The sequence below is a fragment of the Ipomoea nil genome, unplaced genomic scaffold (assembly GCF_001879475.1).
Source record: "Ipomoea nil cultivar Tokyo-kokei standard unplaced genomic scaffold, Asagao_1.1 scaffold2653, whole genome shotgun sequence".
Lineage (NCBI taxonomy): Eukaryota > Viridiplantae > Streptophyta > Magnoliopsida > Solanales > Convolvulaceae > Ipomoea > Ipomoea nil.
The window spans coordinates 1,831,035-1,891,982 of record NW_017619081.1 but is presented as its reverse complement, the minus strand read 5'-3'; the positions used below and the strand labels follow the sequence as shown (position 1 = coordinate 1,891,982).

Below are 60,948 nucleotides of genomic sequence, written 5' to 3'. Positions count from 1 at the left end.
ACATTGATCTGTCATGATAGACTGTGGACACTTCCCATTCATAGATCTTAAAAATGCTCTAAACAACCACACAAATGATTCTATCCTCTCATTCATCAAAAAACCACATCCAAACATTACATTCATGCAGTGATGGTTCATCCCTACAAAAGGGCCACAAATCATATCATATTTATTGGTGCGATATGTTGTATCATGCACTAACAAATCCCCAAACAACTCATAGTCTTGTCTCATCCGACCATCCCTCCAAAAAAAATTGCACAGTCTTGAATCGCAATCAACTTCAAAATCGAAGAAAAAATCAGACTCAGTCGATTGCCTCTTCCTAAATATTTCAATTAATGAGTTCGAATCTGTTCCATCCAAACGCTTTGATGTATCGGAAGCAATCGAATTATAAGCATCTCGATTAGTGAAACCAATTAATGGAGACCCCCCTGCTTGATGTTTCAAAAACCTAATACCATCTGCCATTGCAACACCACTCTTCTTCAAATCTTTTAAATATAACAGCTGATTATCACCCACATTTCTATGTGAACGGAGAAGATGACTCTTGTCTACAGCACATAACTCGTGGTTGTGCACTTTTACATGTTTTGTAACCGTCCACAACCCATCCTCACCCACGTCAAACTGAACACATGCACCACACCCTGTCCTTATGTCAATTTTTGAATATGCCCTAACACCAGCATTTGCCTTAACCTTAAAACCAGCTTTAGAACACATAAACATCTTCATTTGGACTGTTTTACTATATACCTTGCACCGTTGATTACCCTTCCTCACACTAAAACCAAGTCTATATGCATAATTGTTATACAACTCATAAGCTTCAACCCCGTTACTTACAACAACACCAACCAAATCTTCATCAACTGCAAATGCAATATATGACCTCAAGTATAACAAATAATACACATTCCATTGAAAATATAATTCCGAATAAATCAAGCCATGCTCTACAAAAGGAATAACATTTTCCATGGAAAAAGAATGAAAATATAACAACGCTGAACACTGTGAATTATGAGCAAATAAAACTACATATATACCTGGAATTGAAGAAGAACCATCAATGTCTAACTCTATTGGATCTGAACTTGATGAATCAACAACAACATCTTCACTGACTGCATAATGTTACAAGCCAGAACAGAGTATCAGTTTAGAAATTAGTGGATATATAGTATTAGAATTCTGGATATATAGTATTAGAATCATGGATATATAGCTCACAATTTCTGGACATAAAGTTCAATAACTATGGATATACAATCCAAAATAGAGTATCCGTTCACAAAATCCTTGATATATACTATTACAATTCTGGATATATAGCTCACAACTTCTGGTTATATAGTTCAAACATTATGGATATATATTTCGTTCATTCAGAAAACCATAAACACATAAACACCCAGAATTACGAATGATCTCAGACTATAATGACCAACATCACATACGTTGTATACAATCACACTAAATATAAACACCTAAACAATATATCACACTGCAACAATCAAAATAATCGCAAACGATCACAAATCCATAAAAAAACCAAATGCAAAATAACCTGGAACCGTATGCAATTCATCAACTGCTTCATCTCTCTGATCTACTGCCTCATCCATCATATGATCCATACAAGAAATCAGGAAACCGACTGCGATTGCTATTGCGATTGCGATTTTGCGTATACTAAAATCAAAACGCCAAACTACCAAAATTCTCAAAACTATCAAATACGAGATGAATAACGCCGCTAACGGCCATCCAATTTTATTTATTTTTTATTTTAAGCGAGCCGTGTCTTTTTTTAATAAAACGGCGCCGTTTTGCAACCGTATGCACCTTGCAAGGTGCATTCGGTTGCACGGCATAATTTGCGCAGTTTGCGACACTAAAAGTGGCTAAGAACGGTTCGTGCTCTTGGTTCCTTTCACTAGTTTATGGCAGCCCAAATTTTTCTTTAAGAAGAGATCTTTTTAACGATCTCTCCCAAGAAGTGATTAGCCTCCATGGGCCATGGCTCTCCGTTGGAGACTTCAATTCAGTTTTAGACAGAAAAGAGGTCTCAAACATTAACAATTTTTCGGATGCTCGATGTACTGGTTTCAGGAACTGGATCATCAGAGAAGGCCTAATGGACATTGGGTTCATTGGAGCTAAATTCACGTGGAGTAGGGGTCTCCACACTTCATCTTTCAAAGGAGCGCGTTTAGACCGGGCATTAAGCAATGTTGCTTGGAGGACGCAATTCCCGAACGCCACTGTCAATCATCTTCCAATGGTTAGTTCCGACCATACTCCTCTACTGATCCAAACATCCCCCCATGAATTAACAACTAAGCAAAAATCCTTTAATTTTAATTTGGCTTGGGCATCACACCCTACTTTTATTAGTCTTATCTAACAGAATTGGTCGAGAGAAACTGACTTATTAACCAACAAAACCAAGATGGCAAAAGAGCTTCAAGTCTGGAACCGTAACACGTTTTGAAATATTTTCCATCGCAAGAAAAGACTTCTGGCTAGACTCGAAAGAATTCAGCTCAGTCTGACCAACCATTACACACCAGATCTACTCAAACTGGACAGGAAACACAGAAAAGACTTCGAGGATGTATTGTACCAAGAAGAACTCCTATGGTACCAAAAATCAAGAGAAGAGTGGATATCCTCCGGTGATCGGAACACGAGCTTCTATCACGCAGCCATGGCTCTGAAGAAATCCTCCACGAAAATCACTAACCTTCAAGATGACCAGGGGATCTGGATCAATGACGAAACGACTCTACTAAAGATGTCTTCGATTACTTCACCCAATTATTCATTGAAGATAGGCTGTTCCCAGTCCAGAAACGCTGGGAAGGGGCATTCCCCTCTTTGTGTAACTCAGACTGGGAGGAAATCAATAAATGATTCAACTCTGCTGAAATCAAACTAGCAGTTTTCAACATGTCCCCATCCAAAGCAGCTGGTCCGGACGGCTTTAGTGCGGGATTCTTTCAAAAATCTTGGGCTACAGTTGGTCATTCTTTGATTAAAGCTTCATTAAGTTTTTTCGAAACAGGTACCATCCAGGAAGGCGAGAACGATACAACAATTGTTCTTATTCCCAAAGTCCCCCCCCCCCCCCCCCTTCCCCCGAGTCTGTTAAACAGCTCCGGCCGATTGGTCTTTGTAATATTTCATACAAAGTCATCACAAAGGTTATGGCATCCAGGCTAAAGAACTACATGCACAAATTGATCGGCCCAAATCAGTCAAGATTCGTTTCAGGAAGACAAACAACGAACATCATTTTAGCATACCAAGAAATTCTTAACTCCTTGAGATCCAAGAAGGGGCCGGTTGGGTGGATGATATTAAAAATAGATCTTGAGAAAGCTTTTGACAGGCTATCTTGGGACTTCATTAGGAAAACTTTGCAGGAAGTAGGTTTTAACCAAAGATGGATTACGAATGTGATGGCATGCATAACTACAGCACGTTTGACAGTATCTTTAAATGGAAACCGTTCTAACTGGTTTCATCCTAGCAGGGGCATAAGACAAGGAGATCCAATCTCCCCTCTAATCTTCGTGTTATGCATCGAGCGCCTCAGCTACTTAATAGGGAATATGGTTGAAACTCATTCTTGGAAGGGTGTCCGAATCACATCAAATGGTCCCCATATCACTTACCTGCTATTCGCAAATGACATGCTACTATTTGGTGAGGCTTCAATTCAACAAGCACTAATCACTAAACAATGTCTTGATTTTTTTTGCAGGGAATCTGGCCAGAAAGTGAACCCCCTCAAATCTTCCTTAATGTTTTCAAAGAACACTCCCCTGGATTTGCAGCAATCCATCTCAGATAGTTTAGACTTTCCAATGACAGAGGACCTAGGAAAATACCTAGGGTTCCCTCTTTTCATGGTCGAGTTAAGAAGGACACTTTCAATGATGTCATTCGTATGATGGAGAGCAGACTAGCAGGTTTTTTTTTTTTTTCGAATAGACTAGCAGGTTGGAAAAGGAGAACTCTTTCTGTAACACCCCCGATTTTTACCAACATTTTAAAACTTAGAATTCAAGGATAAGCAAACTAAACATCAATCAACACAAAGCGGAAGCTATTATAAACCGGGAAAGGTGTTATGCCACACCCATAGACTATGGGTGCACATGCTAAATCTATCACAATCATCAAAATGTAACATTAGTCTAGGCACACAGGTCGACAAAAGCAAAACATCTAACCACAGGAGCTACACTAACTAGAGTCCTCATCTAGCGCGCACTCCGGACTAAGAAAAACCTGTAAAACATGGGGATAACACCCGGTCAGCGAATAATACTGGTAACCCATCAATACGCGTTAAATAACATAGTATATAGATAGATATAATAAAAACCATTTGAGACTGAGGAATACAGTATATAGTCAATTGAAAGCGAGAAGGAGGTCAACATCAAAGACTCATCACACTCTCAACAAAAACCGAGGATCACCAACCTCAACAAGACACAAAACCATAAACAACAAAGGATAACACAACTCGAGGTGCAAACTTGAGGGGGCGTATCTCTAGAGAACTTTAAACTTGAGGGGGCGTATTAGGACTCTGTATTCTATGCACACTACTAAAACTCATTCTCTGATCCCTCTCCCTATATTATTAGGAATATTATTACTATTTATCATTTTATTCTGATTGGGATTGGACACTTTGTATCGTTATAAATATATCTCTTCATGATGTATTTTATACCATCATGAATTAATCAATAGTAAGATTATTCCGAGAACTATTATTCTCATAGCATGTAGGTATGGAATGCATATACTTTATGTATGGAATGCATATATATGGTTAATGTGTACATGTAATAAAAGATGAAGTTTGCACTGCATGATGTTTGTGTACATAACATTTGCAAATTGAAATTTGCAATGTGCGACCGAAGAGTTATATTAACTGTTCCGTCGTACTTTTCTTTTCTTTTCTTTTCTTTTCTTTTTTCTTTTTTCTTTTTTCTTTTGAAAACCAAAGGATGAACCATATATTAAAACAAACGCAGAATACAAATAGGTAGAATAGACTCACACACTCCAAGAGCTGAATTAGAACTTGTTGCCCGTGCTAATACATAGCCACATGATTCGATGATCTTTTGACATGACGAATCAAGATGTTTCCAATGTCAAAATCAATAAAACGATACTGCTTAATAACCAGACCAACGTGAGAAAAGTCTTGTCTAACAAAATTAAAACTAGAACAAAAATGAAGACAGTCCATTTCCACAAAAAAACCTATTCTCCGGTCGATTCTTGATCCATGACAGGACTTCCTTAATCGCCAAAACTTCAGTCAGCATGACCTAAGAGTTAAATAATTTCTCGATCATACATGCACAGTTGACTAAGAAGGTTATTTAACTCTTCGGTTATATATGCATGCAACACACACACACACAATTCTTGGAGTAATTTCAATGTGTCTCAGTAATCAGAAATTGATCTTAGAAAAGTCAGACAATTACTTTGAGAGATGTTTGAGATGAAATATTTTACACTGATAAAAGTCTAGAGATACAATATTAATTTCATCAGTGTCATACTTTCTTATGTTATCTGCAATAAACACTTAACAATACATCTTTAGATAGAATTCTCAGTTACACAACTTAAAAGGAAAATTCTAGCTTGGCAGAACAACCTGAGATTTCTAAATGCCCTTTTTATCTCATAAGTTTTAATCGCGTGTCCTGTTGTTTGTAAAGACTAATTAAAGATTTATAGGAAAGTTAGCACACGCCTGAAGATTTCATATGATCCAATTTTTGTTCGCTTATTTTCTTCTGTAATTTTGTTTTATCACAAAACATATGATAGAATTGCAAGCTTTTTTTTTTTTTTTTTTTTTTTTTTTCAACAAATGCAAGTGAGAGACACACAAGGTACCCAACAAGCGCGTAGAGACATAGAGTGGTCGACAGACATGACGTACTATAGTTTGGTTCCGGTTTTAAATCATCGTTTCACAGTTTCAAAAAATGATAAACCAGAAACGGAACTTTTTAAGAAGGTTCTAGTTCTCGTTCCTATTTGAACCGCCGATTGAAATATTTTTCTTTTCACAAAAAACAAAGCTTTTCTTAAAAAAAAAAATCAATTCAGAACTGGAACAATCAGTTTTAAACCAAAACGGATGATTTCAGTTCTCAATTTTAATCTGATTCAATTTCTACCATGTCGGATTCGATTCGGATCCGATCACTTCAAACCGTGGTCGCCCACAATTTAGTTCTCTTTGTAATATTATTTTTTATTCAATTTTTTTTTTAAAATCTAACAATAAATCTCACCAACTTGTTGCTATTGCGTCCAAACAGAAATCTGGTAAAAAGAAGACGACGGCAGCCGATTTGGCCATGTTGTGCAGGGATTACTGACGTCGGCTCTGCTTACGAAGGGACTAATGACGTGACAATCAGACGCAAACAGTGATGTCATCAGTTCGTTCATTATCACATCCACCAGACTTAGATATTTTTTTTTAGAAAAATACTACATGTACTCCCATTTCTTACTTCCAACTTTTACAGGGTGTTTGATTGGAAGTAAGGAATTAGGGGGGAAAGGAATTGTAATTCGGTGGAAAAAGAATAAGGTGTGAATAAAGTAAGAATTTAAATTATGTTGTTTGGTAGGGAGAAATAGAATTATTGGAATTGGGAAGGAAATAAGTGGTATAAAGACTAAAATACCCCTGTGTAATAATAATAGTAATAAGAACCAAGGGTAGTAATGTCATTTCATATATTTTTCCTATCTCAAATTCATTGAATTGCAATTCATGGGGGTACCCCATGAATTGCAATTCAACAAAATGAGGGAATTGCAATTCTGTGGAATTGCAATTCCCTCCAACCAAACAATGTAATTGAAGCATTCACTAAATTGTAATTCAACTACAGCTAAATTACAGTGAACCAAACGCCCCGTTACTCCTTCTCACAAATTCTTGATGTAGACATATTCCCTGGGACCTACATGATAAAAATAATCAATCTCTATTTGCCATGTCATGGAGTACAAGTGAGGGAGTATAACTTGGGAGTGCATGTAGTAGAACTTTTTTTTTTTTTTTTTTTTTTTTTTTTTATGAGTTAGCATGTATTCTCAAATCTTACTTTCTTAAATTTACTTTCTGATGTGGTGGATTCTGATAAGTTAATTTCTTCATGTGGATCCCTATAGAAGTGTGTACATTAAAATTTTAAGTGTAGGAGTATAATTTGGGAGTACATATATTATTTATTTTTTATTTTTATTGATTCTCATACAATGTAATATTTGTTTATAATTAGTTTCTTAACCTACTGAGATTGTCAATACTATTCCAACTAGAGATCGAATCTATAACTTATTATTTTGGAGAGTTATTTCGTGTCACTAGACTATAAAATTATTGATCAGACTAGATATTTAAAAATTAAAAAAAAAAAAGGGTCAATTCTTTCCCACAATTCACAAAAAGCTGTGGGTACTTGCACGTGGCTATTAACTCCACTAGTAGCACGTTCATGGGACAAAAGCATGTTCTGTCGGTTCACGTAATATATTCGCGACAAAATATTGCGTTCTGCGCTGTTTGATGTCCATCACCCGTTGCGGATCTCCACTCAAATTATTGAAGAACAATTCTTAAATAAATTCTTTTCCCCACAATTATTATTGGGATGGTTTGGCAATTGCCAATTAACGATTAGCCATTAGTGAAATGACTTTGTGATTAACGATAGCAAATTGTGTTAGTGAGTTTATTAGTGAATTATATATAATTAGTAATTTCACCCGTGCGTTGCACGGCAATATATGTAAAACATATAATATAAATTAATTCCACAAAAAAAAAATATACTGCTGCAAAACATATAGTATGTATTAAACATTATTAAATACTTCTTTATATACGACATTTGTAGTCGTATTTTTTGATTGTACATTTTCGTCTGAGATTAGTATTTTTAATCCGTTAGGATTGCTAACTCTTGAAAATGCTACGTACATTTGACCATGATTAAAAACCGGCCTCTTCAAAAACAAACCCACATTGGATAGTGTTTGGCCCTGGCTTTTATTTATTGTCATGGCAGATGACAACATTAGAGGAAATTGCTTCCTTTGAAATTTAAAAGGCAATCTTGGATCCGACGGTGTTAAGGACATCCTTGGAATTAAGACCTTTGTACCAGCACTTGATTCGGACAGTATTTTAGCTTCTAAAACATGATCTGCCAACTTTGAAATAATCATCCTTGTATCATTGCACAACCCCAATGAGTGATCAATATTTCTTAACAGCATAACTGGCGACCCAACTTTTAGAGTCAATGAGTGATTTGGAACTCCCAAACATCGTAATCCATTTAAAACCTCCGGTGTGTGCAGGTCAGCCAGCATGTCAACATTAGAATCAGATTTGCATACGGAGTCACAACTGATATAAGTCCTTCATTCAGCATTGTTATAGTCATTCATGTATTCGTTGACTGTATCTACAACATCCAAAGTAGGTGCCAGTATGGCACGATCTTTTAGGTATTCATTATCTCTGTGGCCACTGCGAAACATAGGAAAAGTGCTATCAACAATTGTAGCAATAGGATCCTCTCCACAACTAAGCAAAAATTGTCCCGGAATCTGTATCTCAGATTCTCCATCCATTGAATCACCAATGGTTCCATCACCTATATTAGCAATCCACTTTGCAAAATCAGCATTCTCTTGAACTTCACTATTAGATCTCAAAGATCTAAGCCTTAGATTTTTTGTTAACCTAAATACTTTACAGCTTCTCCAAAGATAGGATGAATTTATACTTGCTCGCACAATATCTTGCCTGGTGCCCTTTGGAATGACTGGTAGAATCTGTCTGAATCTCCACCTAACACCACTGTTTTTCCACCAAAAGTCATATCGAAGCTGTTATGATTTTTGACACGCATTATATCTCTCATAGATCGGTCCAACGCTTCAAAATAGAATTTATGCATCATTGGTGCCTCATCCCAAATGATCAACCTACTTTGCATGATCAAGTGTGCCAAATGACTGTTTTGGCTGATATTGCAGGTTGAATCTTCATTAACAGCGATCGGAATGGCGAACCTTGAATGTGCAGTCCTTCCACCTGGTAATAGAAGGGAAGCTATGCCACTTGATGCAACATTTAGTTCTATCTCACCCTGTGACCTTATAGCAGAAGATAATGCTCTCCACAAGAATGTTTTCCCCGTTCCACCATATCCATAAACAAAATATAGTCCTCCAAGATTATTCTCAGCATCTTGCAAAACATTGTCATATATTGTTCGTTGCTCTTCAGTTAGTTTATCCACCAAAGCATCATTCTCTTCCTTCATTGCAGTAGTATCATATGCCAATTCCTCCTGTATCAACCGATTGGTTGTTCTGCACTGATTAACTACATCGGCTATCGGCATCCCCTGAAAGTCTTTCAAACTTTTTCCCATAGCTGAAAGCATTATTTCAATCTCCGTAAGTGAAAAATTCTTCTTCTCATCTTCAGATATAATCCAATCTGTGACAATATTATTTACACCAATGAAAAAATTTTGTTGTAAAATAGAACTATAAGAGTAAGAATGGAATAATATAATACCTGGCTTTCCCAATTGTTCTCTAATCTTGAATTGTGCATCATCTGACAAATGAATCCACGCAGCCTCCCAAACCACCTCTGGTTTTGCTATTGAGTTAGTCATCAAGAGAGTGACAAATAATCTTCTCAGATTCACAGCTGTGGCCCAGTAACTTGCTTCTTCTATAGCATAAACATACTCCCTGTCATCATCTACTAATCCTCTGGCACAACACGCATCCCTAAAAGAATCATATTGGACACCATCCACTATTTTTATATCTAAATAACTTGTCGGACCTTTGACCTTATTCAACAGACACCTTAAATAAAAGATTTCCCCTGATCCAAGAGGCACATAGAAAACTCTACCGATAGAGAATCCTCTTTTTCTTGGCTGCCATTTTCTAATATCTTTCTTCCACACAAATTTTGTTGGCATTTCAGCATATGTCAAATTCCTTGCTTCTGGGAAGTTTTTATTTGCCTCGAACCATTCTAGGAACATGCTTTGCAAGATTGTTGGCCGACTGAGTATGTTATCAACCGGGTCATCATCTGCGAAAATAACACTTTGTTGATTCGGCAAGTGAAAGCTTAATCGTTCCACTGATGGTGTCCTAAACTGTATATCAAAACCGAACAACCGCCACGATGCTTCACACGGAGATATGTACCTACAATCATAGTACATACTAATTTCATCCAGAACTTGTGCGCCATCTTGATCATTGCTAGTTCTGTAAAACTCTGCTGTTACCCTATCATGACCCTTGTTCACGTACTTGAATAGGTATTTGATTGAACGGGACTGATTACACCATTCAACATTAATATGAGCCCTATACTTTAACAACAAATGCCTATTGTGTGGTACCACGTACCTATTATCCAAGTCAATCCCATTGCGCGTCACAGACCGACCATTGTCTCTTCTCCAATATATAGGATAACCATCCTCATCCAAAGTTGAGCAATTAACAAACTTTTTGGGAAAATGTTTAGTACATTTACCATTTGCCATACATGGAGAACTCAACCTGGCTTTCCCGCAAGGTCCATGCATCATAAACTCCTCAACTGCTTTGAAGTATTCTACGTCAGTTTCTTGATCAGGCAGCTCAGCTGAAATAATTTTGTCCAAATTGTCAACATTATGATATCCATTGACTTTATCAAGAAACAGCAGAATATGAGCATGCGGTAAACCTCTTTTTTGGAACTCTATGGTATATATAACTGTTAACATAAAAAAAAAAACATTAGGAATGGCAAAAAACATCTAACATTTATCTACAGGAACTGTTTTAAATAGTGGCATTTAATTTACATACCTCCCATCACTGGCCCAAATAACTTGTTCTTCCGACAATCTGAGATTAGAGCATCCAATTTCATTTTGAATAATCTACATATTATGTCAGGACGATCTTCAGCTTTTAACTTTCGATCTTTCAAGAAGCGTTGTACCTCGGGCCACTTGGGGTTGCAAGTGAATGTGATAAACAGATCTGGATATCCAACCAATCTACATATAGCCATAGCGTCCTGATAATTTTGAATCATGTATCTAGCACCCCCTGTAAAACTTGAAGGCAATATTATTCTCTTTCCTTGAGTAGTGGGGTCAACTTCACCGCGTGTTAATGCATCATTCAAGCAATTATATGATTCACACCTCAAATTTTTTTGGTGTGTTCTTATATAGATTAACCTTCCTGACTCAACCATTGTATAGGCATCTACCAAAAATTGTTGGAATAACCTTTTTGAATGCAATAAAGTAGATACCTCAGATACCCTTGACTGTATACGGTATGCAAAATATTCTCGAGGACTTATCCTTTGACGGCCAGCAATTGTGTTTCCTTTTAATGTAGAGAAGGGGATGTCTTCCCTGTATCCGTCCTCACCATACGGAAAGAGTAAAGGGTATTGCATTGGGAGGTATGCTGGATTTAACTCACTAATTCATTGCAACAGGCTGCTCTTGGTTTCAACCATAATGTCACGTCCTCCAATATTTGTATTAATGTCACCCACGATTAAGGCTGCGACTTCTGAAACCTGCGGCAAATTGGGAGGTATGCTGGATTTAACTCACTAATTCATGCATCCTTTGATCTCTTCCCAAGCAATTTAATTTTTACCTTAGCCAGCGGATTCTTTTGCAGCTCAGATCGTGCCATGCGGAATGATTTGACTAAGACATTACTCGTATCCAAAACTTGTTGAATATCATTCACAATCTCCACATGGATGCCGTTTTGGTCACCATCTTGCCTAGCATACGACAAAAACATTAGATGAAAATGAAAATGGATTTGGATACAAATATTGTTAAATTTATATTCAGAACTAAATAACAGGTACGTACCTCACAGAATTGATACGATTACTAAGTTCATTATTAGTATTAGTATCATATATATACAACTGTGCAAAATGGGGTTTTTTCCCGTCTACCGGCACGGCAGGAGACTACCAATGTAATGGAAGTTCTGGCCATTGATCCGGAAAACAGGTGGACCACCGTTCTTGTTCACGCTTCGATCTATTTTACCACCCATGGACGTGAAGCAAAACATACTATTGTATTTGTTCTAATATTTTGTAGGAATTGCTTGTGTTTTTCTCCTTCTCCAAAAAACAAATTGTAAATTGCATTCGGTGGCCTCATGGTTGGTGGCAATTTGATCTTACCACTGTTGCAACACATTGAATATTTTGGGGTGTCGTAAACAACTGTTTTGTTGATCCGCTCTTCGTACCAAAATAGCGCTCCACAATGTTGACATGTGTTATTTGCATCCCCAAGATCTTTGTATTCAACTACATGGATACATTAGTTAGTTAAATAATAATGTACAACTGAATAAATTTTTAATTGACACAAGCTCTCAAATAAAAAAGGAATTACCATTAGGAATCTGTTGTATAGGTTGTTGCGACATTTCAACCAATCCTACGATACAATAAAAATTTTTATTTAAACAACTAACTACATATAATTGCCTCTGAAGATTGTAAAGCACATTTTTACACATGTTAGTGGATATTGAACTTACCACAACTATATACCTCTTGCACCGGAGTTATGCGATTAGTATTGCAGACTTCTTCAAAATCTTGAAACAAATCGCGATTGACCTCATTATCTTGACTATGGTCTTTACCATCATTCATGAATGGCCTCTTGTTGCATTGTCTTGTACCTAATTTATTTAAAGTAGAAGTAAAAGTCCCGTCACATAAAAATAAACACCTAATCAAAGTTAAAACAAACGGGAAAATACATACCGTTTGATATATCCTATAGAGGTGACCGTCTGATCTTCGACATAGTTACTGTACCTTTTACCACAAATTACATTTATTTCGATTTGTCAATGATGATATTAGAGTTTTGATACGAAAACAATAATATTATGTATATGCATAAGATTAACTAACCGGTCAATCTAGAGGTTGTTGTACTTGATAAATAGGGAGATTTTCCACCTAATACAAAATGTCTGGAGTTGCTATTAGCTTTTGTATATTTCATGTGACACGTACTCATACATATATTAAAATTATCTGGATTAACTGCAACAAATTAATTCGGAGGTTCAACAACATTTCTATATAGTGTATTATACCGAAGGATATACATATATATAAATCCAAGAAGTGTAAAGCGTTTACCTGTTGTTAGACCACTTCTTGGTGTTGCACTTGATGTACCCGGTTGTTGTGGTGTTAATTCTGTGGCTAAATTTGTGACAGTTTTTTGCAAAATACTGTTGTGAGTGCTTATAACAGGAGAATTCTCATCATTTTCTGCATTGAAAAGATTCAAGGGACATACTTAAGTATATATTATAAAAGATAATATAACTTAAGTACAGGTATAAAGTCCCAAAATAATGATATCCTTAAGTATAATTATAAAAGATAATATACGACATTATATAAACTATGAAAATAATATAACTTAAGTACAGTTATAACAAAAATTTGAATATACTGTGCATATATTTAAAAGGGACCATCATGGACCAATTGTTCACACAATATTGTGGACCACTATCCACAAACTAAATATCATAAATAATGTTTGCATAGCTTCACTTCTACCTATTTCAGACCAAGCCCATTTCTATCCAAAAAATAAAAGCCCATTCTACCACAAAAGATCAGACCAAGCTTATTTTAACAAATTAAAATTAAAAGCCCAAACCCGGCCCACTATATGTTTGCATACCTTCACTTCCAAATCGGGGTATTCTACACGAGTGTGGCATTTCTTGAACCCTCATCTCCGCAACCTTCTTACAGCTAGCATCGAGAGAACACTACCTACCCTCATCTCTCACAATCTTCAGACAAAACCACCCCCATTCCAATAGTCCAAGCCAACAATATGCCATTCGAGTGTTGAGATCTTCTTTAATTCGTAGAAGATCTCAAAATGACTGCAAGGTGTTCATCTCACCTAACAGTATATTAGCCATCACTTATGAAACACTATTTACAGATCGGCAGCGTTGTTGTGAGAGGATCTATGGTAGTATTCTCCGATCTGCGTTTTTATAGTCGGATGGGGGTTTTTTGAAGGTTCGAACGGTGACTCGATGATCTAGATCTTCATGGCATACCCTATTCCACTACATCCGATCTAAGTTCAGTTTGTTAACACCCTAATTTATTTCGTATTTGATTATAGATTAAAGCTTATTTTGTTTGTTAATTGTAGATATAGAAGATTGTAATCACCGTACGGTGTTCATGGCGATAGATGGAAATTACAGTTTAGTTTCTCGCAATTCAATGAAAAATAAGTGATTTAGAACTTGAATTTCTTCTGTAAATTGTAATGTTAGTATATACAACACATTTTAGATTTAAAATATTTTTGTTTCTTTGTGATTATAGTGACGACAATACATTATTTGCTACCAAGTATGTGTTTCAGATTATATACTAACCAAATCTGTGCTGCTGGAATGGCAGATTTGCAGGTCTTCGATGTATATCTAAACTACAAAGGTTGGAAGCTAAGCATTCTTGAATCTCTAATATTAGGTAAAAAATAGCATATTGTGCAATTAACTGAGACATGCAGGTAAAGTATAAACTATAGTTTGAACATGTGTTTATGTTACCTTTATTGTCGATCATGTGCTTCCTTTTGCTTCCAATTATTGTAGACTTCACTATTTTCCTCATGTTTGAGCTGATATTGTGTATGTTCCAATTTGTTGTTGCTATTTGATTTCCAATACAAATAATTGGATTCAAATAGGTTATGGTGTTATATGCTTTATTGCCTTTAAGATTGCACTTTAATAAGAATGATTAAAAGCAATGATATGACTCTTCATTTTTTATTGGAAACCAACAAAGGAACGTAGTTTTTATGTAATTTAATATACATGTTCCCCTGGCTTTAAATTTGTGTTTACTTTTCCATATAAATTGTGACTAACACATTTTTTAAGTGTGTGGCAAATGATGAATTTACACTTCTGATGCCACTACATTTCAATTACAACTTAGTGGATTAAAGATGATAAACTTTACATGGCTATTTGTTTAACAAATAGCCATTTCGTTTATTCTCTGTCAATGTTGTAACAACTTAGTGGATTAAAGAGGACAATATTTAAATGGCTATTTGTTTCATCCATTGCTATTTTTTTTAGGACTAAGTCTATTTTAATTGTTATTTGTTTATTCTATATTCTGACAGAATTTTTTTTTTTTTTTATGTATTCACAATTGATGAAGCTACATTTGTCATTACATTAGTTTACAAATTTGTTTAATTGGTTGAGGAGAATTACCTGAACATGATTGGTGATTCTGATTCGAAATATTAGAAGTTGTTTGTCATCCAATTAGCTTTTGTGTTCTAAGTTTGTAGTACAGTAATTTATTCAATATTCAATTACATATGTAGTGTATTGCCAACAATTTTAGTCCTACACTCTGTAATTTCATTATAAATAGGCATTATATGTAATTATGTACTTTTACAGCAGCAGTTTCATTTTGTAATGTAAGCAATTCCTGTGTTACTACATTTTTAAAATATCCCTGTTTATGAATTTTCAATCCACAGTAAATTGAAGTTACCCTATTATATGAATATTTTTTTTTCTTTAACTCCCATCTAATTTGTAGATTAAACATAGTACATTTTTAAATGTAGTTACAATAATGTAAATTAAATTATACTTACCACATTAGTTTTAAATTTTATCTCTGAAAATTAAAAAATCATTTGTTTTTGGTTACTATATTTTTAAAATTTCACTGGCTATGAATTTTGAATCCACAGTCATTTGAAGTTACCCTATATATGTGGAACTTCAAGCATCAAAATTGCGCACACAGTTAAAATTAGTACATTTTGAAAATGACTAAGTAAAATGATGCTTTTTAGGAGAAATTTAATTCATAGCAGCTTAATTGTGATCCTGATTTTTTAAGTGTTTTATTATATATGTGAGGTGTTACTGTGTTAACAAAATGTCCTAAGTCTTTTACCACATTTTTTAAGTGTTTTACAATTGTGTTTTAAAACAGACCAAATTCCTTTATTACTAATTGTGTTTTATGTTGGAATTGTATCAACAATCTTTATTTAAAGATTCAGAATACTACAAAAATGGAGAGTGTTTGTTTATACTTATTTGATGCCTAAAACACACCAATGATATACTAACAGTGCTTACACAATACTTTGTTATAACTGATTGTCAATGTCAGTAGGAAAATAGCAGAATTGTATTGAAAGATAAATCTGTAGTTTTAGCACTGTAATTACATAGAGTCCTAATTACATTACATAGAGTCCTAATTACAGTACATAGAGTCCTAATTAAATTACATGACTGTTTGGTGACTTGTGTTTTCATCCTTGGTGACTTGTGTTTTCTTCCTTGCTTTTTATTACTTCTTGTTGCTTCCTTGTGTTTGCTTTTTTCTTGTCCTGCATACAGTTTAATATATATATAATAGTATAGGGTAATAAACAGATAATTGGGAGTGTTTAGCAATAATCCTAGGTAAATAACAGAGGCAAACAGTCTAAACATAGATTAAAATGAAATGAAATTGTTCAGGACACACAAAGTCCAATTAAACAGGCCAAATGTCCAATTTGAAAATAGGAAAAACCACTAAAATGTGGTAATAGTCTGTCATTTCCAGTTTTTCTTAAATCTTCTCTTGTTTAACAGCAACTGTTTTGCCCTTCTTGCAAGAGGAGGAGAATTGGTCCATAAGAGATCGCTTCACACCATCAGCCTCTAAATTTTCATGGTCTAGGCTTTTAGACTGTTGCATAGGTAATGGGCTGTTGACCTCATTGTTTCCATTTGAAGCTTCCTGTATATTCAAATAACATTAAGTGTAAAATATGTCAAACATAAGTTAAGAAATGAGATTAGTTATTTGACTTTAGTAAAATACAAGAAAAAAACCTGATCTGACTCCTCCTCTTCCTCCTCGTCCTTATCTATCATTCTTGATATCAAGTCCTTGTCTTGGTCTTCAATGAGTTTAGAATAGTATGCTGACACTAAGGCTTCATCCCTTAGAACTCTCATAACAGTGTATGCTGAGTTAGATCCCTTCATGTACTCCAATTTTAATGATATCTTGAATACCATCTCATTCCGACTAATGATTCCAACTCTTTTGGGATGTCAGAAACCTAACATAAAAAAATAGAATACTTATAAAAAAAAACTCAAAAAAAGTCTATATGGATGTGTTAAATTTGTAAGAGACGTATCTTTACCTTATTATACTTTGTGTACAAACTGTGTGCTGGGATACCAACCAATTCAGAACACTTCCTATCCCATAATAGGAAAGGAGCGTCTCCTAGACCTTTATCTAGGACAATCACTCTAACACGACACCTTGCCATTCCTTGTTTGTATTTCTTATCACAATTTGTACAAATGAGATCAGCTGATTCTTGAAAAAGTTTTCTGTTACATCCTGGGGAAATGCAAGATATGTCCATCCATCCAAAAGAACCTTCAATTGCAACAATTTCAGCAGGTACATAGAATTCACCATTCTGCAATTGTATATAGATTCCTTTGTTACTCTTTTTTATGTAATCTATGTTATTAAATCTATATATAGTACATTTGTTGCATTATAAAATTTTTTTACAAATAGGGACTAACCTGTTTCTTTTTCAATAGCTCCTTTACTGTAGTTACAGTCAAAGCACCACTTGTAAAATCATCAATGCCTGTGGATTGGGACAGCACTTGTGACACCCCGAAATCCAAATCCAATTAAGGGATTAATTGAGTAATTAATCCTATTTCAATTTGTAATTTAATTCCTTAAATTCCTAAAATTTAATAGTTGGGGACTAGTATTTGACTAGTGAACTCCAAAGTCAAGTTGTACCTTGAGCTTTGAAGGGAGTTCCCTTGTTCCTTACACTTTCTAATGTTAGTAAGGGCATTCTTGACCTTTCACCGAGTGTTAGTATTGTAACCTAACCTAGTAGACATCTTCATTCTACCCCTTACACTTTCTAAAATTTAGCTCTACCTTCTCTCTAGAAAGGTGAGTAGCTTTTCCTCCAAGCTAAGTTGAGACCTTGCCATGACATCAAGAGTTGCTTCCAAGATTCAACCTTTCACCTATTTGGGCATCTAGGAGGGTAAGATCTAAGTCTATCTTGTGTTTTTGGTTCCATCTTAGGTGTCTTTTTCTTAAAGGTAGGATCTTTATGATCTTTTGGTTTGTTCTTGAAGTAGGTTTGGAAAGTGAGCCTTGTGATGAGCTTGTTGAGGTGTAAAGTGAAGTCTTTTAGTCTACAAGAGGTAACCCATGCTCTACAAAACCTATTTTGCTTACCTATATGTGATTTCTTGAATTCTACTTGTGTTTTGCTATGAAATGTGAGTGTTTATGCATTTGTTTTGTGAAAATGCATATCTAGAGCTTGTGTTTAGGGTTCTTTTGTGCCATTGCTTGGCATTTCCTATGATTCAAGTCATTTTGTTGTATTTGGTGAGATTTGGCATGTTTTGGACTTGAATTTGAGTTTGGAGAAGAAAATCCGTGAAGTGTTGATTTGTGGTACAGGGTGTACCCGCGGGCGGAACGGCGGGTAGAGGTCTAACCCGCCACCCACCCGCGGGGTACACAGGATGGGGAGCCTGTACCCGCGGGTGGAAACGCGGGTAGAGGCCTACCCGTGGGCCTACCCGCGGGTACGTGTGTGGTGATGTTTGGGGATTTGTTCCCCGTGATTCTTTTGACTCGGTATTTGGTCTTTTGACTTTCCGATGTTCTTTTTTGGAACTATTTGTGTGTCTTCTTGATGTCTCGTATGTCTAGAACTATATGGTAGGTATCCATGTAGGACTTTGGTGTCTTTAATCGTGCTAAGTGTTTAACATTGTGTTTCGTTTAACCGTGATGTGTCTTGTGTGTTCCTCGGAACTACCTTTGGTTTATCCGTTTGATAAGTATGCTAGTTCGGTGTCTAAATGCTAGTGTGTGTGTTGTTTGTACCTTCCGTTGGGTTGATGATGACTTGTGTTATTCATCGTTGTTATTGTTAGGCTGTGACCCACTCCTTGATTGAGTATGTTTCATATCTTCGTTGTGATCCGTTGATTGATTCCTGTTGAGGTATGATGCGTGTGTGGCTGTACCTTGATTGCACGATTTCGGTTTATGGGGCCTTAATCACCAAGGTAAGGCAGCGGTCCTCGTGGTGGCCGTGATGCGATTATGGAGTTGTGACCTTTGTGTAAGGTTCACGTGTTTTGGGAGAGGCATGTGTTACCGTGTGTGTGATCGGTACCCTCGTGTACTATGAAATCGGTGGTTCTGTTGGAGATCTGTTGGAGAGGGGACGACGGTCCTCGGAGGGAAAAGGTTGGACTTGGTGTACAGGGGTCCTGGAGGTAAAGGTTGGAACTAGATATAAGGTTGGGGGTAGCCATAAGGTTGGAACAGGGCATAAGGAAGACATCTCAACCCGTGACGTGTGATGTCACGAGGGCTTGTGTAGCCGTGGTTGTGTGTTCTCTTCTTGTGACGTGTGTAGTCACAAAGGCATGTGTGCCTAGGCATGTGTTGCCATTTGTCGTGTCTTTATCCTTGAGTTGTTGTTGTCTTTTGGTGGTCTTGGGATGTGTTCCCGTGTTATCTTTGAGAGTGATGAGTCTTGAGTTGGTGTTTACTCTTGGTTTTACATTGTTATATATGTATCCCGTTTCGAAATGATATATATATATATATATATATATATATATATATATATATATATATATATATATATATATATATATATATATATATATATCCTATCTATGTATGATACTTAACATGTTTTGGTGGGTTACCAGCATTATTCGCTGACCGGGCGTCGTCCCATGTTTATTTTTGTTCTTACAGGTGATGTCTAGATGAGAGCGGAGTCTAGTGCCCGATAGTATAGTACCTTTCCTTTGCTTTACGGCCTGTGAACCGATGTAGTGATAGACTCATGAGGTTTTGGGATAGTTGTGAACCATGCAGACTTTGCCATAGCGTTTATCGTTGTTGGTAAACGTGGCGTGATACCCCATGTTTTGGATTTTCGTTTATCCAGTTACCATTTATCTTCCGCTGTGCTAGTGTTTTGTTGTGATATCTGCATGTGTTAAGGCTTTTTATATAGCATGTTTTGGGGGGTGTTACAATTGGTATCAGAGCCTAGCTTTGAACCTAGGAAGAGTTAAGTCTAGACTTTCTAAGTGGTTAGGTGTGGTTTGAGACTTCTAAGCGACCTTAAGAAGCTAAGTGTTAGGCTTAGGACTCTAGGTTGCGCGGTGAGCTGTGTGTTGCTTTCTATCCTTTGCTTGTTTGCTATCTTTTGGTAACCGTGTTGTTGTTGTAGAAGTTGCGATGCCTCCTCGTCCTCGAGCACGCTCCCCGGAGACCCAAACCAACGAGCAGCTCGCTCAGAATCTCCACCAGTTGACACAGACCATGCAGACGCTCAATGAAGCTTTGTTGAACAACAATCACGCTGTGCCACCTCCTCCCCTTGCTGGGCACCGTGATGTAGGTCGTTTGGTGTCGGGACATCGGCCGCCAACCTTCGCCGGCGAGGAAGACCCGTTAGTCTTGGAAGAGTGGCTACGGGTGTTTGACAAGATCTTCACCGTTGTGGGTTGCCCCGAAGAGAGGAGAGTGGAGTTGGCAACATTTTACTTTTGCCATGAAGTGGATTTGTGGTGGGTCCATGAAGGTCCGTCTCTTCTTGAAGAACCCGAGTTCGACTAGACCGCGCTCAAGGACAGAATGCGCGAGAGGTTCTACCCAGCACATGTGCGCGCCGCCATGTATGAAGAGTTTCTCCACCTGCAGCAAGGGTCCATGTCTGTGGTTGAGTACCACAAGAGATTCTTGGAGTTGGCACGTTTTGCGAGGATGCTTGTGCCTACAGAACTCGCTAAAGTCGAGAAATTCGTGGCCGGTTTGAACTATGAGGCGCGAAAAGCTTTGACTGTGAGTAGGCCAAGTTCTCTTATGGACGCTTATGTGTGTGCCGCTGATCTGTATCGCGTACAACAGCTTCAGAGAGGATCGTACGAGCAAGCTAGGAAGAGGACTGAAGGCGGAGGTTCTTCTACCTTTATGAAGCCAAGATCGAGTTTCCAGGCCAAGAACGTGTCATCTCCATCTCAAGGACCTAACAAGATGGAACAGGGGAATCAAGCTAGGTTGCTTCTGTGCCAAAGATGTGGAAAGGTGCATGCTGGCCAGAACTGCAGCGGCTTCGTGTTGCGGTGTTTCCGATGTGGGGATCGAGGTCACAAAGTCGCGGAGTGTCCCCAGCTAGCCAGTCAGAGAGCGTTGCCACCACCCCCGGGAGCCGGAGGAGCATTGGGAGTTAGTTCGGGTCGTGGAGCAGTTGGAGCTAGGCCACCTGGGAGGGTCTTTGTGATGGCGCGTTCACAGGCGGAGTCGGAGGGCTTGTTGGAGGAAGAGTTGGCAGGTTGCCCTTTTCCTAAGCCTACCCTTGTTTTCCGCGAACATCGTGTTCTTTGTTGTTTTGTGTGCTACCTTGTGTTTCGTAATCGTCTAATTGAGTTGCTTGTCAATCCTTGGCATGCTTTTCTTTGGTAGTAATTCTTTTGGAGCTTTGTGTAAACTCTTCTTGCTAAGTAATTTCTTTAGTTTGGTATATAAGCTTCGTTGTGAAGTTAGTTATCCATCTTTGGAATGTTTTGTGATTTGGGTCAATTCTACAATCCTTATACTTGGTTATTCTTACAACAATTCCTTGTGAGCTCCCTAAATTTTTCCAAGTGTTCTTTGAAATTGGAAATAGCAAAATTCATACCAAAAACCTTTCCTTGTGTAGCTTAAAGCTAAAGCCTAATGTTTAATTGTAACCTTTGAGTTTTGAACTCGAACCTATTCTTTGTCAACCCAAACTTTAACCCATTTGAGCTAATTATCTTCCTTGAAACCTATTCAATTTTAATCCCATCTAAACCATAAATTTCCACTTTACCCAAAATCCCCAAATTAAATCATCTTTTTCCCCAATTTCTCTCAAATCCCTAAAATTCCCTTTCTCTTGTCCTTCCTTTCTCCCTACTCGTGAGATCACCTAAACCCCACCACCAACCCGTCGCCCCACCGTCGTCGAGCCACCGCCACGCTGTCGCAGCAGCCCGGAGCCGCCGTACCGCCGCCGACCTGCTGCCGCCGAGAGAGCAGCGAGAGAGAGAGATCCGTGCGAGAGAGAGAGGAGAGCAGCGAGAGTGAAGAGGAAAGAAGAGGAAGTTGTGGGCACCTTTTGTTGAGCTAGGGTCATCTCCTACCATGCCTAGAAGATCAAGTTTGGCTAGAAAAGCGGAATGGGTGGATACCCACTACCTTGTTCTTGAAGGTAAAGCTTTTGACCTGGAATCTTTTCCTAGTTCCTTGTTGGATATGCTTAGATTCCAAGGTTTGTTGGATGGGTTTCTCGCCATAAGGGCCGAGACTTACCCGAGTTTGGTTAAGGAATTTTATCGCCACATGGTTGTGACAAAGGAAGGTGATAAGCTTGAGATCACTTCTAAAGTGAGAGGTGTGAAGGTTGTGTTATCTGAAAAGCGGCTGACTCAGCTTTTGAGTTTGACTGCTTCCGGAGTTGCTCAGTACAGTGGTCATTCTTGGATTAGTAAGGATACCATGGGGTACCGAGACTATTTAAGTTATCTGTTGGGCCGTACGAGTGGTTTCACTCAAGCTTCAAGGCCGGAGAAGAAGTGGTTGACTGTGGAGCAAAGGATTTTGGTCATGTTGGTGTCTGACTGTTTGTTGCCTAACAACAACAAAAGCAGTTTGTTGGGAAAGTTGGAGTGCACTTTTGCCTTCTGTCTCAAGAATATGGTTAAGTTCAACTTGCCAGCTTTGATGTTGCAACACATGGTGTTTTTCCGGGATCACAATCGGAAGAATTTGCCTTACGGGATGGTGTTGAGTTGGATTTTGGTTGGAAAAGGTGTAAGTGTAGATGTTCTCTTCCGAAAGCCGTGGGAAAGATGGTGTTGGATGCCACGAACCTTCGGAGTTGTAATCTGTTCCAGATGGATGATGGTGAGTACATCACGCTGGAGGAAGTGGCAAGGAAAGCACCCGAAGAAAGGGCCGAGTTGGCAACTGAGCTTGGAATCCATGCTGGGAAGTTGAGCCTCGCTGTTCAGAGCTTGGGAGGTGATGAAGAAGCCGAAGATGAAGCTGACCGCGAGGATGTGGTGTGGGGCACCAGAAGCTGCCGAAGCTGAAGAAAGTGATTCGGATAGTGAGGAAAATCGGAGAAGGAAAGAAGCTCGCGCGAAGAGGGAGCATGATGCCATGGCGCATGAGGAGCGCGTTGTCACCTTGCTTCGCCAGCAGAACAGCATGATCGCAGAAGGCTTCGCGTTTATGAAGGCGCAGCTCGTCGCAGTACATCAGAGGCTGGATCAGATTGAAGCCAGTTCGAGCCGCAGAGACGAAAACGAAGAGGAGTCTGAGGAAGCCGAGGAGTCGGAGAGTGAGGAGTTCTAGCTAGTGTTGTGGTAATCCCGTTCGCTTTTTCCTTGTTGTTGTTTCCGTCTTAACCGTTGTTAGTTTGGTAGTAGTTTGTTGCTTGCTTTGTGTGCTTGTTTTTGCTTGTTGCCTTGTGGCTTGGTTAGCTTAGTAGTAGTAGTGGGTGTTTTGTGTTAGTTGTCTTGCTCTTAGTGTTTGACTAGAAGTTGATGTTGGTGTTAAGACTAGAATTCGTGATGCTCAATCCATCCATCCGTTTGTTAAACTCTTGCCAATTCTTGTTTTGATATGCCTTCTTTCTTGTTTGGAATTCTTGTGAAATCTTTTGAGTTTTGACCAAAAGAGTTTATTCTTCAACCTCTTGTCACAATGTTGTTTCCTATCACCGTTTGCTGTTAATTCGTCGTACCCAAGCTTCGGGGACGAAGCTTCTTTGAAGGGGGAGAGGATGTGACACCCCGAAATCCAAATCCAATTAAGGGATTAATGGAGTAATTAATCCTATTTCAATTTGTAATTTAATTCCTTAAATTCCTGAAATTTAATAGTTGGGGACTAGTATTTGACTAGTGAACTCCAAAGTCAAGTTGTACCTTGAGCTTTGAAGGGAGTTCCCTTGTTCATTACACTTTCTAATGTTAGTAAGGGCATTCTTGACCTTTCACCTAGTGTTAGTATTGTAACCTAACCTAGTAGACATCTTCATTCTACCCCTTACACTTTCTAAAATTTAGCTCTACCTTCTCTCTAAAAAGGTGAGTAGTTTTTCATCCAAGCTAAGTTGAGACCTTGCCAAGACATCAAGAGTTGCTTCCAAGATTCAACCCTTCACCTATTTGGGCATCTAGGAGGGTAATATCTAAGTCTATCTTGTGTTTTTGGTTCCATCTTAGGTGTCTTTTTCTTAAAGGTAGGATCTTTATGATCTTTTGGTTTGTTCTTGAAGTGGGTTTGGAAAGTGAGCCTTGTGATGAGCTTGTTGAGGTGTAAAGTGAAGTCTTTTAGTCTACAAGAGGTAACCCATGCTCTAAAAAATCTATTTTGCTTACCTATATGTGATTTCTTGAATTCTACTTGTGTTTTGCTAAGAAATGTGAATGTTTATGCATTTGTTTTGTGAAAATGCATATCTAGAGCTTGTGTTTAGGGTTCTTTTGTGCCATTGCTTGGCATTTCCTATGATTCAAGTCATTTTGTTGTATTTGGTGAGATTTGGCATGTTTTGGACTTGAATTTGAGTTTGGAGAAGAAAATTCGCGAAGTGTTGATTTGAGGTACAGGGTGTACCCGCGGGCGGAACGGCGGGGGTCCAACCCGCCGCCCACCCGCGGGGTACACAAGATGGGGAGCCTGTACCTGCGGGTAGAGTCCTACCCGTGCGCCTACCGGCCGGGTACGTATGTGGTGATGTTTGGGGATTTGTTCCCTGTGATTCTTTTGACTCGGTATTTGGTCTTTTGACTTTCCGATGTTCTTTTGTGGAACTATTTGTGTGTCTTCTTGATGTTTCGTATGTCTATAACTATATGGTAGGTATCCATGTAGGACTTTGGTGTCTTGAATCGTGCTAAGTGTTCAACATTGTGTTTCGTTGAGCCGTGATGTGTCTTGTGTGTCCCTCGGAACTACCTTTGGTTTATCCGTTTGATAAGCATGCTAGTTCGGTTTCTAAATGCTAGCGTATGTGTTGTTTGTACCTTCCGTTGGGTTGATGATGACTTGTGTTATTCATCGTTGTTATTGTTAGGCTGTGACCCACTCCTTGATTGAGTATGTTTCATATCTTTGTTGTGATCCGTTGATTGATTCCTGTTGAGGTGTGATGCGTGTGTGGCTGTACCTGGATTGCACGATTTCGGTTTATGTGGCCTTAATCACCAAGGTATGGCAGCGGTCCTCATGGTGGCCGTGATGCGATTATGGAGTTGTGACCTTTGTGTAAGGTTCACGTGTTTTGGGAGAGGCATGTGTTACCGTGTGTGTGATCGGTACCCTCGTGTACTATGAAATCGGTGGTTCTGTTGGAGATCTGTTGGAGAGTGGACGACGGTCCTCGGAGGGAAAAGGTTGGACTTGGTGTACAGGGGTCCTGGAGGTAAAGGTTGGAACTAGATATAAGGTTGGGGGTAGCCATAAGGTTGGAATAGGGCATAAGGAAGGTATCTCAACTCGTGACGTGTGATGTCACGAGGGCTTGTGTAGCCGTGGTTGTGTGTTCTCTTCTTGTGACGTGTGTAGTCACAAAGGCATGTGTTGCCATTTGCCGTGTCTTTATCCTTGAGTTGTTGTTGTCCTTTGGTGGTCTTGGGATGTGTTCCCGTGTTATCTTTGAGAGTGATGAGTCTTGAGTTGGTGTTTACTCTTGGTTTTACATTGTTATATATGTATCCCGTTTCGAAATGATTTATATATATATATATATATATATATATATATATATATATATATATATATATATATATATATCCTATCTATGTATGATACTTAACATGTTTTGTTGGGTTACCAGCATTATTCGCTGACCGGGCGTCGTCCCATGTTTATTTGTGTTCTTACAGGTGATGTCTAGACGAGAGCGGAGTCTAGTGCCCGATAGTATAGTACCTTTCCTTTGCTTTACGGCCTGTGAGCCGATGTAGTGATAGACTCATGAGGTTTTGGGATAGTTGTGAACCATGCAGACTTTGCCGTAGCGTTTATCGTTGTTGGTAAACGTGGCGTGACACCCCATGTTTTGGATTTTCGTTTATCCAGTTACCTTTTATCTTCCGCTGTGCTAGTGTTTTGTTGTGATATCTGCATGTGTTAAGGCTTTTTATATAGCATGTTTTGGGGGGGGTGTTACAGCACTGCTGCTGTACTGATACTGCGTAAAGGACTGCTTGCAGCATTTAACCTACAGGTAAAATGAACACAAATTTTTATTAATGTGTAGTAGAATAGTTGATAAAATGTATAATGTAGAAAAAAAAAAATTCAGGCACTTACTGCGACCTAAAATCAGCAAATTCTTAGAAAGATGCATTGAAATGGAGTTGGGTAGCATCATAGCAGCTAGTGATTCTGACTTCACCTAATTTTGCATGTTAGATGGCAATGAACAATGGAAAAATAGAAATAATGTAAAAGAATAATCTATCCCTAAAACTTACCATTGACCACCTTTGCCCGACATAGCTGAAGAACCAGAATTAATGGTTCTTTAAGACCTGCATCATAGTATGGTAGCATGGCACCAACATGACTGTCCCACACAGTGCACTGCAAGAAATTACCCCTATAGCAAAGTGTGTTAGAAAAAAATATAATCTCTTGAAATATAGGTACATATTTGATAAAATGAAACTTACTCATTATCAGCCATTTTAAAGTCTAGGAGTTTGGCTGGTCTACCCCCTATTATTTTGTCTACAGGAGCATGGATCTCTACAACTCTGCCTATTAAATCTATTTCATCACAAAATAGAAGAATAAAAAGTTTTGAAATAAAAACAACTTACACAGTAGACAAAATGAGCAAAAAGAAAAAAAAAAGTTTAGAAATAGAAACAGCTTACACAGTAGACAAAATGAGCAAAAATAAAAACAGCTTACTTACCAAACAGCACCTTGTCTTTCACTTGAGTAGGGTCTTTCAAAGAGTCAAAACTTTTAAGCTGAAACATCTTAGTAGGGAAACCTTAGGATTTTATGGCCTTTACCTGAGTCTTAGAGTTTTGCCTGATCATATATTTGTGATCACAAGTTTTGTACATATAATAGTGGGTGAAAACAACAAAATTTTTGACTGAATACAGCTTCCCTTCTTGGAAAACATTGTTGTATTTTTTGACATCATTACTTTGGAGGTTCAAATGGATGAAAGAGCCCTACACCATTAGCATAAGAATAACCTTAAACAGTGAAGATAAACAAAAAAGTGTAGATGAAAAAACTGTATAGACTCTAGATTTTGGTGAACCATAAATCTGTGTAAAAGAGACTATAAATCTGTTTATAGTGCATGTATTAATGTAGAGCATATTACTGCGTAGAGCCTAGGCATTAAAAATCAACATAAGCTTTGAATCATAGAACTAAAACCTAGCATAAGGAAATACATTTGAAAAACAGTGACCAGAAAATAAAATGTGGTATATCTATCAAATAAACTTTTAGAGTGAACAGAAGAATACAATATCAAATAGTGAAGATCATACCTCTGTATCACAAAACAACACTTCTCGACTCTTAATCTCTGTAGACCATTTTTCATAGATTTCGTAACACCGCACACACTTTACTCTTATTGCTTTCTCCCTATCGAGAGGACCAATATCCTTTACAGCTACATACATTGGCATGGTTTTCTTGCAAATAATTTTGTTTCTTTTTCTCTGGTTCACAGGTGATACGAACTGAAGCAAAGGTGGAGTAGGTAGTGGAGGTCTCCATAGTGATCTGCTTATATAGAATGGAGAACTGCAATTCAAAATCTATGATGTGTCTTGGAACTATGAATGGTGCGGGCGACCTTACAGTTTCCAAGCGCATGGTGATCAGACATTTAGATCATTGAGTTTCTTTATTATTAGGGTATTTATATTGATTTTTTCTAGATTTGAGATGTATGTTTTCGAAGAAGTGTTTAATCTAAAGAGTCTCCTTAGAAGTTTGTAATTAATAGAATTCTATTTAAATTGTATTAAAATTGCTTTATTGTGGTTGGTATTAACAAAAAGTTGCCGGCATAATTAATGTTCACGCGTTAAACATTATTTAACAGCATTTAGTTTCGACCTTAATCTCTTATATACAAAGTGACGTCGTTTGTTTTGAGCGAAAAGATGGTTTTGGTAGAAAGTTGTTGCTTTATTATAATAAGAGATTATTATATTATATGTATCACCACTAGGCATATGGACAAAGATTTGAACTATGAATAGAGTTATGTTGCTTTATGTCTATCAATTGAAAGATGTGCTCCACTACAGCTAAAATTTAGATTGATAGTTGAATATTTGTTTGGACCATTAACATGAGGTTGATTATGATACAAAATTGAAAGATATGTTTTATCTTAATTAAAAGTATAAACTGATACTTATATTACGCCATTATATTTATATATTATATATTCTCAACACATTACCCGTTACAGATTCACACTAGTTTTCATTATATATATATATATATATATATATATATATATATATATATATATATATATATATATATATATATATAGAGGGACGGAGCCAAAGGGGGGGCACCTGCCCCCCTCACCCGACCCCCACCTCATATATAATTTTTGTATGTATATATGTATATATAGTATAGGTTTTAGTATAATTTTTGAGTTCTTCCCCTATGGCTTCAACACAGCCACTTTTTTAATATTTAATATGTGTAATTTATAATGTGTTTTCTATTCAAATTATTTTATCAAATTAATTATGGTTCATATTTTGTTATGAACATTTTTATAAAATTTCGATGTGTTTTATTTTTCGCACATATCCAACAATATTTACAACTATATTTCTTAGGTAATGGTTATAAAAAAGAAAAAAAAATTCTTGGGTTATTTATTTATTTTTTTAAAATCATCTCATTCTAAAATCATCTCATTCTTCGCCCCCCCGGTCGAATTTCTGACTCCATCCCTATATATATATATATATATATATATATATATATATATATATATATATATATATAGGATTATATTCAAATACAAACAGGGCTTAAAATACAAACGTGTGGATTCATTAGGATCGTTGGATTTTTAGATTGGATGATGAAGATTTGTTTAATTTATTTTTGGCATGATTAACGTTAATGTCGCATGTTCTATTTTAAGAGGGGCATTTTTGAGTTTTTCATTGTATTTTGACGGTTCAATTCCAGTAGGATTACACTGAGGAGTCCATTGTCCGCGACTTTCACGATTTCTCTCTCTCGCGTTCGGCAGCAGCTGTCAGCCCCTCTCCCACGCCGTCGATCGCATCCTTCATAAGCAGCTATCAGCCGCGACTTTCACGATGGACGCCGGTGGGGACTGCGGTTGTGACAAGCGACGAGGAGCACCATCTGATCGTGTAGGTCGAGGTATGTTTGTCCCTTTTCTCCTTTGCGTTTTTCTTTCGTCGTTTTTAGCCGTAGGGTTTCTGGGGTTGCTTCGCGTCTGGTGGGGGGAGGGTGCTTATGCATGTTTGTTTCCGGCATAGGCGTCTTTTTGTGGGTGTGGGGCAGTGGAGGATAGATGGAATTAATGAGAGGAAAAAATTTCAGTTTTACTGCAAAAGAGTAAAAAATTGAGTTTAAGAACTGGATAATGTTGCTCTAAGATTGTCTTAATCAATTTAATTAATTTTTCATAATCTATATATAATTAAACATTGAATTGATTTGATGGAGATGGGAGAGCATACAGTATTCCAACCTTAGGTAGAATATAATTAAAAATCTTATGATTGCAGTCTATGACACTAATAATTTAGTGGCACCAAGATCATCAGATTTGGGTTATTGCAAGCCAAGATTTAGTGCAGTTAATAAGCATATTCATAATGAATGTTATTGTGATAACAAAGTCTACATCTTTCTTTCTTTATTTCATTTAATAAAATATTTTAGTTTCACGAAAAAAGGGAATGATCTTAGAGTATGCATAAAGAAAGAGCTGGATTATGTGTTTAGTTTAGAAATAATTAATTTGTTATATTATATTATAGTAATGTAGTTGCTGTATGTGCACATGTGAATATATTGTGGCATTTGCTTTTTTTTTTTTGGGTGTGTACTGTATTGCTCAGTGTATGCACGGGTTCTTTCGGACTGTGCTATATGGTGTATTTAGTTAGCTTATTTTTGTACTCAAGTGTGTGCAGTACTATCGGGATAAACGGGTTGCTTTGTTCAAGAATAGCCTCCATGAGGAGTTTGAGATGACGTTTTACCATTACATTAATAAAGTTGACATGGTATGTATGCTTTTGCGTTTTTTCCGCTGCCAATCTGCCATCGATCTGTCTTCTTCTGTGCACACTATGTTAGTCTTATGTGCCGCTAATTAATTAATGGGTTTCCACAAATGTGTAGATTTCTCTTTTTTAATCTTATATATTTGCTCTCTGATTAGTCTTAAGCTATTTACATCATTACAATTTAAATTTCATATTCATAGCTCAGTATTTAATGACAACACGTTTGTGCAGTGTGGCACTTTGTGCTTATCATTTACTAATCAGCCATGTTTGTGTCGTACGTGCACACTATACTTGTCTCGTGTGCACACACCACTTTAGGTTTACTTTCTTTTTTTTTTTTTTTGGCGTGGGATGCTTTGCTTATATTCGTTGTGTTTTATTGCACCTGTTCACTGTTGCTTTCTGCAGTTTATGTTTCCAATCCTACGCCAGGGGCACTACATTTTGTTGTACATTGATTTTCGTAATTTTCGGTATGAGATAATTGATAATTCGACTCTTCAGTCTAACAAGCAGCTAAAGTATGGTGGTTGTCTCAATGAATTGGTATGGTTTCTATTGTTCCATGTCTTGTACTTGTACAAATTTCCGTTTTTCATTTTTTCTTTGTATTCATTTGGCTCTATGCACATCTGTTGCAGTTGGTCATGCTTGTGGAATTCTTTGCATGCATTGATCCAGCAAGGTCTACGATGTGTGCGTGTTTGGAATCAAAACGCATGCAAATGAGCTGGCGGGATGGCAAGAACAAGGTTGACTATGGCGTGTATGTTATGCATCACATGGAGAGTTATGTAGGGCAGGGAGTGGCTAGATGGAGATGTGGGCTGACTAAAGGTAACGTTGCGCAGCTAAAGAAGTTGATGTTACGCTACATGAAGGAACTTGCAACTTCAGAATTCAATCTACATAAGTGTAGGAATATCTCCCGGGCGTATCAGTTTGTGTCGTCTATTCCACGGGCTCCGTAGTGGTCTTTCGTTTGCTTCTTTAATTCGTTTTTTGTTCAGACTTTTTGTGTTCAGAATTTAGCTTCCTCTTTTGCTTTTTATACTGCAATCGGTGTTATTGTTTTGGGATTATGATCGAATGCGCATTTTTATATTACCGTATGTGCTAGCCGACATAGGCTGATACATTTCATTTAATTTAATGGGGATAACTGGTTTAATAGTCGTTAATAATCTTGCACCTATCGTTCTAAGTAGTTGCACAGATAGGTATAAGTAGTTGCATCTAGGTGTATGAATGTTTGCGAGTGATTTTCAGGAATATTACTACCCGCTGAACTCAGATCAATGAATGTTAACAAGGCAGAATTACATGCACTTATATGTGAAAGTAGTTGCACCTATAGTTATAAGTAGTTGCACCAATAGTTATAAATAGTTGCACAGATAGTTATAAGCACACCCAGGTGCATGAATGGTTGCGAAAAGTGAATGCTAACAAGGCAAAATTACATGCACTTATAGGTGAAAATAGGTGCACTTATAAGAGATTTTACTTGCACTTCGATGTTCAATTATTTACGAAAATGCCACTGTGTTTTTTTTTAAGTTATTAGATCTGGACACGTGTCGCGCGCTGATTCGTTCGCATTTCCTTCCTGGGCACTTATTCGCACCTGAGTGCGTCCCTATATATATATATATATATATATATATATATATATATATATATATATATATATATATATATATATAAAAGAATTTCAGCCACTATAAGAATTTCAGCCACCGGATATTCGCACTGGACAGCCGGTGGCTGCGTATTTCACAAACAGCCATGGCTGTCCGGCGAGGACAACCGAATATTCACGACTGTCAAACATGAGGTCCAGATCTAGACCTCAAACGGCCTGGAACGAGGGCGGCGGCCATGGCCGCCGCCCTAGTTCCAAACAGCCATGACCGTCTAAAAAAAAATTGAATTTTGATTTTAATTTCTATTTACTACCAAACATAGTTATTCATCCTACTTAAACCCATTACGATTATTAAGTATTTAATTATTATTATTATTATCATTCTGATTAGACTATATCTTTGAACCAAAAACACCCTTATTTTTCTTCAATCATTGGTACATTTCTTCACTCAAATATCATCGTAGTAGTTAATTTTATTCAAAATCATTAACTATTTATATTAGACATGGGATCATAATCTTAAAAAAAAAAATGAGGGGTTGTGTGTGTTTTTAATTTTATTTTATTTATTATTATTATTATTATTATTATTATTATTATTATTATTATTATTATTATATTATTTTTTTTACAAAAAGATCAGCTAAATCTCCCAACATTGTTTTTCTAAATCAAGCGTATACTATCGTAAATTATGTCTTGAAAAACACGGGTCCAAACGGAGTCGTTTTTACGAAAAAAAAGAAATTTAGTTAATGTGCTGTTAACGGCGCGCGTTTGTTTTTTATTATGAATTTTCTGTTATGAGATTATGAATGTACTGTAAATTCATAATCTCATAACAGAAAATTCATAATCGCAATAAAGAAGAACATTTATAAAATTATGAATTTTCTGTTATGAGATTATGAATTTTCTGTTATGTAATTATGAATTTTCTGTAAATTAATAATCTCATAACAGAAAATTCGTAATTTCATAACAGAAAATTCATAATCGCATGCCAGAAAATTCATAATCTCATAACAGAAAATTCATAATCTCATAAAAAAAAATTCATAATTTCATAACTGCACATTCATAAATCCATGCCTGCACATTCATAATTTATGAATGTTGAAGAAACATGCGCGAAGAGGAAGTGAAACCACGAAATGTGAGAATGAAGAAGAAAAGTCGCGCGGTTAATTAAGAAAAAAAAAAATAACGGTGCACCTTTACCGTTGGGACCGTGTTCACAATGGATGGTGAACACGGTTCCATGGCATAACGATTGGTATACTATAGAGTATAGACATGATATTTTCTCTTAAATCTCATTTATGGATATGAAATTATGATTTGGAAATGAGAATTGAGCAAAAGTATCTTATTTATTTCATATGTTTAACTAATATTCCTAAAAAGTCTATCATTTTTTAAGATGGTGGATATTAACCGAAAATAGTTAGCAAATTCAGATGAAAATAGACACTGTGAAGATAACTTAGAAAAAGGAAAAAAAAAAAAATGATAACACCTATAGGCTATAATTGTGTCTAGAAATAAGCTATATCAAGGAAAAAAAGTGTCATATACCCAATTTGAAATTAACAATTAACAAATTCCATTCTTACTTTTCAAAATTGACAATAAAACCAGCTTCAAAAGTAAGAATGCATAATTATCACGGCGATTAGATGTAAAGCCTAACTTTAAGACGCCAACGGAGTTTTATTTTATTTTATTGATTGGGCAAATTATTAGATTTCATTTTTTCAGCTGTACGTTTGTAAAACTCGCAAAACAATTGTCTTCTTTTTTTCATACAATGAGAAATCTTTCAAATCACGTGAATCAAAAGAGTCAAAGAAAACAAAGTTAGCTGACCGTGCGGATTAAGTTATATCAATTTTTCATATTTTTAAAACTAAATAGCCATAGTGGGTGGAGGTGGAACCAACATGTCAGATGTGTGGTTTGACCAACAAAGATGTTATGCATGCTTTAGTTACCTGTATATATTCTAGACTTGTTTGGAATGTTTCAGGTCTGCATATAACGAATATCATTACAAATTTATTCCCAGGCTAACTGGTGCACTTGCAATGTTAACAGAGGAACAGAGTGCTCTCATGGTGGCGATCATGTATCAGTTATGGCGATGCCGCAACTCCGCGGTGTCAGGGCCGTATTTTAAATTTTGGTGGCCCTGTTCTGGTAAATAAATGTGGCCCTACCAAAATCACAATTTTTAAAATCAATACATGCAAGTTTCGAACCTTTGACCTCCAAGTTAAAATACAATAAATATACATTTTTACCATCTCTTCATAGAACCTTTTAAGTTTAATTGAAAACTCTTAATTTTTATTTCTAAACTAGCTAGGTAAAAATTAAATATTGGACCTATAAAATTTGGGGCCCCTCTAAAATTGGGGGCCCTGTGCGGTAGCCCAGCTTGCACAGCCTAAAATCCGGCCCTGCGCGGTGTGGGACCGCGCTCTCCATCCGCCCGCCGGCGCATGGAGGATGGCGGCCACGACTTTGATTGCTTACCAGAGAGCCAACCACCGCCCTCCAAGGCAGGCGGAGACCGAGATGGCAGCTCCGGATGGGGGTCACGGCAGGTCCAAGTGCTACGTGGATGCAGGATTCCGACACGCAACCGGGGAGGCTTCCTACGATATTGTTCTTCTCTCGTCGGATGGCGGGTTTACGGCGGCTCGGAATGGAAGGTTACCACCTTGTTTTTCGTCACTCATGGCGGAAACTCTGGCCTGTAAGGAAGCTATATCTTGGTTGTTGGAGAAAGGTATAACATCGGTGGACCTGTTCACGGATTGTATGGAATTGCGGAACATTCTAAGCCAGGTGTCAGCAAATGTTTTATCCTATGTTGGTGTTATGGTCGATCAGTGTAGGGAGGCCATGGCATCCTTTAATTATTGCACTTTACATTATGTTTCTAGAGTTTTAAATTCTCATGCTCATATCCTAGCTTCTTTAGCATTTGATAAGGACCAGTTTATGTATTGGGATTCAATCCCTCCTGATTCAATTGAAGTTTTGGTTCATTAATACAATCATTGTTTAGTTGGTTTAAAAAAAAAAAAAAAAATAGCCATGGTGGAAAACTTGCAAGCAAAATTCCATTGCATTTCGGTGGAATTTTGGACCTCAACTTCTCGTTATTTGACCAAGAAGTATAATTTGACTTTTTAGTTTGATCGAAAAGTTAAATTTTACTTTTTGGATGTAACATTTCACTGTAATTTTTTAGGTGTACTTTTTTGAGTACCATTATAGAACGTATTAATTCTTATTCTTAAAAATTAATTTAATAATTAAATACTAGCTGTTAGAATTTAAAAATTAAGTTAGAATGTAAGTTAGCTGAACGTATTAAATACTACGGAGTATCTGTTATTAAGTTTACAAAGACTGATTTTAATGTTGGGTGTGTTGTGTATTTTTTAGTGTATTTTTGCATTTTATTGTGGTGTGTTTCCCTTACACTATTGATGCTTATCGTTAACACTGTTGGTGTTACTGAAACTCCGTCGCACCGCTACACGGGAAGGGTCCGCCGCATTTAAACTTTTGCTATATATATATATATATATATATATATATATATATATATATATATATATATATATATATATATATATATGGGATAAGGGTCAAATAGACCCTTCAACTATAGGCCAAAATGCAATTAGGCCCTTAAACTAACAAAAGCTTCAATTAGACCCTTTATTTTTTCATTTTTGTGCAATTAGGTTAATTAGAAGGTTACATTAAAGTTGCAGGTAATTTTTTTTAAAAAAATAAAAATAAAATAATATCTTTTTTTAATTCAAATAAAAAATAAAATAATAAAGAAATTAAAAAAAAAAAAAAAACAGGCTTCTCCGTCAAACTAGACGGAGAAGTCGGCGGAGAAACTGCCATGGCTGGCTTCTCCGGCCAGTTGACGGAGAAGCCGACCATGGCTTCTTCGCCCAGTTGACGGAGAAGCCGGTCATGGCTTCTCCGTCAAACTGGACGGAAAAGTCGGCCATGGCTCTCCGTCAAACTGGACAGAGATACCAGACATGGCTTCTCCGTCCAGTTTGACGGAGAAGTCGGCCATGGATTCTAAGCCCAGTTGACGGAGAAGCCGGCCATGGCTCTCCGTCAAACTGGACGGAGAAGCTGGCAATGGCTTCTCAGTCCAGTCGACGGAGAATGGGCCGGCTTCTCCGTCAAACTGGACGGAGATGCCAGCCATGGCTTCTCCGTCCAGTTTGACGGGAAGCCGGCCATGGCTTCTCCGTCAACTGGACGTAATTTGTTTTTTTTTTTTTTTTAGTTTTAGTTTTTTTTTTTTTTTTTTAAAAAAAAAAAAATCAATTTGACCTACTATTACCTTATGTTTACCTTCAAATTAAGCTAATTGCACAAATTTAGAAAGTTATGGACTTAATTGCATACAAGTAAAAAGATGAAGGGGTTAATTGGAGCTTTTGTTAGTTCAAGGGGCTAATTGCACTTTGTCTTATAGTTGAAGGGCCTATTTGACCCTTATCCCTATATATATATATATATATGGAATGGATCAGGTGCATTTGTGGCTTCACGTGCGATTGTGCGGTTGATTAATGTGCGTGAGTTTTATACTTAATGTGCGTGAGTCTTGTACTTAATGTGCTTGAGATTTGTACTTAATGTGCGTGAGTATGTAATGTTAATGTGCGTGAGTTTTGTACTTAATGTGCCTGAGTATTGTGCTTAATGTGTGTGAAGTTTGGGCTTAATGTGCGTGACTTGAGTTCAGAATTACGAGCTCAGAAGAAAGCATAACGGAAAGAGAAGGTGGGTGAAGCTTTTCTGATTGTGTGTGAATGGATGGATATATGTAAACGTACATATGGCTATGGCTGTTCTGATTTTATGTTTTATTTGTACAGGAGAGAGAGAATGCTAATGAGAGCGAAAATGTTTCAATCTGTGAGAGCATAAAAGACATTGTGAATGAGGCTGAAACAAAGGAGTCTGGGGAGGGTGGTAAGAAAACTCAAAAGGCCCCTCAGTATGCAAAGAAAAACAAGACAAAATCCATTCCTCCACCAATTCGAAACAAAAACAAGAAGAAAATGCAGCAGTGGATGCGCATAATTTTCACCGCACAGGAACCTTTCACTATATATATATATATATATATATATATATATATATATATATATATATATATATATAAATATATATATATATATATATATATATATATATATATATATATATATATATAGTGAATTCCATTTTTAGTCCTACTATTATAGGGGCGTTTCCAATTTTAGTCCATCTTAATTTTTTTTGCCACTTTATAACCACTATTATTGAATGTGTTCCACTTTTAGTCTCACCGTTAGTATTTCCATCAAGAGGCCGTGTATTCTAGGGGTATTTTGACTTTTCTTCTCATCACAGACTATGTTTGACTAAAGAAATGAGAACAATAAACCTAAAACCTAAGAAACCTCGTCGGCCCATGTTGGAACGAACGAAACGATGTAGCTTTGGCTTCCCATTCTCGTTGTTCGAAGAGCCTTCTTCAAATATCGGAGGAGGAGGACGAAGCGCCTGGATTAAAAGAGAAGAGACAAACATAAAAAAAGACCAAAATACCCTTTGATTATATGGCCTCTTGACGGAAATATTAACGGTGGACTAAAAGTGGAATACATTCAATAACAGTGGTTGTAAAGTGGCAAAAAAAATTAAAGTGGACTGAAATTGGAAACGCCCCTATAACAGTAGGACCAAAAATGGAATTCACTCTATATATATATGTGGGCGATCAAGTGCAGCCATGTTGTTAGGTGTGGTTATATGGTCAATTACAGGTCATTAGATTAGATAGATCCAATGAATCACATTAATCAAGATTCTTCTAGTATTTTCGCGCACATTCTCCGACCCAGCGAACTGCAAGGGTAAACTCGTCAGAGGGCACCAGAATAAGGGAAATCACATTGTTGTGTGTTTTATTTGTGTAATTGGTGCATTATTAGCCTTACTCTGTGTTAGGAATATATTGTAATAGATTTTGATATCCAAATTGTATTTTAGAATCCCCAATTTTATTTGTTAAGTCTAGGCGTGTCATAGACCATGAAAGGAAAATTAACAAATATAGAAAAAGGAAAAAATACGAAGAAGAAGAAGAAGGAGATGTATGCATATGATATGTATACTTAAATAAGCCCACACGCCCAAATCAAAGAAAGAAGTCATACTGATAATCTCATACGAAGAAAAGAGAAGCAAACGAGATTGCATGAAGTTATCTTGGAGATCAAGCATATGTGGAACGAAAGAAATACATCAACGAGAATGCTATAATGACTATTAATTCATATAAGTGAGATGGATGAAAGCTTGATAAATAAACCCTAACTAAGGTCTTAGGTTCAAAACTCACTCTTTATAATTTTATAAGGCAAAATTTAAAGAAGCCAATATCAGCTCTATGAGATGAAGTTGAGCCAATATCAGCTCTATGAGATGAAGTTGGAGCTGGGGTTTCAAAATTAAATCCAGCAGTTAGAGCTGGGGTTTCAGATGAAGTAGGAGCTGAGGTTTCAAAATTGAATTAAATCAAGCAGTTAGAGCTGGGGTTTCAGATGAAGTAGGAGCTGAGGTTTCAAAATTGATGAAGTTGGAGCTGGGGTTTCAAAATTAAATCAAGCAGTTGGAGCTGGGGTTTCAAAATTAAATCAAGCAGTTAGAGCTGGGGTTTCAAAATTAAATCAAGCAGTTAGAGCTGGCTGAGGTTTCAAAATTAAATTAAATCAAGCAGTTAGAGATGAAGTAGGAGCTGAGGTTTCAAAATTAAATCAAGCAGTTAGAGCTGGGGTGGATGAAGTAGGAGCTGAGGTTTCAAAATTAAATCAAACAGTTAGAGCTGGGGTTTCAAAATTAAATCAAGCAGTTAGAGATGAAGTAGGAGCTGAGGAGCTGAGGTTTCAAAATTAAATCAAGCAGAGGTCAGTATATATATATATATATATATATATATATATATATATATATATATATATATATATATATATATAGTAAGAAGGTCAGTATATATATAGTAGTAAGAGATGAAGTTTCAAAAGCTATATATAGTAAGAGCTGAAGTATTTTAAGAGCCTCGTTACGTGAAGACATGATCTACATCAGAATTATTTTAAGAGTCTCTTCACATAGACTACCAGCTAGCAACGGCTAAAATATCTCAAATGTCAGAGACATTATTTTTGAGATAAGATCTTCTGAAAAAGCTACAGATCCTCTGCAAAGGCTACAAAAATTCAAATTTGAGATCTACAATTCAAATTTGAGATTGTCTTTTTCCAACGGACAAATTCTCAAAACCAGCTATAAAAGGATGACGATTGAAGCAGATGAAAGCACTTCCAACACAAGCAACGAACAGTATATACGAACAAGTGGTATACTCAAAAGTGAGAAAAATATTCAAGTGAGATAAACACTCAGAGCTCAAAGAGAAAATATTCAAGAGTGTTTAAAATCTTCATCATTGAGAGACTTGCTGCATATGAAGATCCATTCAAGAAGTCTCAAAGTTGGAAGCTAGTGAAACTTGTTTTTCTACAAACAAGTGATATTCCTACTGGAGTGTAGGAAGGGAGGAAAGTAACACGGAGTTGTAAAATCTTGGATTGTCACACGGAGCTGTGAGATCCGAAGCAGCAGTGTCGGAGACACTGTGCGTGATTAGTGCGGGCTTGGTGATCAAAGCACTAGATCACGGGATACGTCGACCGGATCGTGGAAGATGGGGGAAAGTAGCACGGAGCATTGAAATCCTGTGAAAGTAGCACGGAGTTGTGAAATCCGAAGCAGCAGTGTTGGAGGCACTAGGCGTGATTAGTGTGGGCTTAGTGATCAAAGCACTAGATCACGGAAATTCATTGTATCTAGGAACCAAGAAGTGGTGGATATAGTGAATTGCTCTTGGACGATAAGAGCAAGTGGAGTAGGAGGATTACATCACCTCCGAACCACTATAAATTGTCGTGTGTCATTTACTGCTTTATTTACTTACTGCTTCTTACTCGCTTATCACGTGGATATACTTGACACAATCACACAACACTTACTTTATTATTCCGCTGTGCACAAGACTGTAACAATCTAGTTAAGAGTTTTGGTTTCTCTATCGCCTCAATAATTTTTGTATTTGTGAAAACGGTTTAAAAGTATATTCACCCCCCCCCCCCCCCCCTCTAGACTTTTACCACACCCCCTTTGGGACCAACACTCTGGTGTATTTGTAGATTCCTATTGGTGCCAAGTTCAGGTGCGGCAACGCCTTCCCGTGTGGTCAGTGCGGGCCCACCAATTGTTATACAAATATACACCATCCATGTTATGAAATGCACAGCAAAAAACATACACAAATTAGGTACCCATCACAAAAAACGCGCCATTAGATATGAATAAATACACCATAGAGTGTCGGGAATACACTATTGATGTGTTTCACTGTGGTGTGTTCTATTACACTATTGGTGCATGTTGTCAACACTGTGGGTGTATTCTAGAACCCGACCGCTATAAATGGCAACTGTAATTACCATAACACCCTCACTTACCAAAACGCGCAAAAATCCTCAAATTATCATAATTAGCCACTGTTGTTAGATTAAACTAATTCAACGACACAGATACGACCACACCGCCACACCTAATGACATGGCCACATATGAGGGATCTTAAGCCTGTTAGGAATAAAGGAAGTAGGCCTTTTACTATTCAGATTATGATTAGGATCCTCTTTAATTAATATGGTCCACTATGGACCATGGACCCTTATCCCTAAAACAAGCCCTAGCCCTATAAGGAATAGAATTAGTAAACCCATAATATTAGTTCCTAACTAGGACACCTAAATATATAAATAGGGGACTTAAGAGGCACCTAGAAACCCCCACAAGAATAACGCCCCACCTCCCCGAAGAGCTCCAAGAATCCCCCTAGAAGAAATCAAGAAAGCAAGAAAGCTTAAAGAAAGACCCTTCATAGCCAAGGAATTAATTAAGGCTAAGAGGTAACCCATGTCTCAACAAAACCTATTTTCATAGTTATGATTCCCCCTTAGGGTTTCCCCATATTATTGTATATTGCGGATTTGTGATGATATTATTGATGATTGATGTGATGATCCCATGGGGGATCTTGGTAATCTTGATATTGGGAGATTCTCGATAGTTATGGTGTTCTTGATGATTATATGGAGCTCTTGATAATTATATGATGTTCTTGATAGTTGTGTGTTGTTCTTGATGCTTATGTGTTATTCTTACCGAATCTTGCAATTAGAAGACGAACCGTATTCTTGTTGATATAAAAGTAACTAGAACCCTAGGTTGTATCGTATGATATTATTCTTGGTTTATCGGGTGGGGAAATCGCATGTTTGGGTGTTGATTATGTTTAGAAAAGCATGATAGGTTATGTGCCGTTCGTTTCTCGTATTTGATCCGTTAATTGTCTACGTGTTGTCGTTAATTACGTTGTAAAGTGTCTAAGCATGGTTTCGGGTTCCACAATGGTTCCTGGGGAGAAATTGTGTGATAAGAGTCAGTGGGGGGTAGGGGACCCGCCACCTACCCACGGCCGGAAAACACATCTCCGGCAGCGGGCGGCCGGCCGGCGGGCAGCTGCTCGTCGGCGACCCGCTACCCGGAACAGTAATGCCCGGCGGGCAGCCGGCGGGTGGCCCCCCACCCACCGGCTACCCGCTGGAAAATTATCCCCCTCGGGATCTCGGCTTCCCCGTTTGATGTTTCCCCGTCCCCCGTGGTGTCCCAACAGACTCCGTTAATCGTGCCTTTGTCTAGTTTGATATTTCGGGTACCGTTCGTAGGTTTATGAGTCTATTATATTGCATGCTAGTTGAATTGGTATCCCGTTGACCTAGGTGGAAGAAGTATGAACCCCTTAGGACTATTCTTAGTATGTGATGGATCACGCATAGGTTTTGTTATGCGTTTTCTCCCCCTTCCCAATGTGTTAATGTGGGTTGCATGTACTTGCTATGTGTTATGTGTGCATGTAACCCCGAGTTGGTTAAGATCAATCGGGCTATACGGGCAGTCGGGTGGGCTGAGAACCATACCGGCTGTTAACCAGGCTGGTAGAGACCGGTCAGGTATATAAATATTATATAGGACTAAGTTCCACTATACGGGCAGTCGGATGGGCTGAGAACCATACCGGCTGTTAACCAGGCTGGTAGAGACCGGTCAGGTATATAAATATTATATAGGACAAAGGTCCACTATACGGGCAGTTGAATGGGCTGAGAACCATCCCAACTGTTAACTAGGCTGGTAAAGACCGGTCAGGTATATAAATATTATGTAGGACAAAGGTCCATCAGTCGGTTGCGATCGGCTCCTCCGTAATGTGAGACGGGGCAGGGTGCTGCGGGGCCGTGTCAGAGCTATATGCGCTGACCCTCATGTATGGGCATGCGATTGGTCCTGTGGCACCAACAAAGTGTGCTATGTGATGAGATATGGAGGAGTTGTGTTTATGAGTATATTGGGGGATGTGACTAAGGGATTTATGCTGGGGATTGTTTATGTTGGGTTGTGATTATTAATTGTGCTTATCTTTATCTGTCTTGCCTGTTGTGGATCATATATGCTGGTTATAACTGTTGCTTGTGTCTAGCCTTACCTGTCGAGTCATTCCCGGTTTTAAAGCTAGAGTTCGTAGGATATATCTTCATGCTCAAAATGGTTTTCGTATATCTATATATATCTCTATATGTATTGTATTTCAACGCGTTGGAGTGGGTTACCAGCATCTCTCGTTGAACAGATATATTTGGCTTTCAGGCACAGAAGATTAAGTCACTGGAGTGCGCTAGAACTTAGAAGTAGATAGTTTCCCTTTTGGCCTGCGTGCCACGTTTACGTATTTACGCTTTGAGGATATTAGTTAGTTAGCCTGTGCACTTGGGTTCTCTAGCCCAGGTGTGGCATAGCACCCCGAACGCTTGTATTTATATTTTGGGATTTAATAAGATTCTACCTTTATTATAAGTTTTAAATGTCTTGAAAATCTGGGGTATTACAGTTGGTATCAGAGCTTAAGTTTGACCCTAAGATAAGACTCTTAAGACCGGACTTTAGGACACTAGGCTTGAACTCTAGGTACTTAGGAACATAGGATCTAGGAATCTTAGGACGCGCAGTGAGATTGTGAAACCTACACATAACCTCCCCTCACTTCATCCCTCTCTAACTTAAAGGAACCTCCCCCTACGCTTACCACACCAGGTAAGGGTGCGAATAGATAAGTTTACTTCCACAACTGGGTAACGTACACTTACCCGATAAATCACCTCGTCCTAACTCCCGTCAAAAGACTTGACAAGGACCCTGACCAAAGAAAAGGAAGATTTGGATGACTACTAAGAAGAGGCGTTACAGTCAGGACTGCTAAAAGGGACGGACTGCAATACGCACCAACTCAGGGTAACCACCAACCCAGGGTAACCACGATAACCCCCGAGTCAGACAAATGACATGCACCTTCCGACAAGTTGCCTTATCTCGGCAAACCCGGGTTGCGGCTACAACAAACAGGAAAGGAGAACTAGGACACCTATTAAAGTAGCGAAGGAACGACACCATTAGTCGAATCCTTGGGTGCAAGGTAAGTATGTCGCGACACCTTGCGACCCCACCACCCCAATTTAAAATATCATCCGCCCTGAAACCCCAGCATCTTGATACCCCTATTTGTTGAAAACTCCCACCCCGAATCCTTAATTACCTTAAGAGCAAATTCGCAACCGTCATGACCTTGCTCACCCTTTGTTGCGCTTAACCCAAACCCTCGGAAACCCTAAATTGTTATTGCCCTTACTCTAAGTTCATATCCCCGCTCCGTTTGGAAACCCTGTTAAAAACCATAGAGCAGCATAAGGCCCTTACCCTGCCCAGGGGCGTGAAGAACCGACATTCATTGATTCAATATTAAAATAAGTTGTTAGATAGGAATCGGCGAAGTAGGTGGAGGTTACGAATACGTATCACCCCACCCTTACACGAAAACCGTGAAGGCTTCACGAGAAACCATAGCCTGTACGTACGCCACCGAAGAACGCCATGCGTTGACAAGAACGGGCAAACAAATACGTTCAATGTGTCAGGGGCCCTCGCTACAGAAAACATCGTCAAATAGGTGCAACAGGCCGAACCTCAAGGAGGACATAAAGCCTTGCTAAGAATTTCATCCACCAAGGAAGGGATGAAACCCAATAGAACAAGAAAGACTAACCCGAAACCCCCCTTACCCTTAAGAACCCTCGGCAAGGATTAGGAGTCAAGACCTAGGGGTTTGACCCACTAAACCGACTGGGTCCAGACTTCTGGACATCCGAGGGGAACGTGCACGGAAACCATCACGAGAATTCCCCTGGAAGCCATAGAGACGAAGGGGACTTCGACACGGGAAGAGAAGATCAAACGAAAATCTTAGAATCAAACAAAGCCAAGGAAAAGGGATCACCAGTCCGACTGCACGCCACAACCAAGCCCCAAACAGGCATAATCACTCGAAGCCAATAGTCCTGAGCCCCTTTCCCTCCCCTTGCCAATCAAGTAGCATTTCGTTAAGGAATCCGTCCTATCACTCCAAACCTCGCTCTTGATCCCTCATTACAGACAAACCCGTACAAGGTGGCAACCTTCCTTCCTGTATTACGACCTTGAGATATCGACCCTATCCGCCCCTCAACTTTGAAACCTAGCCCTTGCACTTCTTACACCCCTTTAAACCCAGACCAAGAAAACATAGATATATATATGTATGTATATCTACCTCTAGAACTCGTGCTTAAGGATCAATGAACATTGTACGATGGGTCATCCTATGTATCCAAGTCCCTTTTATTGTGCACAAGGGCATGGGACTTGTCAGGACATGAATCTGTGCATTTTTGGGGTCTTTCCCGAAGGAATTGACTATTCCTAGTCACTTTCCCGCGGGTCCCCAACGGGTCCTTGACGGGACCTTGGCGGGTCCTTGGCAGGAGCTTGGCAGGCGGACGACCGCCCACCTCGCGCCCACTGGTACAATGTGCTGATTTCTTAACCCCTCATTTTATTGATTTGTGGCGCACTTGTGTGCCTCGATTGAGGAATGTGAGTCTTGGGTAAGGAACCATGGGCCACCCAAACATAGTGTCCTACGTAAAAGACCTTGACGCACGAGACACCATCGGGAAATCACAATCAATTACATTGCACGAGTAATTGAAATCGGATCCTACGATACAACCGACTAGGGATGTTTGGCGTAGAGGATTGCGCAAACCAAGGAGGCGAGTTGGGAACTCGTACTAAGAACCCACGAAAACCTTAAAAGTCAAAATGCTAAGGAGGGACCGGGACTCCTCCAAACCATGGACATCGTTCGAGCAAATTAGAGGACTCCTTACAAGTTGTATGGAATCAAGAACTACGTAGCCCATGGTGCTAAGCAAAAGGGTGAAGAACACATTCGCGCCAAGACTTCAAGGGTCATTAAGGACCCACAAGGAAATGAGGTGACTCGTAAAGTCGCCGAGTCATCCCACAACGAGATTTGGTAACCGACTGCGCTTTAAAAGAAAAAGGGCACGCAAGGACACCTTCATCATTAAAAATAACACAAACAGGGCACAACAATGCCGAACCTCGGGTAAGACATGAAGTCTTACTAAGAATTTCATCCACTAAAGAGGAGATGAAATTCAATAAGAAGAGAAATTCAACCCAAAGTCCATCGACTCCTAAGAGACTTTGGGAAGAATTTGGGAAGTGCGCCCTAAGAGATTGGCTTGGTTGACCCAACTCGGTCAAGACCTTGGGCTCATTAAAGAAGTAAGTGTTGAATCACCACGGGAAATTCCCTCAAGAAAGAAGAGAAGGATGAAACCTTAGCCTGGGAAGCAAGGTCTAACAAGGATCTTAAAGTCAAGCAAGCACCAACACCAAGGAAGGAGGATCATCAGCTCGTCGTCGCATCGTGATCAAAGCATCTAACCAGATTATTCACTTGGGATCGAGGAACCTTAACCCATCCTAGCCGAATTCCTTTCCCTCCCTCGGAAAATCGGCCCCCTTCCTTATTTCAAAACCCTTTCTACCCTTCAGACCCCATTCCCAATCCCATGTTTTAACGATTCCATACAAGTGGCAACCTCACAACCTAAGTTGCAACCTCAAAAACTTGATCCTAATTCCTGATTTCACCGTGTCCTCAAGTTTGAAACCCACTCTCTTAGCCCTGTAAACCTAATCGTTCCCAAAAAAAAAACCCAACACACATAGGCGTGCAAGTATACAATTTCCCCGTGGAATACCTTCTCTATAGGACCACGGTTCTTCTCTTGACTCGTTAACCCTGCAATGATTTCCAAGCTTCGGGGACGAAGCTTCTCGTAAAGGGGGGAGAGTGTAACACCCCGTGTTACGGCGTTCAATCCCGGATTAATTATTTAATTAATCCCGTTAATAATAATTAAATATGATTTAATTATGTTAGGTTTACCTTTAATTAATTAGTAAGGTCCACCATGAACCGTGGACCCTTGCCCGAATAAGAATCTTAAGCCTGTTAGGAATAAAGGAAGTAGGCCTTTTACTATTCAGATTATGATTAGGATCCTCTTTAATTAATATGGTCCACTATGGACCATGGACCCTTATCCCTAAAACAAGCCCTAGCCCTATAAGGAATAGAATTAGTAAACCCATAATATTAGTTCCTAACTAGGACACCTAAATATATAAATAGGGGACTTAAGAGGCACCTAGAAACCCCCACAAGAATAATGCCCCACCTCCCCGAAGAGCTCCAAGAATCCCCCTAGAAGAAATCAAGAAAGCAAGAAAGCTTAAAGAAAGACCCTTCATAGCCAAGGAATTAACTAAGGCTAAGAGGTAACCCATGTCTCAACAAAACCTATTTTCATAGTTATGATTCCCCCTTAGGGTTTCCCCATATTATTGTATATTGCGGATTTGTGATGATATTATTGATGATTGATGTGATGATCCGATGGGGGATCTTGGTAATCTTGATATTGGGAGATTCTCGATAGTTATGGTGTTCTTGATGATTATATGGAGCTCTTGATGATTATATGATGTTCTTGATAGTTGTGTGTTGTTCTTGATGCTTATGTGTTATTCTTACCGAATCTTGCAATTAGAAGACGAACCGTATTCTTGTTGATATAAAAGTAACTAGAACCCTAGGTTGTATCGTATGATATTATTCTTGGTTTATCGGGTGGGGAAATCACATGTTTGGGTGTTGATTATGTTTAGAAAAGCATGATAGGTTATGTGCCGTTCGTTTCTCGTATTTGATCCGTTAATTGTCTACGTGTTGTCGTTAATTACGTTGTAAAGTGTCTAAGCATGGTTTCGGGTTCCACAATGGTTCCCGGGGAGAAATTGTGTGATAAGAGTCAGTGGGGGGTAGGTGGGGGGTAGGGGACCCGCCACCTACCCACGGCCGGAAAACACATCTCCGGCAGCGGGCGGCCGGCCGGCGAGCAGCTGCCCGTCGGCGACCCGCTGCCCGGAACAGTAATGCCCGGCGGGCAGCCGGCGGGTGGCCCCCCACCCACCGGCTACCCGCTGGAAAATTATCCCCCTCGGGATCTCGGCTTCCCCGTTTGATGTTTCCCCGTCCCCCGTGGTGTCCCAACAGACTCCGTTAATCGTGCCTTTGTCTAGTTTGATATTTCGGGTACCGTTCGTAGGTTTATGAGTCTATTATATTGCATGCTAGTTGAATTGGTATCCCGTTGACCTAGGTGGAAGAAGTATGAACCCCTTAGGACTATTCTTAGTATGTGATGGATCACGCATAGGTTTTGTTATGCGTTTTCTCCCCCTTCCCAATGTGTTAATGTGGGTTGCATGTACTTGCTATGTGTTATGTGTGCATGTAACCCCGAGTTGGTTAAGATCAATCGGGCTATACGGGCAGTCGGGTGGGCTGAGAACCATACCGGCTGTTAACCAGGCTGGTAGAGACCGGTCAGGTATATAAATATTATATAGGACTAAGTTCCACTATACGGGCAGTCGGATGGGCTGAGAACCATACCGGCTATTAACCAGGCTGGTAGAGACCGGTCAGGTATATAAATATTATATAGGACAAAGGTCTACTATACGGGCAGTTGAATGGGCTGAGAACCATCCCAACTGATAACTAGGCTGGTAAAGACCGGTCAGGTATATAAATATTATGTAGGACAAAGGTCCATCAGTCGGTTGCGATCGGCTCCTCCGTAATGTGAGACGGGGCAGGGTGCTGCGGGGCCGTGTCAGAGCTATATGCGCTGACCCTCATATATGGGCATGCGATTGGTCCTGTGGCGCCAACAAAGTGTGCTATGTGATGAGATATGGAGGAGTTGTGTTTATGAGTATATTGGGGGATGTGACTAAGGGATTTATGCTGGGGATTGTTTATGTTGGGTTGTGATTATTAATTGTGCTTATCTTTATCTGTCTTGCCTGTTGTGGATCATATACGCTGGTTATAACTGTTGCTTGTGTCTAGCCTTACCTGTCGAGTCATTCCCGGTTTTAAAGCTAGAGTTCGTAGGATATATCTTCATGCTCAAAATGGTTTTCGTATATCTATATATATCTCTATATGTATTGTATTTCAACGCGTTGGAGTGGGTTACCAGCATCTCTCGCTGAACAGATATATTTGGCTTTCAGGCACAGAAGATTAAGTCACTGGAGTGCGCTAGAACTTAGAAGTAGATAGTTTCCCTTTTGGCCTGCGTGCCACGTTTACGTATTTACGCTTTGAGGATATTAGTTAGTTAGCCTGTGCACTTGGGTTCTCTAGCCCATGTGTGGCATAGCACCCCGAACGCTTGTATTTATATCTTGTGATTTAATAAGATTCTACCTTTATTATAAGTTTTAAATGTCTTGAAAATCTGAGGTGTTACATATATATAGAGAGAGAGGTGATCACATGTGGCCATGTTGTTAGGTGTGGTCATATGGTCAATAATAGGCCATTAGATTAGATAGATCCAATGAATTATATTAATCAAGATTCTTCTAGTATTTTCGCGCACATTCTCCTAACCAGCGAATTGCAAGGGTAAACTCGTCATAAAGCACCAGAATAGGGAAAATCACATTGTTGTGTGTTTTACTACACTATTGGTGCATGTTGTCAACATTGTTGGTGTATTCTGAAACCCGGCCGCTATAAATGGCCACTGTAATTGTCATAACACGGAAATAAACCATTGGTGTGTTTTACTATGGTGTGTTTTATTACACTATTGGTTCATGTTGTCAACATTGTTGGTGTATTCTAGAACCCGCCCGCTATAAATGGCCACCGTAATTACCATAACACCCCCATCTTACCAAAACGCGCAAAAATCCTCAGAATTATCACTACCGTTAGATTAAACTGATTCAACCACACAGATACGACAACACCGCCACACCTAATGACATGACCACATATTAGCGCTCTTATATATATATATGAAAAGTTCAAATGCGGCGATGTCCTTAGGTGCGACGGTGCGGCGGAATTTCATAATACACCAACAGTGTAAAAAACATGCACCGACAGTGTAAGGGAATCACACCATAATGAAATGCAAAAGAACACCAAAAAATACACAACAGACCCAAAAAAAATACACCATTTAACTCACCACCCCCAATGGTGTATTTCCGAACACGGTGTAACACCCCCGATTTTTACCACATTTTTTAAAAACTTAAATGCACAGGAAAACATCTAATCATCAAGACATAAAGCAAGCGGAAGCTATATAAAATCGGTACCGTGTTACAATTGGTATCAGAGCCTAGGTTTGAGCCTAGGATGTTAGGATTTGGACTTTAAGAAGTTAAGTGTGGTTTGAGACCATAAGATGACCCTTAAGTACATAAGTGTTTAGGAAATTAGGACTTTTAGGATGCTTGGTGAGCTGTGAGTTGTTTGTCGTTTGTTATGTTTGCTTCGTTGTTTCGGTTTAGTTTTAGTGTTCTCGCCTTTAGCGCCGGGTAAGGGTGCATTGTTTGTTTGTGCCTACCGTAACAGTGTTGTTTCTGTAGAAGTCTCGCCATGGCTCCGCCTCATCATCGCCCCCGTACACCTGAGACGCCGACCAACGAGCAGCTTGCTCAGAACCTGCAGCATCTGACCTAAAAGATGCAGACTCTGAGTGATGCCCTTTTGCATAACAACAACCCTCCTCCTCCGTCGCCGCTTGCCGGGAATCGAGACGTGGGACGCTCAGTCTCAGGGCATAGGCCGCCAGTTTTTGCCGAAGAGGAAGATCACGTGTTGATTGAGGAGTGGATCCGGTCCCTCGATAAGATCTTTGCCGTTGTGGGTTGCCCTGAGGATCGCCGCGTGGAGTTGGCTTCTTTCTACTTCAGCCACGAGGCCGACCTCTGGTGGGTGCACAAGGGTCCCGAGTGCCAAGAAGAGCCTAGTTTCGATTGGTCAGCCCTGAAGGACAAGATGAGGGAGAGGTTCTATCCATCTCACGTCCGAGCAGCCATGTACGAGGAGTTCTTACATCTTCAGTAGGGGTCGTCATCTGTGGTGGAATACCACAAGAACTTCCTCGAGCTAGGCCGTTTTGCTCGGATGTTGGTTCCCACCGAGTTGGCAAAGGTGGAGAAGTTTGTGGCGGGGCTCAACTACGAAGCCCGGAAGGCGTTGACTGTGAGCAAGCCTAGGACGCTGAATGAGGCCTATCTGAGCGCAGCAGATCTGTATCGAGTGCAACAGCTTCAGCGGGGGTCTTTTGAGTTTGCCAAGAAGAGAAGTGAAGGAAGTGGGTCCCATTGTTTCAAGAAGCTGAGACAAGATTTCAGAGCCAGACATGCACCTTCCCCGTCGCAAGGATCAACTCGGGTCGAGAGTGGAGCTCAAGGGAAGGATCACATTGGAAAGGACTGCTTTGGGCAAGCGCTTCGATGCTTCAAGTGCGGGGAAAGAGGCCACAAAGCTTTCGAGTGCCGTCTCCAAGCTAATCAGAGGGCCTTGCCACCTAGCTCGGGTTCCAGTGGACTTTCGGGAGGGGGTTCCAGTCGAGGCGTGGCTGGGGCGAAGCCTTCGGGCAGAGTGTTCGTGATGAGCCGGTCGCAAGCTGAGACGGAAAGTTTGGTGGAGGAAGAGCCCGCAGGTAACCCTCTTGAGTCTACTTTTTACCTTGCGAGCGTACCTTTTTCATGATATCCTTGCATCATTTTGTGCGTTTTCCCTGTTATCCTTTGTGTGAATTCCTCCTTTGTGGTTTGTTTGCTCTTTCGAATAGTTACCTTTAGTTTAAATCCCGAAGCTTTATGACTATACATTTAATTCAAACCTCACTCCTTCGTGTCATCTAAGCCTAATTCGTTAACTTAAAAATTTAGAATAACCGGGAAACCTCTTGAGGTAAGCCTAAAAAGTTAAAAAGAGTTTAATTTGTAACTAGTGAGTTTCAAACCCGGGTCTCCAAGTTTCCAAACCAACCCTTAAACTATCTAGACCAATTATGTTTCTTGAACCCTATTCCACTTAAATTCCTTTTAACCTATAATTTCCAATTCACCCCAAAATGCCCAAATTAAAATTTTCTTTCCCCAAAATTTCCCAAAACCCTTCCCTCTTTTCTCCTACCCGTGAGTCAGCCGAGAAATCCCAACCCCCGTCGCCGCCCTCTGCCGTCGTCGATTAGCCATCGTCGTTCACCACTCGTCGTCGCCAGCAACCGCCGAAAGCTCGCCGCTGCTTCGCCGGAATTGAAGCCGAGAGGGAAGAGAAGAAGAGAAAAAGAGAGAAGAAGAAGAGGAATCTTGGGTCTACCTTGGTCTTTGGATATCTCAGAATCATGCCTAGGAGGTCTAAATCTGCAAGAAGGGTGGAATGGGTGGATGTCCATTACCTAGTCTTGGAAGGTAAAGTTTTTGATCCCGACTCTTTCTCGAATTCCTTGTTGGAGTTGTTGAATTACCAAGGTTTGTTGGATGGGTATCTCGCAATTAGAACCGAGACTTACCCGAGTTTGGTAAAGGAATTCTACTGTTACATGAGTGTGACCAAAGATGGTGGAAAATTGGAAGTTACCTCAAAGGTAGGAGGTGTGAAAATTGTCTTGACCGAAAAGCGGTTGGCTCAGCTTTTGAGTTTGACATGTACGGGAGTCTCGCAGTACAGTGGTGACTCTTGGATCGAGACAAACAGCATGAGTTATCGGAATTATCTGAATTATCTTGTTGGGAAAAACTAGTGGGTTCACCCAGGCCACGAGGCCGGAGAAAAAGTGGCTTTCTGCCGAGCAAAAGATTTTGGTAATGCTCGTTTCAAACTGTTTGTTGTCTAACAACAATAAGAGTCGTTTGTTGGGTAAATTGGAGTGCACTTTTGCTTTCTGTCTGAAATACAAGGTTAAGTTCAACTTGCCTGCGTTGATGTTGCAACATATGGTCTACTGTAGAGATCATAACCAGAAGAGTTTGCCTTATGGCATGGTTTTAAGTTGGATCTTTGTAAAGAAGGGGGTGAGTGTTGAAGGCTATGTACCCAAGCCGGTGGGCAAGATGGTTTTGGATGCCACGAATCTCCGCAGTTACAACCTGTTTCAGCTGGATGATGGAGACTACATCACTCTTGAGGAGGTCGCAAGGAAAGCCCTTGCCGAGAGGAGTTCGTTAGTTGAAGAGCTTGAGATTCCTGTTGGAAAGTTGAACCTAGCGGTTCAAAGCTTGGGTGGAGATGCTGAGAACGAAGGCGAAGAAGAGAGAGAAGAGAAAGAAGAAGGAGAAGAAACAGAAGAGGTCGAGGATAGTGACTTCGAAAGCGTAGAGAACGTAAGGAGGAAGGAAATAAGGACCAAGAGAGAGCATGATGCAATGACACACGAGGAACGTGTGGTGACCCTCCTTCGGCAGCAGAATCTGATGATTGAGGAAGGTTTCTCTTTCATGAAGGCTCAGTTTGTTACCGTCAATCAGAGGTTAGATAGGTTGGAGGCCTTTTCAAGCTGTGGTGGAGCTGAGGAAGATTCGGACGAGGATGCTGAAGATTTGGAGGATGGTTCCTCCTAGGCCGGAGTTTGGGGTAAGCTCGCTTCTTCTCCCGTGTGTTTGTTTGCCGTTTGATAGTTGTTGTTGCTTGGCTGTGCTTAGTTGTTCCCCATTGTCTTGCCTTGGTTGTTAGCTTGTTGTTTGGGTAGTTGGTTTAGTTGTTTTGCTTCGTTAGAATCTAGTTGTTTTAAGTTTAGGTGTGGTGTAGAAGGTTCCTAGTTGTTCGTAAGGTGTTGTTAGTATTTGCGTTGCTTGAGAAACTTCTTTTGTGACTTTTGAAACCTTGCATTTTCTTGATCCTTGAAAATCTTAGGCCTTTTGGATCCTTGAAGTCTTGTTTAAATGGTATTCTTGCTTCCTTTTTTGTCACATTGTGATTCGTTGTTACCCGTTTGATTGAACTCGTCGTGCCCAAGCTTCGGGGACGAAGCTTCTTGTTAGGGGGAGGGGATGTGACACCCCGTAAATCCAAACACTAATCAAGGATTAATTGAAGAATTAATCCAAGTCTCTTTGCTAATCTATTCCTAAAAATCCTGAAATTTAATAGTCGAAGGACTAGATTTTGACTAGTCACTTAAGTCAAAGGGTTGTACCTTGTGCTTCTTGAGTTGTGCCCTTGTTCCCTTGTCTTTCCAACATTAGTAAGGGTAGGAATGTCTTTCTACCTAAGGTTTGTGATTTAAGCTAACCTAGCAAGATTCTTTCATTTCACTCACCCTTCAAACTAAAACACAAAAACCTCTAGCCTCTCTCTAAAATGATTTAGCTTCTTCTCCAAGCTAGAACTTGAGCATCCCAAGATTCCTACTTTCTTCATCTTGAGCATAGGGGATGGTAAGATCCTTGGCTTTTTGGTGTTTCTAACATCCTTTTAGGTGTCTTTTTCTAAAGTTAGGATCTTTGTTGTGTTTTGTTATGTGTAAGAAGTTGGTGTGGAAGATGAGCTCTAGGAAAGGCTTTTGAGGGTGAAAAGAGGAAGTTGTTAGGCTACAAAGGTAACCCATGCTTTACAAAACCTATTTTCTTACTTATATGATGATTCTTGGCTTCTACTTGTGATTCTTGTGTTGATTTGTGAGATTTGAGCATTGTCTTGTGGTGATGCATATTTAGAGCTTGTTCTTAGGGTTTTTGAATGTCATTGCTTGGCTATTTCTTGGGTTCAAGTCATATTGTTGTTGTGTGTGAGATTTTGGGTGTTTTGGACTTGAACTTGGCCTTATTGATGAAAATCTCCGAAGGGATAATTTGGTGTGCAGGGACGTACCCGCAGGCGGAACGGCGGGCAGAGGCCTACCCGCCGCCCCACCCGCGGGGAACCCGTGGCCTTGTGGATGTGTACCCGCGGGTGGAGGTCCACCCGTGGCCCCACCCGCAGGGAACGTTGTGGGTTTATGTCGGGGATTTGTTCCCCGTGATTCTTTTGTCTCGGTATTGATGTTTTGACCTCCCGATGTTATTTTATTGGGCTATTTGTGAGTCTTCTTGATGTTTCGTATGTCTAGAACGGTATGTTAGGAATCCATGTAGGATTTGGTGTCTTGAATCGTGCTAAGGGTCCGACATTGTGATTCGTTGGGCCAATGTGAGTCTTGAATGTTCTTTGTAACTACTTTTGGTTTACCCGTTTGTAAAGCATGCTAGTTTGGTGTTGAAATGCTAGTATGCGTGGTTTGTTCCTTCTTATTGGAATTGGCAACTTGGGTTGACAATCATTTGGTGTTGGATGTTAATCCTTTGTTGTTGAGTATGGTCTCATGTCTTTATTGTGATCTTTTGATTGATTCCCATGATGTGAACGTATGCAAATCGTTGTACCCTTTGTTGATACTTGATTGAGGCTATTGTAGAGCCTCAGTCTTCTTGGTAATTATGACGACCTTGTGTGACTATGATTTGAATGTGGGTGGTTGTTACTTGAGCTTTGCTCACATGTAGGTGGTTGTGTGAATGAAATGAATAGTACCCTCGTGTACTGAAATGTAGGTGGAATGTGGGTGGATGTAGGTGGGGGGACGATGGTCCCCGGAGGCATAAGGTTGGACTCAAAAGTACAGGGGTTACTTGGAGGTAATGGTTGGAACTGAAATAAGGCCGGGGGTAGCCATAAGGTTGGAACTATGATACTTGTGACATGTAGTTGTCACCGTGACATGTAGTTGTCACCATGTGAATGTGTATTCCATGCTTATGAGCATGTCTTGATGTATTCTACTTTGTGACCAGTAGAATGTCTCTCGAGTTGTATTGTCTTTCATGTTTGTTGTCTTGTCGTTGTTGTGAGGATGGTGATTCCCCTTTCTTTTGAGAGTGTTTGACGAGTCTTTGAAGTTGACTTCTCTCCTTGGTTTTGAAATGATATAAACTGTATTCTGTTTCAAAATGGTTTTGATTATACTTATCTATATATGTTATTTAACGCGTATTGATGGGTTACCAGCAATATTCGCTGACCGGGTGTTATCCCCATGTTTATTCCCTTGTTCTACAGGTTTTGAGTAGATGACTGAGAGCGCTAGACGTGGATCGCTAGATAGATTAGCTGTCCTGTGTAGACGTTATCTTTTGTTGGTCTATGAGCCTAGTTTAGCGGCCCGTGTGCCTAGACATTTTATGTTTTGTTGAATTGCTAGTTTTCTCGCCTGTGCACCTATGTCTGAGATAGGTGCGGCATAACACGTACCGATTTTATATAGCTTCCGCTTACTTTATGTCTTGATGATTAGACGTTTTCCTGTGCATTTAAGTTTTTAAAAAATGTGGTAAAAATCGGGGGTGTTACACACGGTATGGTGTTTTTACTTTTTACTCACACCTAATGGTGTGTTTTTGGTGATGCGTACCTAATTTGTGTGTATTTTTGTGGTGCATTTTCCTAACGGTGATGGTGTATATTTGTTGAACTATTGGTGATGCCACACCGCCGCACCGTAAGACACCGCTGCACTTGAACCTTACTATATATATATATACCAAAGTTCAAATGGGGCGGGGTCTTCCCGTGCGGCGGTGCGGCGGAATTCCAGAATACACCAACAGTGTTAACAATATGCACCAACAGTGTTAGAAAAACACACCATAATGAAATGCAATAAAACATCACAGAATACACAACAGACTCAAAAAAATACACCATATAACTCACCACCCCCAATGGTGTATTTCTGAACAGTGTATGGTGTTTTTACTCACACCTAATGGTGTGTGTTTGGTGATGCAGGGCTCTGTTTACTCTGTTTTTTGTGGTGTATTTTTCTAACGTTGATGGTGCATATTTGTTGAACTATTGGTGTTGCCGCACCGTAAGAAATCGCCGCACCGTAAGACACTGCCGCACCTGAACTCACCTATATATATATATATATATATATATATATATAGACACACACACACACACGCACGCACACACACACATATATATATATATATGTTTGCTCAAATGCAGTCGCGCCCTCCCGTGCGACCATTTAAAAAATACACCATTAGTATTAACAAAAAGCACTAATGGTATAAGAAAATACACAATAATGAAATGCAAAAAATACACCAAAAAATACACAACGCACCCCCAAAAAATACACCATATAACTTCCCACTCTTAATGGTGTATTTTCAAACAATATGTGGTGCTTTTATTCATACCTAAACTAAGGTATAATATTATTATAATTAATAAATAAATTCTATCACTAACTGACCGAAATTAATATACCAAAATATTAATTATTTATTAACATAATTGCCTAATATAGTTATTTTATATTTAAGGTATAATATTATTAGTACAAATTAAATTATCATTCGCTTACTAATGTAGCAAAATAATAATTTTTTATCAACATAATTGCCTAATATAATTGTCTTACTTACACTTTCCTTTCAAAAAATTACAGGGCGTTTGGTTGGAGGGAGGGAATTATGTGGGAAAGGAATTGTAATTCCATGGGAGTTGAATTACTGGGAATAAAGTGGGAATTTAAATTCTAGTGTTTGGTTGACAGGAATAAAATTACTGATAATTTCATTTCCAATGTTTGGTATACATGGAAATTGAAAGGGAATAAATAGTATAAAGTCAAAAATGTCCATTATTGTTGTTAGACATTAATTTTAGGTTAAAAAATGAAGGGGTAATTTTGACTCATCACTATCTTTTTTTTCCCAGGAATTAAAATACCAGGGGGGGACATGGGATTTTAATTCCATGAAAATGGGGGAATTGCAATTCCATGGAATTGCAATTCCCTCCAACCAAACTACGGAATTTAATGGTCTTTGGAATTAGGTGGGAATTAAGTGGGAAGGGAATTTAAAATCCCTCCAACCAAACGCCCTGTAATATAAAAAACTGGAGTTAAGTGTATTTCAAGAAGAATATGCAAAAATAATTGGAATTTTTTTTTTAAAGGAATAATTAGAAGTTTAATGTTTTTAATAAATAAAACTAAACCTGAAATTGCTTTTGCAGTGAATAAACTTAGTCGCTATTCACATAACCCGAGTGACTCTCACTCGAAAGCATTAAAAAGAGTGCTTTAGTACCTCAGAGGTACTATGGACTGTGACCTTGACTATACAGGATTTCCATCAATAATGGAGGGGTTCTGTGATGCAAACTGGGTAAATAACAGTGAGGATGTTAGCTCCACTAGTAGATATGTGTTCACATTGTGCGGAGCAGTCATATCGTGGAAATCAACAAAACAATCTTCTATAGCTAAATCAACTATGGAAGCAGAGTTCATAGCACTTGATCTAGCTAGCCAAGAAGCTGAGTGGCTAAGAAATCTAGTAGACATGTGATTCACAATATGTCATTTGCGTTGCAAAGATCAGAATAGTGTCTACAATGGAAAGAGAATAGTGTCTACAATGGAAAGAGAATACACATAAGAGTCAGACATGAGTCGGTATGACAGTTAATTACAAATTGAGTAATCACAATGGAATATGTGAAATCTGAGAGGAATACTGTAGATCCTCTCACAAAGGGTCTAAATAGTAATGCCATCATTGAAACATCAACATGTGAGGTAAGAAATTCATGATGGATACCACTTCTGTGGTCAAACGAAATCATAGAAAGACTTACACCAAATTTGTGAAAATTGTGAAAATAAAACCGTCACTACTTACTATGTAGCCTTTAATGGATGGTCTATATTGAGGTAGGCTTGACAGATCTAAAGTCTATACTTAGATAGACTTGACAGGTCTATGTTGAGAGTTGAAAGTCTATAATAAAGATAGACGTAACAGACTTAAATACTAAGAGATTTATAAGAAAGAAGTCAGGAGTTTGACTTTTATAGAACCAACAACTTAGAGTTGATGCGTGCATTGAGTTCAAAATTTAGATAACTGGTGAGTTCAAGATTTATATCACTCTCAAGAAGAAAGTTACTCAGTGTCACTACGTGTCAAATAAAGTTTTCAAACACTGACATTAAGATCATCTCTTGTATATTGCTCATACATTATCCTTTTAGCCTTCTCTTCGAACGTGTGGGGATTGTTGGAAATTCATTCAGAACATAAGGCTTCTCATTCGTTCCTTCCTAATTTTGTGAATCATTATAGAATTTTCTTGTCCACAATTTTGCTGTAATGTTGATACGTGTCAGCTCCACAAACCCATGTCCCATTTTCTTAGTTAATGAGTGGTCAGGTTAAGGAAGTTTGTTAGGGTTATTATATTATAAATACAGTGCTTCAAGTCGGAGAGGGCAAGCAAATCATTCGTTTACATTCCGTTTCATATTCCCTCTTTTCCTCAATTGTATTTGAACTTAGTCGGTTCGCCTGTGCTATAGCTGGTGTCAGCTATGCGTGGTTACACCAGTCATCAGAAATTTGCTTTTAAGACAATGTTAATCTAACACGACACAAATTTTCTAGGTTCCATTTTTGTTAGTTCTATGCAGTCTGCGTCCATATTGTGCAGCCTGCGTTTGTTTCACGTGGCTACCAAAATGACGTGTTTATATATGTGTGTTGAAATTAGTTATGGATTGCGGCCAATGCCCACGTACATAAAAATTAAACCAAGTATAATATTAAGAAAAGTAAGTTTAGTATTCATTCCCTTCTTTTGGCCTCTCGGGATTTAGTGTAATTGGTTCGTCACTTGACTTATAGGTCATCAATGGATGTGGTAGTGTGAGATTTAAATCCCACTGAAAATATGTATGGGAAAAATTCCAAAGATGCTAAAAGGTCTGGATTGGATCACTTGTGCGCACGTGAAGATTAGAATTTGATCGATGGACTGATTGCACAACTCGCGATTTACCTGGACAATGGCTCTAGGGGCAGGATCCTGTGGGCTTATTAGGATTAGTACAGCGAAGCTATGATCACCTAAAAATTTTTTAAAGGTTATGCAAAAGCAATAAAGATAAATTATTGTAAAAGAATTGAAACAAAGTCAGGAGGGATAGTCTCAATACAAAAAAATTAAATTAGTATGATAAAGAGGCTTTAGAGTCTAAAGTATAAGCAATCAGATTTAACTGTCTAAAAACTAATTAAACGAATAGAACAAACAACAAACAATGACAAAAGCTAAACACTCTGAAATCACGATCCCAATATAAGATCTATGTTTGTCAACGGAGGTGCTAAGATAGCGGTGAAGCACTGAACAGTCTGTGTGAATAAGTTGAAGTATTTATGCCTACTATATATCATTGTTAATTTTTTTTTTCAAAGTTGTGAAATAAACCAAAAAGGTACGAGTTTTGTCAAAATGCGTATCAAACTTATGTTAGACTAAATATATATCACAAGCATATAATATATGATACAGGACCGACTAACCTCCAGCCAGAGCTCTTGAGACGGTTGAACGATCCGGACTGCTGCAGAGATAACACGGGTATTTTGTCTCTCAGTTTACTCAGTTCTCTCTAGATGGTGTATGAGGTATGTATTGTGGGCAGTGAGAGGACTAATGACCTTATATAATCATTGGCCTGGTTGAATGTCTTTAGGTCTCCTAAACCCTAACCAGACTCCTAATCATAACGGTAGTCTAGCTATTAGATTATTAGTGTTGCACCACATATCAAATACTGAATATTATCATAACTTATCCTAATGTTATAATAATATTAACGCATAAAACGTTACAAATTAAACTTTAAGTTGGCAACCTAACTCTTCTCTAAACCAAGAATGGAGAATATTGAAAAAGCAACAAAAAAGGTGTTTGAAATCATATTCAAGATTGCAAATAAAAGAATCATATCATTCACGAATGATCTGTTGCATGTGAGAGTGCAGCATACCGGCCCTGTCATCTCGCACTTAGGTTATAATTGTGTCGGCAAATTAGCTAATTTAAATTAAAAGTTGGATGTATGTCGACATAAGATTTATGATTTTAGAAGAATTACTCTATCATCCAACTCTTTTCAGCATCAATGATTTAGAGTTAGATGTTGATTTTCTGTCTTGATT

General features: G+C 38.8%; 3 protein-coding genes across 5 annotated transcripts; 1 reads left to right on the top strand and 2 right to left on the bottom strand.

Moving 5' to 3' along the window:
* Nucleotides 1–8,520: 8,520 nt before the first annotated feature.
* On the bottom strand, nt 8,521–11,212 carry LOC109154710. The gene is made up of 4 exons (XM_019302443.1): nt 11,005–11,212; nt 9,692–10,909; nt 8,909–9,610; nt 8,521–8,756 (listed from the first exon to the last, which is right to left on the bottom strand). Exons 1-4 carry the CDS (start codon nt 11,210–11,212, stop codon nt 8,521–8,523), a joined length of 2,364 nt encoding a protein of 787 aa, XP_019157988.1.
* Nucleotides 11,213–16,876: 5,664 nt separating this feature from the next.
* LOC109154709 lies at nt 16,877–17,331 on the bottom strand. The gene is made up of 2 exons (XM_019302442.1): nt 17,143–17,331; nt 16,877–17,047 (listed from the first exon to the last, which is right to left on the bottom strand). Exons 1-2 carry the CDS (start codon nt 17,329–17,331, stop codon nt 16,877–16,879), a joined length of 360 nt encoding a protein of 119 aa, XP_019157987.1.
* Nucleotides 17,332–29,693: 12,362 nt separating this feature from the next.
* LOC109154777 lies at nt 29,694–31,752 on the top strand. Of its 3 annotated transcripts, XM_019302502.1 has the most exons (4): nt 29,694–29,815; nt 30,598–30,690; nt 31,105–31,242; nt 31,338–31,752. In XM_019302502.1, exons 2-4 carry the CDS (start codon nt 30,655–30,657, stop codon nt 31,665–31,667), a joined length of 504 nt encoding a protein of 167 aa, XP_019158047.1. In that variant the 5' UTR covers nt 29,694–29,815; nt 30,598–30,654; the 3' UTR covers nt 31,668–31,752. The 3 variants fall into 3 exon arrangements, with proteins under 3 accessions (XP_019158047.1, XP_019158048.1, XP_019158046.1); XM_019302503.1 differs by lacking the exon at nt 30,598–30,690; XM_019302501.1 differs by lacking the exons at nt 29,694–29,815; nt 30,598–30,690 and having other exon boundaries at nt 31,035–31,242.
* The last annotated feature ends 29,196 nt before the right edge of the window (nt 31,753–60,948 follow it).

What these genes read in the sequence shown, in the direction of transcription:
- LOC109154709 (XM_019302442.1), bottom strand. Translation starts at nt 17,331, where the DNA reads ATGGTATTCAAGATATCATTAAAATTGGAGTACATGAAGGGATCTAAC. An exon ending in AAGAGGAGGAGTCAGATCAG is followed by an intron (nt 17,048 to 17,142) that starts GTTTTTTTCTTG and finishes TTGAATATACAG; the next exon opens with GAAGCTTCAAATGGAAACAA.
- LOC109154777 (XM_019302501.1), top strand. Translation starts at nt 31,048, where the DNA reads ATGCTTTGCTTATATTCGTTGTGTTTTATTGCACCTGTTCACTGTTGC. An exon ending in GTGGTTGTCTCAATGAATTG is followed by an intron (nt 31,243 to 31,337) that starts GTATGGTTTCTA and finishes CATCTGTTGCAG; the next exon opens with TTGGTCATGCTTGTGGAATT.
- LOC109154710 (XM_019302443.1), bottom strand. Translation starts at nt 11,212, where the DNA reads ATGGCTATATGTAGATTGGTTGGATATCCAGATCTGTTTATCACATTC. An exon ending in ATTTGGGCCAGTGATGGGAG is followed by an intron (nt 10,910 to 11,004) that starts GTATGTAAATTA and finishes TTATGTTAACAG; the next exon opens with TTATATATACCATAGAGTTC. An exon ending in AGAACAATTGGGAAAGCCAG is followed by an intron (nt 9,611 to 9,691) that starts GTATTATATTAT and finishes ATATTGTCACAG; the next exon opens with ATTGGATTATATCTGAAGAT.